The 70690-nt window shown below is 40.5% G+C and overlaps 4 protein-coding genes across 12 annotated transcripts; 3 read left to right on the forward strand and 1 right to left on the reverse strand.

The window, feature by feature from the left end:
• Positions 1-6916: 6916 nt before the first annotated feature.
• On the forward strand, positions 6917-33169 carry LOC103697182 (protein EXPORTIN 1A-like). 3 transcript variants are annotated; one of them, XM_039126007.3, is made up of 32 exons: positions 6917-7565; positions 8651-8767; positions 9584-9676; positions 9816-9887; positions 10196-10303; positions 10392-10474; positions 12081-12219; positions 12334-12402; positions 12727-12804; positions 12941-13003; positions 13140-13184; positions 13913-14020; positions 14117-14218; positions 15276-15479; positions 15983-16042; positions 18404-18514; positions 20132-20229; positions 20310-20418; positions 23437-23502; positions 24615-24713; positions 24832-24912; positions 25076-25165; positions 25535-25620; positions 25732-25812; positions 25925-26107; positions 27879-27945; positions 28031-28141; positions 28249-28356; positions 28439-28576; positions 28656-28793; positions 28873-28977; positions 32660-33169. In XM_039126007.3, the coding sequence occupies exons 1-32, from the start codon at positions 7470-7472 to the stop codon at positions 32780-32782; spliced, it is 3231 nt and encodes a 1076-aa protein (XP_038981935.2). In that variant the 5' UTR covers positions 6917-7469; the 3' UTR covers positions 32783-33169. The 3 variants fall into 3 exon arrangements, with proteins under 3 accessions (XP_038981935.2, XP_088579222.2, XP_088579225.2); XM_088723099.2 differs by having other exon boundaries at positions 6957-7565; positions 10376-10474; XM_088723096.2 differs by lacking the exons at positions 20132-20229; positions 20310-20418.
• A 10523-nt stretch (positions 33170-43692) lies between these two features.
• LOC103700205 (HSP20-like chaperones superfamily protein) lies at positions 43693-44541 on the forward strand. The gene is made up of 2 exons (XM_008782166.6): positions 43693-43899; positions 43986-44541. Exons 1-2 carry the CDS (start codon positions 43746-43748, stop codon positions 44267-44269), a joined length of 438 nt encoding a protein of 145 aa, XP_008780388.3. The 5' UTR covers positions 43693-43745; the 3' UTR covers positions 44270-44541.
• A 570-nt stretch (positions 44542-45111) lies between these two features.
• LOC103723317 (DCD (Development and Cell Death) domain protein) lies at positions 45112-51800 on the reverse strand. 5 transcript variants are annotated; one of them, XR_016413121.1, is made up of 8 exons: positions 51558-51800; positions 50146-50746; positions 48628-48728; positions 47619-47702; positions 47430-47540; positions 45764-45823; positions 45589-45630; positions 45112-45310 (listed from the first exon to the last, which is right to left on the reverse strand). XR_016413121.1 is itself a non-coding variant. In XM_089930626.1 (7 exons), the coding sequence occupies exons 2-6, from the start codon at positions 50732-50734 to the stop codon at positions 45782-45784; spliced, it is 927 nt and encodes a 308-aa protein (XP_089786752.1). In that variant the 5' UTR covers positions 50735-50746; positions 51558-51800; the 3' UTR covers positions 45112-45310; positions 45764-45781. The 5 variants fall into 5 exon arrangements, 3 of the variants coding, with proteins under 3 accessions (XP_089786752.1, XP_089786750.1, XP_008812426.3); XR_005511728.3 differs by having other exon boundaries at positions 45589-45823; XM_089930626.1 differs by lacking the exon at positions 45589-45630.
• An 8045-nt stretch (positions 51801-59845) lies between these two features.
• On the forward strand, positions 59846-68561 carry HEB2 (condensin-2 complex subunit H2-like protein). Of its 3 annotated transcripts, XR_015987790.2 has the most exons (12): positions 59975-60308; positions 60414-60513; positions 63400-63500; positions 63583-63725; positions 63859-64312; positions 64419-64594; positions 64687-64863; positions 64958-65053; positions 67210-67311; positions 67431-67589; positions 67695-68198; positions 68348-68561. XR_015987790.2 is itself a non-coding variant. In XM_017846696.5 (11 exons), the coding sequence occupies exons 1-11, from the start codon at positions 60110-60112 to the stop codon at positions 68037-68039; spliced, it is 2055 nt and encodes a 684-aa protein (XP_017702185.4). In that variant the 5' UTR covers positions 59846-60109; the 3' UTR covers positions 68040-68325. The 3 variants fall into 3 exon arrangements, 2 of the variants coding, with proteins under 2 accessions (XP_017702185.4, XP_038981933.3); XM_017846696.5 differs by lacking the exon at positions 68348-68561 and having other exon boundaries at positions 59846-60308; positions 64955-65053; positions 67695-68325; XM_039126005.3 differs by lacking the exon at positions 68348-68561 and having other exon boundaries at positions 64687-64869; positions 64955-65053; positions 67695-68178.
• The last annotated feature ends 2129 nt before the right edge of the window (positions 68562-70690 follow it).

The raw sequence follows: 70690 nt of genomic DNA on the forward strand, positions 1-70690 counted from the left end.
TACGAAGCACTCGTCGCCGGGCTCAAGCTAGCCAGAGAGCTAGGAGTGAAGGACCTGAAGGCCTTCAGCGATTCTCAGCTCGTCGTCAACCAAATCCTGGGTGACTTCGAAGCTAGAGACCCCACAATGCAGGAATATCTTCGGAAGGTACGGGATCTCGCCTCGACCTTGAATTCCTTCCACATCCAACATGTTGCCAGGTCAGAGAATCTTAGGGCCGACCAGCTGTCAAAGCTGGCGTCCTCTCGTATGAGCGAGCTCCCCAAAACGGCGGCACTGGAGTATCTCCAAAAGCCCAGTACGGAGGAGCCCGAGCAGGCCCTTTGCATTGAGTTCGAGCCAAGCTGGATGGACGAGCTCATCAATTATCTGCAAGACGAAGTCCTCCCCAGTAAGGAACGTGAGGCTCGCCGAGTACAGCGTTCCGCCACCTGGTATATACTGCACGAGGGAAAGCTTTATCGGAGATCTTTCACCTCTCCCCTCCTCAGATGTCTCCGCCCGACAGAGGCTGACTATGCAATGCGTGAAGTCCATGAGGGGATTTATGGAAATCATCTGGGAGGACGAGCATTGGCCCATAAAATTTTGCGCCAAGGATACTACTGGCCGACACTCCAGAAAGATGCTGTGGACTTCGTCCGAAGATGCGACCGATGCCAGATAAACGCCAATGTCCAACGCCAACCCTCGGCTCCGTTAACTTCTATCAGTTCCCCTTGGCCTTTTGCCCAGTGGAGAATTGACATTCTGGGACCATTCCCTCTGGCTACCGGGCAAAGAAAATTCCTGGTCGTCTCCATCGACTATTTCACCAAGTGGGTGGAAGCCGAGCCACTCGTCCGGATCACCGAGCAGAAGATGCGGGATTTTGTCTGGAGGTCAATAATCTGCAGATTTGGGCTCCCCCGCATCCTCATATCCGACAACGGCCGCCAGTTCGACAACCTCCGCTTCAGAGAATTCTACTCCGAGCTCGGCATCGACCATCGCTTCACCTCGGTCGCGCACCCTCAGACGAACGGAGAAACCGAGGTAACGAATCGTACTATTTTGCAGGGGCTCAAAGCCAGGCTCGACAAATCCAAAGGACAGTGGGTCGAAGACCTATACAATGTCCTATGGGCTTACCGGACTACATTCCGTGTCCCCACCGGTGAGACTCCCTCAATCTAACGTATGGAACGGAAGCTGTCATCCCGTTGGAGATTGGACTCCCTTCTCCGAGGGTAGAGCATCATGATGCCAGCTCCAACTCCTCACAGCTCAGGAACAACCTTGACCTGATCGAGGAAACAAGCGAGGCCGCCCGAGTTCGCATGGCGAGGTACTAGCAAAAGACAGCACAGTACTACAATGCCAGGGTCAAAGTTAAATCCTTCAAAGCAGGGGACCTTGTCCTCAGAAGAGCCGAGGCCTCCCGACCAACTGAGCAAGGAAAACTGGCTCCAAATTGGGAAGGACCCTACCGAGTCACACGCATCCGGCGGCCCGGAACTTACAAGCTGGAGTCTCTCGATGGGACTCCCATTCCACGAAGCTGGAGTTCTGAAAATCTCTGCGTGTACTACCAGTAGAACCCCGAGGGGTTCCCCACTCTTTAATCATAAATTTCATTTTACAATAGCTTATGTGCACTTGTTCGAACTCACCAATTCTCCTAATTGTCTCATGGTACCAGACTTCGCCCGGCTCGATCTCCATCGACCAACGAGCTCGGCTCGTTCTCCATCGGCCAACGAGCTCGGCTCGTTCTCCTACCCCGACCACGGTCGGGATGCCCCGATACTTCGGGATGCGGTCTCCATCGACTAACGAGCTCGGCTCGTTCTCCATCGGCCAACGAGCTCGGCTCGTTCTCCATCGGCCAACGAGCTCGGCTCGTTCTCCTACCCTGACCACGGTCGGGATGCCCCGATATTTCGGGATGACGGAGTACCTACGTGGTCTCCCTGAAGATGTTCGTGAGTTCGTGATGCGGTCTCCACCGACCAACGAGCTCGGCTCGTTCTCCATCGGCCAACGAGCTCGGCTCGTTCTCCATCGGCCAACGAGCTCGGCTCGTTCTCCATCGGCCAACGAGCTCGGCTCGTTCTCCTACCCCGACCACGGTCGGGATGCCCCGATACTTCGGGATGCGGTCTCCACCGACCAACGAGCTCGGCTCGTTCTCCATCGGCCAACGAGCTCGGCTCGTTCTCCATCGACCTGCGAGCTCGGCTCGTTCTCCATCGATCATAGAGCTCGACTCGATCTCCTGTTCGTGATCAACGAAAAGTCCGTGATTGGCGACAAACGTCTTTAACGACAACTGGATTCTTCCATTATGCCGGCGTCCCCAAAGAACGGACTCCGAGCAGAAGAGCGTCCTCAAAATCGCCAAGCGAAGTTCACAGTCTCGGCGTAAGACGCTCACGGTACCAGGTACCCGTTCAATTAATGTCTTTACATTATTTCATTTATTTCCATTCTTGGTTAATTAATTACCCGAATGAACCCCCGACCAGCGTCGAGGTACCTGGTCGGGCCAATCATCGCTCGGCCTCATCCGTCCTACATGCACCGTTCAATAGCGAGCTATAGCCTAGTTTATACCGGCAGCTCGATGAGTCCCCATCACGAGCTGACGGACGTTCAACTCGGTTGTCGAAAAAAGTCCAGTCATCCGCCTCGGCAACCCGAGGTCCGGGTTCAAAGTCTGACTAAAAATTCCGAGTCTAGTGACCCTTGGTCCTAGGGCTCGGCTGAATTCTGAGCTAAGCTCGAAAAGACCTCCCGAGCATAAGCGTATCTTAGACATAAGCGTCGCTATATCACTGGTCGAAGGTCCGAGCAACGGAAACTCGGACCTGAGCTCGGACCGGATTAATACGCCGAGCCTAAACGCAAGTCTAACTATGTAGCGGACGAAGTTGGGGCCGCAGAGCCCAAGTCCTTGGAGCCTAAAGCGGATCCAAGTAAAGAAGCCTAGGTCTACCAAAAATTAAAGCGCAAGGCAGTTGCAAGCTATAAAAAATATGTATATTCATTTAAAAAAAAAAAAGCCCGTAGGCTAAGTACAAAGCTCGGGCTCGGCCTTAACAAGTATGGAGGCCATCCCGATTTACAAAAAGGAAAAACAAAAAACTAAGGCTCGGGCTCGGCGACTTCAGCAATGGCTGGCTCCTCCGCTATCGAGGCCTCTTCCTCAGTGGCCTCGGCAGCCTCTGGAGCACCCTCGGGAGCCACCTCGGCGACCTCGGGGACAGCCTCGGGCGCCTCGGCCGGACCCTCCTGGTTGGCCCCATCAGATGTCGGAGCTTCTGCCTCCGCCTCTGACTCTTCGACCCCTGCTCTTGGTTGAAGCAGGTTCAGGTCGAAGTCCGGAAGGAGTCGCCGCAGTTGGTTGCGGAAGTCCTTAAAGCCCTGGATAAGCCCATTCACGCCCTCCTCCTCCAGTAGGTCGCGGAACTCTTCCGACTCACGGAAGAGCCTAACCGCGTCCTGGGCCTGCTCCCGAGCCTCCTGCTCCCGAGCCTCGTGGTAGGCGGCCTTCCGCTCCAGGTTCTTTATTTCCCACTCGAGCTCTTGGGTCTTGAGGTGAGCGTTCCCCACCTCCTGCTCGCGGGTGGCCAGCGCCGACTCGGCCTCGGCCAGACGAGCCTCTGCGGCGCGCACTTCGGATCTGGCCAGTGTGTGCGCGCCCTTCTCTTCGAGCTCGGCGGTCAGAGCTCGAATCTCGTCTTCGACCGCCCCCACCCTTACTTGGAGCACCTGGCGCTCGGCTTCGGACGCCAGGCACCTTGCCTCGACCTCCTCGTGCCCCCGCTGATGCCTTCGGGCTCGCTCCCGATAGTCTTGGATGATGTGCATCAGCGTCTCCGTCTCGTGCAGATGCTGTAAAAAAGAGACGTGAGAAACCAACTTAAAATAAAACTTGCACAAACTGCACAAATAAAGAGACCAACTTACCCGAACGGCAGAACAAAGAGCAGAGTCCATGAAGGCGCCGTAGTTCATTGACCGGATTTTGGCCTGGTCGGCCGGCAGCAGCGCGACCCGAAGTACTTCGCGCGCTACCTGGGGGTTATCGAGGGCCGAGACGCCCTCGAAAACCGACCATACGGGAGCGTAAGGCACCCGCTCCCGCGGGCCCGACGAGCCCGGAAGGCCGGCCTCGGCTGGCCTGGGCGGAGCCGACCCCGCAGCTCCTTGATTGTTCCCCGGCTCGGGACTGGGGAACTGGGGTCGGACAGGCGGCCGATCTGACTGCCGCAAAACTGAGGCGGGGCGCGCGAGCGCCAGACCCGCCGAACTCCCTCCCTGGTCGGCGATTGGGGCTTCCTGCCGACCAGGAATCTGCGAAATCGGCGCTGGGCACGGGAGCGCCACCGTAGCTCCACCAAAGCCCGCGCCCCTGGAACCTGCACCCTCCCTCCGACCCGCTTCGAAGTGTGTGGAGCGAGGAGCGCCCGTCTCGACCGCCGCGGTCGTCGAGACCTTCGCCTTTTTCCTCGGCTCGGTCGGCTCCCCCGAGAGCTCGGCCGCCCTCTTTTGGAACCGGGCGTACAAGACCTCGCTCTTGGTCACCATTTTCGCAATATCTGCAAGGGCGAGCAGGATTAAAACATAGAATAATAGTAGAATAAAAAATGACTTCTACTGTTACCCTTACCCTGAGGACGCGCCGAGCTCAGGCCAACATTCACTAGAGCGTCCTCACTTATGAGGCCGCTCAGTAGAATACCGTCCCCGAGGCTGCGAACGGTGTCGAGGATCCCCTGCTCGCGCGTAGAAAGCTTGGGGACTTTATTGACGGACCTGAGTTGGGTCGGACCCCACCTAGGGTCAAACCCCCATGTCCGTTCAGATCCCAGAAAGAAGAATTTCTTCTTCCACTCATGAATAGACGAAGGAGCGCCCTGGAAGAGTGGCCGACCCGCCCGAAGGGCAATGTAGAGCCACTCTCCGTCTCCCGGGTTCGACTTCAACACGAAGAGTCGCCGGAAAACGTTTACAGAAGTCGGAATCCCGTACGCCAAACACAGCGACAGGAAACCGACTACTGTCCTCCAGGCATTCGGAGCGAGTTGCGCCGGGACCAACTGGTACTCCGTAAGCAACTCGTTCACAAACCCATGAAGAAGAAATCGTAGGCCAGCCCAGAGTGCCTCCAGGTACACTCCGATCCGGCCTACCGGGGGATTCGTTACCCGATCCCCCAACCTGGCGGGCTCCAGACGGAACCCTCGCCGAGGAAAGAACCATTCCTCGGCCATCTCGACCTCCAGTTCACTCATGGTGGACTCGACATCATTCGGACCAGGACCCATTAGGAGGAAGAAGGAAAAGTTTGAGGGGATAGGGACCTGTGAAGAATGCCGGAGATAAGAAGCTTCGGACTGAGAAAAGCTGGAGGAAGGAGACAATAAGAAAGTAACAGGAGGCCAGGTGAGGATTTATATAGATCCCTCCAACGGCCCAGATCAGCGAGAAAAAATGCTGCTCCCCGTTCGGATCATGACGCGTGTTGGCCCAAAAGACGAAGCGCCACATTTAATTCGGGCTGACGCTTCGAACACAGAAACGCCTCGTCGGATCGTGCGGCCCTATCATAAGGCCCACGACGCGAGGACGCTTCGGAGAAGGCACTCTAATAATGAGACATTTCGGGAAAGAAGAGACGCCGCCTATTAAAGGCACCTCGAAGCGCGCGATAATTCAAAATTTCCTTAACTCATAATGGCCCAACTAAAACTACTTCCCGCGCTCAAGCTGGTAGCCAGCTAGAACTCGGAAGTCGGGGGTAGTGTTGGGGGGAAAATCCAAGTCATGCCAGCTCGGAGGCGCTCGACCAAAGAGAGCGCCGACCAGAGAGGCGCTCGACCAAGGAGCGCCGACCAGGAAGGCGCTCGAACAAGGAAGCGCCGACCAGAAAGGCGCCCGACCTCACAACAAGACACTCCGCTAAGCAACCGGCTCGGCTCGGCACCCGTGCCGAGCCCGTGCCTTAGCCAAATATCCAACCTCCGCCTAATCCTCTAGAGGATCTGACAACTAAATACACGACTCCACCGTACTCTGTTACCATTCTTAAGCCATTAAGGCACGTGACCTCCGCAGGCCTCCGGCACGCCCTGTCATTAATGCGTGTGACCCCAGCGGGCCTCCGATGCACTCAACCATTAAATGAACACGGCTCAAGATGATCTCCGGATCACTGGACCATCAAAGCGTATGGCTCTCCCTGATCACCGGTTCACTCAGCAATCAATGCACTTGCCATCTACGAACCCCAGGCCCGCCACGGCCGGCGGTTCAACCACTCCAACAGGTCCGATCAACCATGACAGTTCGCTGACTCCGGTCTAATCCGGCCTTATTCTCCACAACGCCATTAATGAGCATGATCGTGCCCAATTATCACGAAAAAGACAATTTACCCTGTCACCTCCTAAGTAACATAATGTCTTTCTATAAAAGAGAACCTGGGGGGAAAGAGAGGGGACAGACACACAAACAAGGAAGAACAAACATTCTCCTCCTTTACTCCCCTCACATACTAGCCCCCTCTGACTTAAGCTTCGGAGGGCCGGCGCCGGAGAATCCGGCCACCGGCTTTCTTGCAAGATTCTCCAGGAGGACGCTACCAGCCGACGCGCCGCCACCCACTGTTCCGGCAGCGGAGCCCCTCCCCTCTCGGTTCGCGGCCGCCCCCGGGTCCAATTTCCAGCAATAATGCTGTCAGTCCTCAGAATCCGTCTAGCATGGATAATTGACTGCTCTCAATTTTGTACCCAAAAAATCGAGATATCAAAAATCGTAAATCCATCTGCTGCCGGCAGCGGCTAAGTCCAAATCTCGGATCACCAAATTGGCTCCTTCCCTGCCGTCTCTATCGAACATGCTATTATTGAAGTTGATCTCGAAGAAAACCGGAGGTAGATGATCCTCGGCATTTCCAATCGTTTCCTTTTGCGCGAAGAATTAAAACCTTTACTCTCGATCTCCACAGCAAGTATTGCGTTTGTTTGCCGCAAATATCCCGAACCCTCCGCCCCGCTGGCTGGCTTGGAGCGCAGTCAAGCAGGTGGCTGCTTGACCCAAAAAGAAAGCGCTCGCGGTCTCACTCCCAAAAATTACTCCAATTCTGGGGGTATCATTTCCATCCCCTTCAAAAAACCCCCAAACCTCACTCCATCTTCTCCTCCTCCGGAGAGAGGGAGACGGTAAAGAGAAAATAAAAAGAAAGAAGAAAGGGTGAGGGGAGGAAAAGGAGGCAAAAACCGGTTCGAAGCTTCTCCCTTTTTCTCCTCTTTCTTTTTAAAAACCTCGCCCGCTCTCGAGCCGGAGAGCACCAAATCTAGGGTTTTCGGATTCCTTCTTCGCTTCCTCCATCTTCCGTGCTCTTTGATTCGTTTCTTGTTCGAGAAAGCGCGGCTTCGACATTGCTAGGGTTGGCGCGTGCTTGATTCGGGCTTCCTGCTGCCATGGCGGAGAAGCTGAGGGATTCGAGCCAGCCGATCGACGTCGCTCTACTCGATGCCACCGTTGCCGCCTTCTATGGGACGGGATCGAAGGAGGAGGTGACCATTATTCATTTCGTACCTCGCATATTTTCTTCTTCTTGCTTGGTATCATTTGGTTTTACTTCTGTTAGTTGGTTGGTCGCGATGGAGTTCGGGTGCTCATCTTGGTGGTTTCTTTTTTAACTTGTTCCGGGGGAAAGTCGTGGGATACGATACTCAGGCATGCGTTTTCCGTAATTATTCGAGTTTTGATCACTTAGTTTGAGACGAAAGACTGTTCTTTTCTTGAAATTCTTGGTTCTTGTGTTCTTTTTCTACCTTCTGTTTAACTATGGTATTTTTTGATAGCATTGGTATTGATTCAGGTGTCCATCTTTCCGGAAGAAAGCTTTTATTCCTATTTTCCACTTCTTGTTTAACTAGGGTGTTCTGTTATTATATTTTTAATGATTCAGGTTTCCATCTTTTCTGGATGAAAGCCTTTTTAAGAGACATAAGTTGGGTTTCAGATGATGGAGAGCACCCTTTTTGAAATTTTAGATATTATTTTTGACTTCTTCTCTAACTACGAGTTCGTGAATTCATGTTTTGTTTTACGGCTGATAGTAATTCAGTGACTATTTTCGTCAGAAAAGAAAAAAAAAATGCCTTTTCCCTGCTCTTGTGGGGTTTTAGATGATATAAGGCTGCTGTTTCGAAATTCTGGATTTCTTTTTCTACTTCTTTAATTATGAGTTAGTGTTTTATTTTAGGGTTGATACTGATTCAGATGTTTAGATACTAGCCAGTGTGCCTATATAGCTGAAAATTTATCTTTCAGTCTATCTTTATTTTGGCATGTCTTCTGTTCAGCATTGTTAGAAAGTTCTTGGAGCTTCCTGAAGAGTACCATGTAAACAGTGCTACAACTGCTGGCTTTTCTGTTATTGATTTACATTGTAATTTACTTCAATGGACATGGTTGCTGACCTACAGTCAAACATTTTGAGTCTAATCCCTTTTTATTGGTTCATTTCATTTAATCACTGATGACGAACCTTTATGTTTTCGAGTTTACATTATGAGTGCCCACCCTGATCTTTAGCTATTTTCAATGTTATATATATCCCATGCTGACTAACACTGCCTTTTGTTGTTGTCAGAGGACAGCTGCGGATCAGATACTGAGGGAGTTGCAGAACAATCCAGACACATGGCTGCAAGTGGTTCACATTTTACAGAACACACAAAACTTAAACACTAAATTTTTCGCTCTTCAGGTAAATACAGCACTTCATCAAATGTCACATGATTAAATTAGTCACTGTTTTTGAATAGAAGTCATAACCTAATTTAGACCACACTGTTCTTTAAGTTTCCAAACAGTTCCTTGTATGCCCTGCTTTTGCATATGACCTTTTATTGTTCTTGTGCATATAACAAACTAACTTGCAAAGTAAAAATAAATCTATGCTTTGAATTCTATATTTATGTGGTAGTTGGAGCGTCCATAAAAGGTTTCAGATTATTGTCACCATTTTGCCTGGTTTGTTTGTGGGATTTAATTTCTTTGTGCAAGGAAAGGTGGTTTATTTTTTCAATATATATGATAAATAGAAACATGACCGATTTTTATAATTTGTTATCTTAAATGAGTATAGAGAGCCTTTTTTATTGTCTAGTAAGTTTACTTGTTTAAAGAAGTATTTCTTTGACTGGCATAAGATAACTTTCTTGCAATTATTGATTCGGAAATTTATTTTCCTTTGATCCATTTTAAGGTTGAGTAAAAAGAGATGGTAGGAGATAAGAAGAAGTGAAGAACCAAAATAGTGAAAACAACACATAAAGCAATTGACAGAACAATTATGAATGTTTCTGAACAAATTTTTATATGTGTTCAATCATACAGTATGAAGGCCATCATTGAACCAAAAGTGCCATGTCGCTTTCTAAATCATCTAGCAATTTTTCTTTTAAAATATTGGAATTATATTATTTTGAAAGATCCCATTGGTTCTTTCTTCCTACACTTACATCACAATATGTGGAAGCCATTCTTGAACCTTCATTCTTCTCTGATGACTTCTTTGTAGGTACTAGAAGGTGTCATTAAGTATCGCTGGAATGCTTTACCAGTTGAACAGCGAGATGGAATTAAAAACTACATCTCAGAGGTTATTGTGAAGGTACGGAGCTTATCTTATGCTCTACTCTTAGCCAATGCAAGTTGTGCTTTACTGATAATTGTCCATACCAATAAAATGTTTTATCTTTTCTGTGCATTGCCTATCTATGCTTGCCCTTGTCAATGCTTGTTCTCACCAGCTTTCAAGTAATGAAGACTCCTTTCGGCGGGAGAGGCTATATGTCAATAAGCTGAATATCATATTGGTTCAGGTAAATTGCTGGCTTGTGAACTTTTGGTTTTAGACATGCTATTTGTCCATTATAAACAATCATTGTACCATAGCTTGGACAATGAAGAGTTCAAACTTTTCCTTTTCTTTTTTAGTATTTTTTTGTTAATTATTTATATGCATCGAAATCTAAGATATTACAGCAGTCACTTCAATTCTGATATTTTGCTTATACCTTTCTATATATGTTGCATATAATTCTTGACATGCAGAATTACTTTTTAGGTTTTGATTTTAATATGCTTTTGAACTTCTTTATTTTACCATGTGCAATCCTTGGAAATATAGGTTTTAAAGCATGAGTGGCCTGCCAGATGGCAAACTTTTATTCCTGATCTTGTATCAGCAGCAAAGAGTAGTGAAACAATTTGTGAAAATTGCATGGCTATATTAAAGGTATTCACCCTTATCTCTGAATCTTTGTTTTAGAAGCACATTCTGTCTCTTTTGAAATATGAATCAATGTAGATCGTCAATCATGCAGCTTCTAAGTGAAGAAGTTTTTGACTTTTCAAGAGGAGAAATGACTCAGCAGAAAATCAAAGAACTTAAGCAGTCACTAAATAGGTAATACATTATGGTGACTATAAGCACTTTCTTTCTGCTCTGCTTGTAAGCAGTATTTTCCAAATTTGTTGTTTGCAGGCAAGCTTTATGAGGCTTATTACTTGAATGTTTGCTGATTGTATGCTCTCCATTTCATTAACCAAACATGGCTTAGACAGTTTGAGAATTTGCAAGTGTTGAGTTGAACACCATTCTCTTGAGGGCATAAAGTCCAATTCCTGCTATATATGTAAGGCGCATTCCAGCCTGGAGTGAGCCAACTGAAATTGTCTTTTCACATGGTCCAGCATGAGATAAATAATGAAATAATCTCTTTAAATGAATTCTTATGGTGCTTCTGCACCAAAAATGACATCCACATGCACCTTTTGCTTATGCATGATATGACTATATTTTGTATAACAATTCACCCCATGACTGGTAGAGCAAATTTAGGTGTACACTTATCAAACCTTGTGCGTTTATAATTCACATATAGCAAGAAATGAAAGCTTGCATATAGTAATGGTGCAACGTAGCATAAAAGTGAATCAATCCACATACCATACAATAAACTCGTATACTATTTCTCACTCCTTTCATTGTTTTAGGTCATACACATGCATGTAGATTAAAGATCAACTCATGGGAACTAGGTGCATAGAAAAGCCAACTGTTAATGATGGCGCATGTTTAGAACTAGATAAGGCCAAGATGCTAACCCACATGATGAGATTGGAAAATTCTTGACCACACGTCTAAAAGTCTGAAGGTTGGGAGCATGAGGAATCACTATTGAGCTGATAAGCATATTATTGAAGGTGGGCTGGTGGTGACAATATATTCATGTGGGTAAACTTAATTGTAGAATAGGAAGGCCGACAATGTTTTATCGTTCGGAAAGTTGGGCAATAGAGAGGGTCCAAGAAAACCAAGTAATTGTAGTAGAAATGAAAATACTGAGATATACAGGTGAAAAAAAGATCTAGGAAGATTACAATGAGGAATGAGTATATATTAGAGGATCTGGATGGCATGCACCAACTTTGGATATGGACACAAATAGCAAAGATCTGAAGAGGTTCTGGTAAGGAGATCTACTCTAATCTCTGTTGAAGGATTTAGAAAGAAGATATCACCTAAAGTAGCATGGCTAGAAGCTGTAATAAAGGATCTGGAAAGCCTTCCGGTAACATCAGAGATAACCTTAAATAGAAATGGTTGGTGAGTGAGGATCTGTGATGCTGACCCTAGATAGTTGGGATACTTGTTTTTCACCATCATCGTTCTTCTCAGGTGAAACTTTGCTGTCACGCTTTTGGCCTGTTGCATGAGTAGAGTGATCTTTCTTGGTAGGATATATCTGAAATTAAACTTTAGTGTGATAAACACCTGCATCCATAGCCCAATGAGTTTCTTTTATTGCTTTGTTTGTTGAGTCTAGCTTATCTGGCAGTGAAATAGGTTAACTTGTACAGTTCATTTCGAAGAATAAAATTTACTTGTCCTTTAAGTTCCATTCTTCTGCTTTCACCATCTTCATGTTAATTTTTGAGCGTTCATGTTTGTGTTATTTCCTACTCTTTATTCAGCTAACTTACCCGATATTTATTTGATTTTTAAACAGTGAGTTTCAACTCATTCATGAGTTATGCTTATATGTGCTATCAGCATCACAAAGGACTGAACTGTTACGGGCTACTCTAGCAACACTGCATGCTTTCTTATCATGGATCCCTCTGGGTTATATATTCGAGTCTCCACTGGTTTGTCATAGAAATTCTCTCTTGTTTTGATCAACAAGTATGTGCTGAATGCATTGCATTTTTTTGAGTTCAGTTTAAAACTGATACATCTTTTTTTTGTTCAATCTGTGATAGCTGGAGACACTCCTGAAATTCTTCCCCGTTGCATCATATAGGAATCTTGCACTTCAATGTGTCACCGAGGTATGTGTTTTCTACATCTTTCCTTTTAAGTACAGATCTTTCTTTGTGCATTTTCTATACATTGTGCTATTCCTTGAAGTCAGAGAGCACATGTGGTCTCATGAGCATCTGTTACCATGAGGGTGTAGCAAAAACAGATACATTACGGAACCAAAAACATGCCCCCTTTCATGTCCCTTTTTGAGAAAGACTTGAAATGTGTCTCTGTTCAGATTTATGGATCCTTGTATCATATGCTTCTCTTATATGCTTTTCTGCTTGTTCCAAAACAATCTCATTATGCTACTGTACACCTGTGGTTAATCCAAGTCTTGCTATTCACAGATCGCAGCTCTTCAGTTTGGTGATTTCTATGACATGCAGTATGTCAACATGTATACCATATTCATGGTGCAATTACAGGCATGGTTTTTACTGTACTATTGAAAAAAATACCTAAGAAAATGTTTTCTGTTTTATTCATTACTTTGGTTCTTGCTGAAGATGCCTTCTCTTTGCATTTATGTGGAATGCTGAGAGCATGTCCTATGTTTTTCAGACTATTCTCCCACCTGGAACAAATATACCAGATGCTTATGCAAATGGTTCCAATGAAGAGCAGGTACACCTTTATTAGTTATGTGGTACTTGTTAGACTTTTGTTTTCTTGGGGTGAATAACCTAGTCCTTTGGCTCTTCATTTTAACTGTGCTTTTTATACCTACTGATGCATTTTCCTTTTTGTCCCTTTTGAACAGGCTTTTATTCAAAATCTTGCTCTGTTTTTCACTTCTTTCTACAAGGTAACTTGTTTTTCCTCTACTAAATACTTGTAATTTCAGGAAATTTATGTACTCACGATTCGATGAATACACTCAATTGAGAAGCTGTAATTCATAACGGGATATATTTATGATGCAGTAATAAGTAAACAGATGGCTCTGTGACCTGAGCTGTAGTTTTGGCTAGCATAATGTTCGTAATCATCCATAGTACATTTCCAAAACTGTTGGTCTGTTAGGCAGCTTGTTGACCTATGTTGTTCTATGTGGCCGCTTTGGTTCACGACTAAAGCAGGCATAAGGCTTGACATAAGCCTGCCAAACAGCTTTTAGAAAGTAGGTATACGCAAGGAATAGTTCTGCCAGTCTTGATTACTCCAGGGATAGTTATATATGGAAAAAACTGCTAAAATTTCTGGCACAGGCCCATGATTTTGCCTACCTCCTTTTCTTTAATGGACGATAACGCCCTCAACCACATGCTGTTCCAGAAACTGGTGCTAGATACAAGTAACTTGTGGCATAAGTATTCCAATAGGCATTACTATTCTTATGTCACTTTTCTTATTCCCGATCAAGCACACCCTGACTAAATTTTATTGTTGGGATAACTTTTGTAACACTGATTTTGAGTTCAGTTTATACCCTATGTCCTTTGTTAGCAAAGTGTACTTGGGAATTTGCTTCTCGGACTTGACCCCATTGATACATTGTATAGTTGATGGAGTGAAAGAAAATTTTTGCTGCAGGCTCATATTAGAATATTGGAATCCAATGCTGAGAACCGAGCTGCTTTGCTTTTGGGTCTTGAATATCTGGTTGGCATATCATATGTTGATGAGACTGAGGTTTTCAAGGTATAAAAAAGTATCATCCACTGTTCACTGTATGCTGATTGCATGCTCAGATTGGTGAATATCTGTACTAATTATTTATCAAATGGGCATCGGTAGGTTTGCCTGGATTATTGGAACTCATTTGTCCTGGATTTGTTCGAGGCTCACCGCCAAAATTTGGAAAACCCTGCAGTTGCTGCCAGCATGATGGGGCTCCAGGTACATTTTTTAGGATTAGTCACAGACATTATGGATTTCCTAGTTGTATTTGGTCTTATGTCATGCGTCACTTGGTTATCTTTCAGTTTACAGCTAATTCCACTATATGCAATATTTGGCTTTTGTCAATCTCTATTACCATATATTCTTTGGAAGTTACTGGAAGAGGATCTGTTATTGGATCAAAGCATTAAGGCAATTCTCATAGTGGTCCATTTCAATATGTTATACGATGGCTCCATGTTGTTACCCTAACTTAGAGGCAGCATGGAGAATTTCCAATAGATCCTGGACAACTTTTAAAACTTAAAGGCATAAAGGAATGAGACTTTATGTAAGCTCTATAAGGATTTTTCTAATACACCAATTGGGACCTTTTATATGATGAAATATGGTTCCTTTAATATAATGAGCATATGCCTGGAATAATGGGTTTCAATTTAAGGGGTGAAGGTGAACCACCAAATTCTCAATGTTCCTCTCATTGTTTGAAATGACTATGCAAAATAAGAAGAATCAGGACTACGGTAAGATAATTAATGCGGGTATGAATTTCACTTTAGTTTTCTCAGGAGGTTCCAGAGTTTGTTAACTTGCCATTTTCCCTGCAAATACTTTGCACACGCTACCGAATTCAAAGATGTAAATGAAATTCTGAACTGTTGGATATGATCTTCAAGGCCTAAGGCTCTAAACTGTCTATGAACAAAAAAATATATGTTGTGGAGATGCGTTACCTATTCAGCAAGTTGTCCAAAATCAAAACACAGTATGATGCTTATAAAACTGTTAAGTTGGGACAACTTGATACACAGGCAAAGAGTCTCAGAATTTTTTGTTTATAAGTGTTTTAGACGTTGTAGATCATACCCACAAGTTTAGATTTCTATATCTGAAATGTCATCTTTGTTTTGTATATGTTGTTGGGATTACATCTATAGTCCCCCTTTCAACCTTTTTTTATATTAATATATCTCTGCCCCTATATGCACATGGATGAACTGTTGGATTAACAATGCGGTTTTAATATACCTCATGTTACCTACCAATTCTGTAGGCTCCACTACTCCCTGGGATGGCCAACGGTCTGGGTACACACCTTTTGCAACGACGGCAGTTTTATTCAGGTCCGGTGTCAAAATTAAGATTGCTCATGATATCTCGGATGGCAAAACCAGAGGAAGTTCTGATTGTTGAAGATGAAAATGGCAACATAGTTCGTGAAACTATGAAAGATAATGATGTCCTTGTTCAGTACAAGGTTTGTTGGATTTCCTTTTTCTTGTGAAAGGACCACAGAAGCATTCTATTGTTAATTCCCTACATGATCGCCATTTTTAGGATTATGGATCTGATTATGGCTTTTATGTGAGAGATTCTTTGATTTTAATTCTTGATGGCCTGTTTAATGAACATGTAATGATTTATTTTTGTACTAGAGAAACGTCATCAACAAACCAAACCTTTTGCTTGGGTATCGCAAATAGGGGTTGACTTGTCATATAGTTGTATAAGGTTAGCATTTGTAGTATAATATTAGATATTGATTGCTTTCATATCTTTATTTGGATGATATTCAGCTTGCCATCTGGGAGAATCAGCTCTGAGATTTTCAATGGGGGAAAATGTTGTATTTAACTGCAAAAGTACTAAAGAAGTGCTTGAATAAATTCTGAAACCAGTGAAAATATTTTATTTTTATGTCTTTCTTTAAATTTTTTAATGATAGACCTCCTTATGTTGAGCTATAAATCACCTTTACAGATCATGAGGGAAACATTAATTTACTTGTGCCACCTTGATCACGAGGATACTGAACAGCAGGTATGGGTTGATCGCTGAAACTTCATTCATCTAATCTGCAGCAACTCTCTTTATCTATAATCACCAAGAGAACTGCCTCTTGTGATTCCCTTTTGAATGTATGTGCATTAGTAAATAGTGTCCCTTGTTGACATGATAAATAAGAATTTGTTCTATTTTTCATTAATTCTATGTTTGAAAGTCGAATATGAAAACAAGACTAAAGAAGAAGAAAGACATGACATTTAGTGTAGTTGGTTGTTACAGAATACATTTGTATTAGTATCTGGCCACGTCTTCATTGCCATGTTGAAATCCTGTTTGTATTCTCTCTTTCCTGCCTGGTAATTGTGTTGCGAGCCTTCTAGACAAGTAGTGATGCCGGCACAAATTTGTGCTTTCATGGCTGCATCAGGTTGTTTAGTCTAGCTTTGTTAGCCTATGCCTGAAAGATAGTGGATCAGAAATTAAATTGCATGCAAAACTAGAATCACTTTATCAAAGTTGGCAATAAAGATTAAGATAAATCTGTGTAAGAGGATAACTATAGTGGAAGTTGTATGGTCTGCAATAGGAAATCTGTAAGTGGGGATTTAAGGAACATGTGGATGTAGGCTTAGAGATTCAAATTATTTATAAGTATGTTAAAATAAAAATTTAATCTAACAATGATAGGTACACTCATTTGAAAACTTCAGTGATTAGGCAATTACATGAGACTGATCGTGACATGGTGAACTTGATGTAGTTTATTACTATATTACTCACTTTAGTAGTTTTGGTTAAGTCTTCTATATTTGACTAATTAGATCTATAACATTTTTGGGGATGTAACATGTGAATTGAGCGTCTTTTCTACTTATAATATATGATCATGGGACGTCTTGACGGCGCATACCTTTTGGATGTGCTAGATGCTTTAAACAGGCTTCTTTTGATCAATTTGTCATGGCCTGAAGGTGTGGTAATGGGATACCAAGTGTTATCATTCTTTCGTTTTCCTTTGACTTAAGTTTCACCTAAATTTTAGGCTTAGTTAGTTCTGTGGTCCTCATTAAGTCCAAATATTACTAGGGTTCAATTTATCATGGTCCATATGTCTTGTGAAAGATCATATCTATGACATTGAATAAGGTTAGTGAGAATTTGTTTCTTTATTTTTTTCTTATTTTGCATGCTTGGTGGATTCCATTTTTAAGAGTTTTTTGGGCTTGACGTATCATCCCAGCATATAAATCAGAATTCTTTGTTCACCAGTTTCTGTTGATGTGATTCAAGGTCTCAAGTATTGATGCCTATGGCAGTGGTGGTCGCTGTCTGTCACTGCACATGCCCTGCTATGCCAACACCAAAAAAAGTTAAAATTAAAATGTATTTCTACGATAAAAAGCAATCCTGACATTGCTCTGGTGCAAATCTGGCCCTGCTCAGACTGGCACTTAAAACTATGATCTGATCAAATATCAGATCCAAAACTATCTATAGATTTGATTGGCATGTTTGAGTTTCTTTCATGTTCTAGTCATATTTAGTGATAGCGACGGTTATAGACGTGTCAGGAAAAGCTAATAAATGGGACTATATTATGTGGAAAAACCAAATTCAGAGTTATGTTTTGCATACTAATGAATTTAAATAAATCGTCTTGTACATTGAACTTACATGTTACCTTAAGCATTATTTAGTATTTTTTTGCAATTTATAAAATTTGGTTTTATTATTGTTTGCAGAATACTTCTTCTTGGTAGAATAATTTCTTAACACATGTCCCGATGAAACTCTGAGAGATGATCTGAATATTTAATTCTCTGATATTGTTGTTCATTGTTGAACATCTTGTTGCCATGTTCCTGTCGTATGATCTAAGCACGTCGAATTTTGTTCTGGTTGATATCTCCCTATTCTAACTTAAGTGGCTGATGTATGAATCCAACCTGCCTTTTGAATCTTATGGTCTTCACTGTGCCAATATCTGTTTACACTAAAACTCTGGAGTAACTTAAGTTTATTGTGGAATATAAAATTTAAATGCGTAATGAAGAGAGGAGTAGAAGCCCTTTATAAGTAATGTATGTGCCAATAACAGCCAAACATGTTATCTTCTTCTTGTTTTTGTTTCTCTTACATTCCATTTGTTTTTTTTTCCTGCATCGAACAACTACTTGGAAATTCTGCAGTTATACCTAAGCATGACTGTAACTATCTCTATTTGATTGTTTTTTCATACTGGTATTTTTTCATTTTGTTTTTTGGAATGCCATCGCTCCCCCAAATCTATGGAACACAGATATTGTGGGAAGTTGTATTGCTCTGTAACTTGGTTATTTGTATAGATCTACCTTACAGAGTACTCGTCATATAATCTTTGATTGGTAATTTCAGATGTTGAAGAAATTAAGTAAACAGTTAAATGGTGAGGATTGGAGTTGGAACAATCTGAATACCTTATGCTGGGCAATTGGATCAATATCTGGATCTATGATGGAGGATCAGGTACATGACTTCAGTTCAAAAAATTGATTCATGTAGAAAGCATGTTCTTTGTGTTTTTGATCAATATCTCTCAGTATGTTAAAATTGATGCTGATAGGCACGACTCCATTGTTTCTTAGCTGGTTTCTTGTCAATCATGGTTGTTTCTTTTACTTTATAATGCTTCATCAAATGAATGGGAATGAAATTTTGAGTTGTGTTTGATTGTTCAATTGATCATGTTGCGTTTTATATTAAATTTATGCTGAATTATTCTGTAATTCAACAAGAATGATTAGCTGACTTTTGTAGCTAGATGTCTGTTGGTCAAAAGGCTAGACAATGGACATGTCTTCAGCTTTAAAGAAAGCTGAGGTCATGGTTATTCAAAATGGAGCTTTGAATCCATGGTTACATGTATTCCATTTTTGATTTTTCCTTCTTTTCTTCTTGTTGCCTATCCTAGCATTGCACTCTACCTTTAATTTGGTGTCACTTTTAGCTGCACCATAAAAAAAATATCCATATAAAACTGTCCTTGCTAATTATTATGTATCCTTGCAAATTTTACTTATTTCATTACAGATATTGATTTAATTTTTACTTGTGGTCTTTACATCAGTTGCTGTACTACCTTTTAGTTTGGAAGGGTGCATGAAAGATTATGCTTGGTGGAACCATGTTTAATTGGAGATAAATTCTATCATGTTGGAATATTTGCAAATCCATGAGGGCCCTTAAAGATTGAGAACTTAATTGGAGAACTGAAAAGATTCAGTTGTCTCAGTAAGGTTCTCCTTAGGAATAGATACATCGGGTGCAGTGCACATTTTACAAATTGGTGTTTACTTTGGAGTCTTATTGGTCTAAACCATGTATCTTTTATCTGTCGTTTGGTTCATTAAACTGCAGCATTGTGCCTGGTACATGTTTCGATGCTTGGCATGATATCCTATGCATGAATACTAGGCAATTTTATGCAACTAGTTGAGTGACTACCTTCTAGATTTCTAATAGATGATGATGGTACCTGATAGATAATTGTTGAAATTAGGAAAGTAATTTCTGTAGAACATTTTTACTTCTTTTTCGATATGGAGGAAATGGGCGAAACACTTATCTATCTGTACTGACTGGTACCTATCATTTTTATTTGTAATGTAGGATGTCTAGTAAAATGGTTGATATGGTGCCTTGTAATCCATATCGAAACATTTGATGTTCATGGATTTTATTATTTTGATGTTGATTTTAGTTTGGATTTGTTTATGTGGTGTTGTATATCTGTGCATTTTGCTGATGTTTATTGAGTACTGTCTGCTTATCTGGGAATATTGAGTATAATTTCGTATATGCATCTAATACAGTAGTATGTTCAGGCAAAGGTTTTCATGATTTTTCTTGCAAGTTAGGTTTCCTATGTACCTTCACGTGCTAACCTAGTTGCCATCCTTATTGTTTCTAGTAATTCATTTCATCATTTTCATGGAAGTTTGCTTGCCTTCACTTCTTTCTGTAGCTTAACTAGTTTTTATTTCGATAGTGTACTTATTTTATTTTTTATGTATGATTTCATTGTGTCCATACCTTTCACCAAATTTTCAAGTAACTCATTTTTTTTTTATTTATGTATGACAGGAAAATAGGTTTCTAGTGCTGGTTATTCGTGATTTACTGAATCTTTGCGAAATCACTAAAGGAAAAGATAATAAAGCTGTTATAGCTAGTAACATCATGTAAGAATCATTAAGATTTTGAACCATGCATGTTTAACAATTCTATTTACCTCCTCATTAATTTTATTTCAAATTACCAGGTATGTTGTTGGACAGTATCCGAAGTTTCTACGAGCTCACTGGAAGTTTCTGAAAACAGTTGTTAACAAGTTGTTTGAGTTTATGCATGAAACACACCCAGGAGTTCAGGTGTATATCCTCCTCTGTCTGTATGTGTGTGTGTGTGTGATTTTTTGGACTTCTGATATAATGCTGGTGGTCGCCGACCATATGAGATGTTATGCAATATAATGTTTGGTTTGCTGACTAGCATGATTGTTCTCTGGCTAAACTACCATGTTGAATGCATTTTTGGAGGCAAATATTTATATTTTTAAAGAAAGTTGGTTATTGTGTTCCACTCCAGTTTACCAGTGAGATGTTGCATCAAGATTCAGGAAAATAGTTAGTTTTGTTTAGTTGATGTTGCTTGAGATTTATATCTTTGAAGAAAGGTTTATTTGGTTCTTTTTGGAAAATTGTTCTTTTTTATTTAAAATAGTTATGTTATTCACTCAATAATGCTTAGATTCACTATATAATGCTCCCATATTAGCTAAAACCCAGTTACATGACTAAACAAAATGTGGAGTCCAATGCGATGGTCCTACATGGCCTGCATGCTGATGAATTAATTGTCACAGAGGTGAATGAGGTAGCAGAAAGAGATGAGGGCCATGATCTTATGGCGCAGTTATCTGCCCAGTAATGTTCACAAACATCATGCAGCCGTTCAATCTTACCTAGTAGAGGGATTAGGGTTCATGCCAGCAGTATGACTCCTCTTATGCTTACATAAAGAAAAGTACCACAAGAGTACATTGCAAAATAAACCTTTGATGGTCCTGGAGTTCAACATGACCTGTCTAATGAGATAGGCAGTTCTTGACAAGATGATGATGGAACAAATAATTGATATGCACTAATGGGGATCAAATTGGAGAAAGAGCACCAAGAGTGAGTGAAAACCTTTATTGACGGAAAATTGTTAGACGGAAGCACCATTTCACATTAATACGGCTATTAAGTGGAGAGGACCATGCAGTAAGTAGCAACCAAGAAAGGGTATGAATGGTGAAGCTGACCTTGAAAATTTGTTTTAATCGATTTTCCATTATTTTCTTGGGAATTTTTAAGGTTCTAGTCACCTTTTATCTGTTGCAGTTTGTTTTCACTTTTCAGCACTCCATCCATTGTGAGTTTTTCACATGTTAATTTTACTCATCCTGTTGATTTTTTGATATTTGAGCTTTTCTCACGTGATTTTGTTTCCATTTTTTCAGTTTTAGGACACCTTTGGATGGTATTACTGATAACAAAGCAAAAAGTTAGTTAAGTTCAAATTTACTTGGATTTCGGAACTTTATTTGGATAATTTTTTGAGTGTATTCTAGAGACCTATTTCAAATGGAATTGGTGTTGAAAAGTTCTATTTTTAGCTGCATAGTGGGTTGGGTGAGTTAAAAGTAATTAAGATTTGACTTTAAGCTGTTTTATTGTGGGATCATGAATTTTCCATTTTAGAAAAGTTTTTGGAGATTAATTTCTTAATTATTAAGAGTTCCAGTTGACTTGAAAGTCATGTCAAATCTATAAAGCCTTATGGCTGGCCATTAGTGACATTTTATGTGATTTATTTTGGAAGAAAAGAGGATTTCTTATAGGCTAAGTCTTGCCCCACCTCTCTCTCTCTCTCTCTCTCTCTCTCTCTCTCTCTCTCTCTCTCTCTCTCGCTTGCTCCTTGTTCTCTATTCCTCTATTTTCTCTCCAACTTGTATTATTCTTTCTTGCGGTCTTTTAAACCTTGCTCTACCTTCTATTTTGATCAGAATTTCTGTTACAAAAATATTATGGGCAATCATCAATCAGCATATGACCATCAGAAGCTTGTTCTTAGGCTAAAAACAGAAATTTTTGGCCTCCTTGAATTAGACAATCACCAAAAAACACATTTTCTCAACTAAAACCTAGTTTGATCTGTTTCCTACATCCACCAATGCATTTTATGCCATCCCCATTTGGTCCAAAATCAATTACTGTCTTGTCCGAACCCCTTGGTTTGCCTAAAAAAGAACCTGCAGTGGACACTTGAGACTTGGTCATGGGTCCACAGGTTGGAATTCTTAAAGAACACAAGGACCTGTCACTAGACAATTACCTGGACACGAGACTACTATTTAGGTCCTAACGTGGATTTTACCTTTGGAATTGCCTCTTATTTTCCTTTATAGGGCCTTGTTTTGCTCCCATGGTGACACATCACTATGATGATGTTGGATTGTCTTGCCCAAGGACATCAATTTTGCTGGCACGAGCAGCAGAATTGTGTAGCCTGTCAGCATGTTACCTCTTCTTAACTGGAATAACAAGCCAACTCCTATAATGAAAAAAAAAAAAGAGAAAATAATTATATCAAAAATGCTTTGGAGAAGGATGCCTTTCTGGATATGGAAATTCTAAATGGACTCTATGTGGAGAAATCATAGATGAAGAAGGTACCTTATGTGGCTGAGACTCCCCCTGTTGAAGGTCCTATATGCTGAATATTGTCTCCAGGCTCTCCAAACATGAACCAACAGCAATTTTATTTCTGATTACCATCAATCTCAAGTATATTTGCTTGCTAGCTTTACCTACAAGGACCCCATCTTTTTTTTTTAGTATGGAGAAAAGTATTAGCAACTAATTAAATGTTTGTAGGGCAACATTAATCTCTGATGTTAATAATGCTCATATAATAGTTAATTGGCATTAAGTTTTTTTGTTTTATCCTTCACAACAATATTGGAATGTTTATTTGATTTCAGAAAGTGTACGCATTTTTCTAAAAACCTTTTGATAACTGATACAAAATCCTTTCTTAATGCATATCTGTGCATGTTATGATAGTGTGCTGGTTTATTTTTGCGTTTGTTTTGTGCAGCTTTATTTTTCAGTTTGCTTATGCTGCTTTATCATACCTGTAAACTGCTTTTCTTTTGAGTGATAGCCTAATTTGAAGTCAAATTACATGTTTTACCCATCAATTGCATTGTTTTGCACATATTTTTTCTATGCTTAGATAGTCGAGAGTTTATGTGTCAACTGCCTTCTTTGATTTTGAATTTGGCTTTAAGGCAATGTATTCTTGCTTCATTTACATTATTAATATCATTATTTTTATTGCAGGATATGGCATGTGATACTTTCTTGAAGATTGTTCAGAAATGCAAGCGTAAATTTGTAATCACACAGGTATTCCATGCAACTTGTACTTATAATTTGATATTTTTATAAAATTAATGATCTATTATTGCTGAAAAGTGGTCAGGTAAGCTGCATATCATAGCTGAAAATATGTTCCAAGTGATGCATTTCAGCTAATGGAAATAATCAATGGAATGACATTGATAATCATTTATTATCGGCGACTTTCTCTTATTAAATGATATTCATTGGTATTGTCTGGGATTATTTATAGTTATATGCCTGCCATATTTCAAATATTTGATAAGTTTTGATTAGTACAGATAGTTTCTATTCACTGATCAAACCTGTGATATATAATCAAAACTAAATATTCACCAAATATTTCATGTTTCAGGTAGTATATCGATTTCATGATCATTCATGCCATGCTCATGAAATAGATCAGTCATTGAAACTTTTGGCTGCTGTTTTTTTCCCAAGATATCTTGTAATTTGTATAATTCACACTTAACTCCAAATAAATATTAGTAGACAATAACATATCTCATTGTTGTCTTAACTCAAGTGGTAGAGATTGCCTGTTGCTGTTCATTTTGCTGTGGGCTATATCTCTGATGCAAGGTCATGAATAAAATAAGTTTTCTGGATGCTTGTTTAACACTTCAGCCTGAGTTGTTTTAAATTTATCAATATATTTTTATTTTCCATAGTCCAGTGATATATCTCTCTTCATTATTAAATTCCCTTTTTTATTTATAGAAGGAAAATTATTTTCAAATACTTATAAGACATGTCATGTGTTTATCTATGTTTTTGTTTGTAAATACATTATGTAATTATATTTATATAAGTGTGTATGCATATTTTGCATATGTATGCAATGTCTATATATGTGTTCATGATTGTTTTCACATTCAGACATGTGCATGCGCATGCATGTGCACATAAATAGTTACATAATGTAGTTGATGTCAAGCCAGATCTCTGCTTTCATTCCTTCTAATTTTTCTCTTGCCTTGCCATCGAGGTTTTATCATTGTTTTTTTCTTGATCAGTAAATCTGCTTAATTTCACATGAAAAACGATTCAGGTGCTAGAGTGAAAACACTTTCATTTGATCATTATCTATTTTAATTATGTGCATATTCATACCTCAGGTAGGGGAGAATGAGCCCTTTGTTTCTGAACTTCTATCTGGTCTTCCAACTACAATTGCTGATCTTGAGCCTCATCAAATTCATACATTTTATGAATCGGTAGGTTTAGGCAAAATCTATTATTTATCAAATTACTCATTTGTATTTTCTTTACTTTTTACCTTATAACATCAGTATTCTGAAGTGCATTGATTGTTACTACTTGGTGTACATGTAGGTTGGCCATATGATACAAGCAGAACCCGACCCTGCAAAGAGGGATGAGTATCTGAAAAGGTTAATGGACCTTCCAAATCAGGCAAGTGGTTTAGCTTAATACATAGACCTGACTTTTGAGTTTTGACCTTGATGGTCTAGTTCCTTTAAAACCTATATAGCTTTCCTAGAATTTTTCTTTTATGTACGGTTTCAACTCTTGACCTTCTGATGATCTGTGATGGCTGCATAACATTATGTGGCAGAAATGGGTAGAAATTATCGGACAAGCAAGTCAAAGTGTTGATGTTCTGAAGGATCAAGATGTTATCCGAACCATTCTTAATATCTTACAGGTATTCTGTTTGGTTTGTTTGATTATGACAATGTGTCTAGACTTGTGTGTGTACTCAACTTGTTCTTAGAAATGTATGATGCATCTACTGTTGCTTGAAATGAGGCTGTTGACCATATCATTATATCTACGTGATGGCAAATTTGCAAAAACCAGTCTTAGGTATTGTAGCATTAATTTTGTATCTGGTGAACTTATTTTTTAAATCTGAAGTTATTTCTGATATACCCTCAATATAAGGATATCCAAGTATGTAATGTTGAAGTCTTTCTTTGCAAGTATTTCTTGTTTTGGTTGCAAAGTTTTGACTTTCTTAAATAATGCTTTGGTGAATTAAATGGGAGTAACACAACCTACCAATGCTTGACAGACAAACACTAGTGTTGCTTGTTCTCTTGGGACATTTTTCTTTCCACAAATATCCTTGATATTCTTGGACATGCTAAGTGTCTACAGGTACAGAATTTAGTTCACGTCTTTCAGCGCTTTCACACTTTTTAGCTTGAGAAATAGTTTCATTTTTCTTATTAACTTGTTCTTTATTTATTTTATTTTTTTCCTTAACAGAATGTACAGTGAGCTTATGTCTAATAGTATTGCTGAAGGGGGGCCGTTTGCTTCAAGAACATCCTATGTAAAACTTCTTCGGTGAGGCATCAATGTGGCAGCTTTGCCTCATCGCGTTGTTTTTGCAATTTTCTCGTTATCTAGATTTCTAGGAGTAATTTTACCGGTACTAAGTAATTAATGATGATAACAGAACTGTTAAGCGAGAGACTCTCAAACTGATTGAAACGTTTGTGGACAAGGCTGAAGATCAACCACAAATTGGGAAGCATTTTGTGCCACCGATGATGGATCCTATACTTGGCGACTATGCTAGAAATTTGCCTGATGCTAGAGAATCTGAAGTGTTATCGGTATTTTCCACAATTATAAACAAGTATGTTCTACGGAAATATCTTTCATTTACTGCTTATTCTTATTATTACATGTGAAATATGCAGTATTATTTTTTAATTATTATTTTGGTTACCCTGCTTACATAGAGTGGACTCAGGCCTGAGTTCTGAAAAATATAAATCAGAAAGAATGCTGATTTCCTCTTTTCTTAACCTAGAGCTCTGACCTGTTCTTTTTAACTATTAAATGATTCAAAAAATGGATAACTTGTTTTCTCTTTACATTATTAGGAGAGATTGGCTTAGTGTTCAATTTGTACATCTGCATTTGCATATTTGATTTTTGTTAACAGAGGTTACTTTTCTTTTTAACAAAAATATAGGTTACTTTATGTACGTAAAATCTTTTGTATATTATATTAAATAAACTACTTTTGATTTTCATTGGAGGAATTAGTTGAATTGGTTATGCTGATTATTGTGGCAAAATCATAGTGTTGGGGCTGTCAAGTGATTCAGATTCCAGACTTTGTATCATTCTAAACTCACAAATTCAGATATCCATTGAGCCCTTTCAGCAAACTCCTGAACTACCTTAAATCCTAATGCAATTGAGTATGGAAGTCTTCATCGAGGATATCCAAACTATGGCTGTCTGATGCTAAGTGTACTTAAAAATATGGTATTGTAATAACTCAAAGATTCTATGTTTTGTCAAGAAACTAAAAGTTGCAAGCAACTGAAAGTTAATGTTTCAATTAGGAATTTCATTGACCTTACAATTTTTTATGGTTAATTGTTTCTGAAATTATATAATACATACAAAATAGATTAAAATATCTCAATGTTAAATTTTTTTCTTGTAGAGAAGAGGGAGGAATTAGAAGAAGGATAAGAAGAGGGAGTGGTAGAAAGAAGAGACGAGGGGATGGGAGATTTCAGGTAATAGAATATCCAATTACGTATCCCAAGTTCAAGTCCTCTATTAACAACACTCTACTACCTTAAAAATGCCAGCATTGTGAACTTGAGGCTTCCTTAACCAATCCATTCACTTAAGTGGACACTTAAAGATTTCAAAACGTGCTAAATCCATGCCAGTCACAGTCTGGCACCCCATGCTGCCTTGCCAGTTGCCATGCCATGTGCCAAGGTTCATTAAAGAAACAGCGATTTATGCTGCCTTTATTTTTCATTCTGGTCACTATTGTTTGGCATAAGCAAACATGAATGGGCATGGAATGGAATGGAATGGAGAAACATACACAATAAAATGGTACAGCTAGCGTGCAGTACTGTGCTTGTATCTAGTCAACACAATATGTACTGGAACAAACTTGCACTACTTTCCTACAAAATGTAGTTTTATAATCAAACTGAAAATCAACTCCTTGTTTTTTGAACTTGAACTCCTACCAGGCTGTTCCACTCATTGGGCTATGCTTCGGGCTAGGACTTTGTAATTCTTGGATTAGTTCAACCTAGTTCTAGCTCATTAGCAGCCACATATACATGTTTTGGCCTTCCTAATTTGGTATAGAAAATATAAAATAAATAATTCCTAAAATTTAATTTTTAAGCAGCATTGCTTCCATTCTTATGTAATTTTTGTATCGTCATTCTTTAAGGTTTGTCACCATCAATTGCATAATAAATGACAAACTTGTTCATTTGTTGGACTCGTGTGACATTCTCTACTTACTAATGGACTTAAACTGCCCTTCACATTGTCTTTTTTTTTTTGTTTAAAATTTGCTAGTTACACATTGTAGGCCATAATAGTCATTTATATTTCTCGCCCTTTTTTGATAGATATAAAAATCTAATGATGGAACACGTCCCCCATATATTCGAAGCTGTTTTCCAATGCACTCTTGAGGTGGGAATTAACATATTAAGATAATCTCTCTTCATTGTGTAGGTTTCTATCGAATAGTATTTATTAGTTTCCATCTTTTCTGCAGATGATTACAAAGAACTTTGAAGATTATCCCGAGCATCGTCTTAAGTTCTTTTCTTTATTACGTGCAATTGCTACACATTGTTTTCATGCTTTAATCCAGTTATCAAGTCAGGTTGGGATCCATATTTTGTTAAGTAGCTTCCATATGCTTATTCAATGGTTGTGTGTACAATTCGTATTAGTTGCCTGCCTTTTTCACTATACTCTTGCCTGATATAGCAATTGAAGCTTGTCATGGATTCTATCATCTGGGCTTTCCGGCACACTGAAAGGAATATATCTGAGACTGGTCTTAATCTTTTATTGGAAATGCTAAAGAACTTTCAGGTTTGATTCATTCCCACCCATTTTGGCTGTCCAATGTTTGGCTTGATGTTGTTAACATACCGTGTGTATGGTGTCTTGACAGGTTTCAGAGTTTTGTAATCAATTTCATAGGACTTATTTCTTAACGATCGAGCAAGAAATATTTGGTGTCTTGACAGACACATTTCACAAACCTGGTTTCAAGCTGCACGTTTTGATACTGCAACATTTGTTTTGCCTGGTAATTACTAAATTTATGTTTTGCATCTTCTGATATCCATGTTCCTTCGTGTTAACTTAATCTATTATTGCCATTTCAGTTGGATTCTGGTTCATTAACAGAGCCCTTGTGGGATGCCTCAACAGTTCTTATTCCGTACCCTAGTAATATGGTATATGTTCGTGATTACACCATAAAACTACTAGGGACATCTTTTCCGAATATGACACTGGCCGAGGTAAGAGATCCAGGTTCCATTTTTTTTATTATCAGTTCTCTTTTGGTGAAGTTATCTGAGTATTGAGTATTTTTTGCAGGTGACTCGGTTTATTGATGGGCTGTTTGAGTCAAGAAATGATCTCCATATATTTAAAAACCACATCCGCGACTTTCTCATACAATCAAAGGAGTTTTCAGCTCAGGTAACCTGATGAATGTTGCTAACTAATGGTGCTTTCTTCTCTTGCAACTAGTCATGTGAGCAGTAAGTTTGCTGTCTGTTTGGGTAGTAGCATCCCTCGGGGCTTAATTGTGCCAAATCTGAATAGAGAAAAGCGTACATGCCTTTATCAGACTATTTACTAAATATTGGGTCATGTATATTAACAATGTACTGGAGTGGTTTGAAATTTATTTCTTTGGTCATGTAGATTTTCATATTTAGAATTATATCTTTATACTTATTATACATAATCCACAAGTAATGGGTGGTGACTAATTGGTGAGATGAGGAATATTCTGAAGAATTATTCTCAAAGCAATACAAGAGAGCTGCTAAGATTGTTTATACTATGGATGACCTTGCATCAGCTTCTATTATTGGAAGTTGACATGATCTCTTCAAAGATTTTACAAGGTGCCTTCTATTTGACCTTCCAAAGACATCTGTCATTATTTCTACCCTTGGTTAAAGTGCGGGTTTAGAAAACTGCAGCTCGTTTTGGACCATAAGTGTTTTACCAGTAACTTATCCAGTTCTTAGTTCATAAACCTATGAAGTATTACTAGACCATAATAGAATCTGTTTGCAGTTGCAGGGCCCAAATCAGGAATTTAACAATAAGATGTCAGAGCCTTAATTAAGATGCCTTTAATGCTCTTATACGTGTGTGCACACATCCACGAGGTTGCTAGTACACATGATTACTGATTTCATTTTGAACAATGATTGTTTATTCCATTCTTGTTTATTTGAAAATCTGATAAAATAATTTGGCTTTATCATTTGCATGTTTAGTTTAGCCTATTATATTATATGCTAAGAAAATAATAACATAACATTAGAAAAATATGCTTTGAACTCTTATTAAGGAAGAATAGTAATGCAAAACATGTTTTGCTCTTCAGCCTTGCCAAATTTATACACAAACTGCTCTATAACTGTTTATTTTGTCCGCATGTATATCTGTATGCATGCTTACATGCATATAAGAAACTAAGAATAACTTAAAATACACAAGTAATTGATGTAGTCAAAAACTAAAAAGTAGGTTGGAGTAGACATGTATCTTCCCATCTGCCTTTCTCATATCTATTTTAGCTTGTTTGGACGGACTATGAATAGAGTATGTTTGTACCACAGGATAAATATGAGATTGAAAAAAGTAAGGAGTGGTGTGCAGTGCAAGGCAAGGCATTGAGATTTAGAATGAAAAGGGAGCATGCAGGAGAACAGCTGAGGTTGAGAGAGAAATAGGTGTGGGACAATGGATGAGATTGAGAGTGAGAAATAAAGGTCTCTATGCAGCCAGTGAATTTATGGAGGGATTACAAGGTTAAAAATTTCTTTATGATTGAATTTAAGGCAATTAATTCTGTATTATGATTTGTTATGGAGTTGTTATGGGAAGCCATATATTATTAGTTACTGGAACTCTCTCAAAGAAGCAAGGGGGCATTTGATGAGCAGAGTGTCTAGAGTGGGTCCCTCAAACATACACAGGAATTGAAGATAACTGATCAGTAAAGGCCTATATTAATAGGGGTGGGTGGGGGTAGTGGGGTGTTTGGCGGGGAAGGGGTGGGAGGGGGGCAGGGATTGGTGGCGTGGGATAGGAGGGAAGTGATTTTCTGTTGGATACAAAGTGCTTCAAATTTAGGGGCTCGGCTGCCTCAAAAAACACCCCACCCCCTGTATGTTCAAACCTCCATAACCTATAATCTGGTCATGCCCATGTCTGATGTATATCTATGTTCCTCCCATGTGTAAATAGGCACTGCAATAAATAATCATGATTTGTTGTCAAATCTGATTTTACAAAATGGCATCAACTCATTGGGATACATTACTTATGGGAGCACATTTTGATTTTCTCAATGGCTACAAATCTCTCAATAATTAGAGCCGAACTTATGCTTTTGATGCCTTATAACGATCACAATACTTAATGCAAGTTAATGTCTAGCAATAGTCCTTGCATCTAGTGTTGTATGTAAAACTGTTAGGCCCTGTTTGGGGGAGCTGTTAGTAGTAGAGCTTTTGGAAGTAAAGCTGTTGGAAGTAGAGCTATCTGAAGCAGAGCGTTTATAAAAAGATGTTTGCTGTTTGGTAACTACATTTCTAAAGTGCTGTGGCACTTTAACATGTATTTAGTAAACAAACTAAGAAAGTACTTTTGTGTGACAAAATGACCATAAAGGACATTACCAGTATTATACAACAGAGCATAATAAAATATTATGTATTAATACATAAATTTATGATATAGTATAATATTAATGTAATGTAATATAATATTATTATAATATAGTACTATAATATTATGTATTATAGAATAATAATTTAATATAATATTAAATTATTTAATATAACATATCAATGTATTATGATATAATGTAATATAATATTATATTTATAGTATAATACAATAATAAATATATAAAATATTATAATTATTAGTGTAAATTAAGTTTTCATCCTTCTAATGACCATTTATTTCTCTAACAAATTTTCTAGCTAGGTGATAAAATTGGTTAAATAATTACTAATATTTTTATTTATTTATCTATTTAGATCATATTATTTGCCACTCACTCATTATTTTTCTTTTTATTTATTTATTTTATTTATTTATTTATTTATTATTTTATTTTATTGAAATATAAAGGGGTCGCCGGCCATGGGTGGTGGCTGGCATGGTGGCTGCCGCCGTGGACAAGCACGAGCTCCCAAAACAAAAAAAAGAAAGAAAAAAAAAGAAGAGGAAGAAGGAACAGAGGCGGCGGCGTTGAGAGGAAGAAGAAGATAGAGAGGGAGAGGGAGGGGATGGGTGAGAGAGGAAGAGGCGGGATGAGGATTTTGGGGGGAAAAAGTGAGATTTAAATGGGGGTATTTTGGTCCAAAAAACAGCTTCCCGACAAAGCTGAAAACAGCGTTTTCGGAAAGCTCCAAATTGGAGCTTCTCCCCAAAAGCTGTTTTCAGCTTCCCGCAAAAGCTGAAACAGCTTTCCGAAAATTTTACCAAACACCATTTTTTACCTAAAAGTACTTTTGGAGGGTCAGAAAGTACTTTTTGGCCCTCCAAAAGCTCCCCCAAACAGGGCCTTAGTATTCAATGCTTCATTTTGGTCACATATCACTTTCATACAGATACTTAATATACCCGTCTATTAAAATATGTACACATTCATGTTCTAGATGTTAATCCATGTTTTCTGTATTTTGATCATTGGACTTTGCCATGTCCAACTCCCATTTCCGAGTCACCATGCGATTAGAGTATATTTTTAAAAATATTATAGCTTGATAAACGGACATAAAATTGTTAATTTAATTAACTACTTTGGTGAACTATCATTTTTTCTTTAGTCAGATCGTCTTCTCAGGGGTTTAATATAGCTTTGCTTGATGACAACTTAGGGCGGTTAAAATTTGAATCTAGGTGTATGAATTTTTTGCTTTGATATTCTTGAATGATGAGATGTAAATAGTTCTGCCAGTTAGCAGAAAACAAAGTTCTCACTAGCTCAGTTGCTGCTAAATGTGTCTTGGAGATGCACGAAAGCTTATTTTCATTTTATGTTTCTTTTTCATGGTCTTGCATGCTTAAGTCCACTTTGAATGACAATAAAGATGTGTCTAATGCTTTCTACCTTCGCATGCAGGACAATAAGGATCTTTATGCAGAAGAAGCAGCTGCCCAAAGAGAAAGGGAACGGCAACATATGCTCACTATTCCAGGGCTCATTGCCCCTAGTGAGTTGCAAGATGAGATGGTGGATTCATAATGTCAATGCATGGCTGTGATATTTCTGCATTTTCTTCAATCTTGGTGATGCTTTAGATCATTTTGCCAAATTCTCCGTCAAGTGGATTGGAGAGGCCCCAGTTTCTTTTTTCCGATATTTTTTACATGGTCGGAGAAAGAAAGGAAAGACACCGGTCTGTTGCAGCACTCTTCAAACTGCTGGTGATACTCGGAGATCAGTGTACGTGCCAGTTGAAGAGGCAGCAGTTTTTATGCAAGTTTATATTTTGAAATATAGGGTTTATAATGTTGTTTTCAGCATTCGGTGTTGGGATCATTTGCGGCTGCTTGTACTTATTGAGGGTTCAAGTGGCCTATGTATGTAAACATTCAGAGGCTTGTGAAAAGGTTTTTTGTTTTCTTTGAACTGCCTTTGTGTGAGTGCTGGTCCATCCGTGTTTTGTTTCCACAGTTCAACTGTTTTTTTTGTTATGACTTACTGTGATGAACCAATATCTGATCATGGAAAAGGTTGGGAACAGCAGTTCTTTGTTCTCCTCTTTTGTGCCTTGGTTCTGTTTTCTCATTGGCTGGGGACTGGGAATAAAAGGTGTGCCATAATAACATTGGTTCATGGGAAACGGAAATCTGGAATGTTTCTGTGATTTGTGCGACAGAAAATAAATTCTTGGAGTGGGTTTTTACTGTGCTGTCGAACAAAATTAGATCACCGGGGATGCGGAAGGGTGTTTATTGCTGATTGCTGGTTGTTTTGATCAAAAGCTTATATAGGAGGCTTGATATAAGTGTCTGAATTCGTGCTCCTTTCCATGCTTGCAATTCCTGTGAATGCAAATGGCTTAGCCCAAATTCTATATCCAATCTTCTCCAAGAGTTACGATTCGGACTTAAATTTTGATTCTCTTATTCCCCTTTACCTTTTCTCATATTTGTGCCCCTTTTTTCACTTCTGGTAAATAAATTCCTTATCCATGCTGAAGGGAAGCACGCTTGGAAGAATGAGATTTCCACTTCTGGTAAATTCCTTATCCACCCGACTTCGCTTCCTGTTCTACTGGCTGCTACGTCCTCTTCCCCTTCATAGAGCTCCGTCCCCTGCCCCTGCTTGGAGGGACAAGGATTAGAAGTAGAGCCATAATATAGAAGAGGAGATTTCTCTCGTTTCTCAGAGAGAAACCGCTATTGTCCTTAGATCTAAATCTATATTGATGTGCATGATTTTTGTTATGAGTTTCTTATGTGTTACGTGTTGCTATGGTGTCCATTTGGTTACGTGTCAGTTGAGTTAGTGTTCTCTTAGATAACATGCAGTCGTGGGTTGGCGTTCTGTTTCATGGGATGGTGTTCTTAATTAGTGTTCTGTTCATGGGATGGATGGTGTTCTATTGAGTCGTGGGCTGGTGTTTGTTTCATGGGATGTTTCGGTGTTCTGTCAAGTTTATTTTAGTTATTTTATTATGTTGTACGTGGGTTCATGGGAGCTATGCGAGTATGGTATTTAAGTTACATTAACAATGAAAAAAAAGGGAGATTTGATCATCCAAATATTTGGCTTATTGTGGAGGTCGGGTTCCCTCGAAGAAACCAAAGTTGTTTGTTGTTCAACTCTTTCTTTTCCTTCTTCTCCCATATCAATTTTAGAGATTTGTTTGCGGGCAGATTTTCCCCTTATCTTTTCCCTAAAATTTAATTATGATGTCGAACCATTGTTGAGTTGTCTGCATCGATTCGGGGAGAACGAAAAACAATTCCAACTACGAAAGATTCCGGATTTTAGGTATGCAGCACTGCATGCAATCGTTTGTCTCGAGATCGTCGGTTTGGGGGAAAAAATGGGATGGGATTTTGTAGACACATATTTAGTGAAAATTTATTTGCAGGGTCAATCGAATCGAATCCTAAGAGTTCCTTAAGAGTGTTCTAGGTCTTGGGAACCTTTTGGAGCCTGGATTTTTCATTTTTCGTTCTCTTTTTCTGTGTGTAAATTGAGATTTTCAAAGGTTATTTGTAGATTTTGTGCGTTTTCAAAAGGATATTAGAGGGCTATCAATTTGATCTGAGAGATCTTCAGACATCAAAAGAGAGAGAGAGAGAAAGAGAGAGAGAGATCTTCACTTGGAGAATGATTCACTGATTCTATTGCGAACAAGTTATCAATCTGGTAAAGGTTTGCTGCCATGAAAAATGCCCCTCAAAGACCTGTTCGCCACCAAGGATGGAGACCTCGTAGCAGTTACCATCTCACATCCACAGAAGCTTGCTTCAACTCCACCGAAGGCGGAAGCACCGGCTAATCTGTGGAGGGAAACTCGTAAGAGTACATGTCCTGCGGACTCCATCAAGCAATCATGGGAAGAGAGGGAAGAGTTGACTATGAAAATATTTTATTCCCCTTGCTTTGTCGATGGCCAAAGTCGATGTGGAGAAGGAAGCGCAGCTGCAATTCTCATTGCCCATTTGGTCTTCTCCCTTCAAAGGCCGATGGGATCTTCTCTGATTCTTGGGGAGGTTTGAGTTCCCAAACCATTCCTGTGGAGCTTCCGCCGTACTGTCCCATCCTGTTGATGGTTTAACGTGTGGTTTGAAATGGAAAAAAATAATAGAATAATTCAAAGCTCTGAAGTACGTAAATCACAAAGATGATATTAATTCCTACTCGAATAAGTTTGCTAAAGGATTCATCGCAAATCATACAACAAAATCTTACCAAATTTTGCAGATAGCAATTTTGAAGAAATTTTCAAAAAAAAAAATTTAAAAATTGTTTAGAAGTCAGAAGAAAGAATAAAAATTTTAAGGAAGGAAGAAAGAGAATATTGTTGTTTCTGGTCACAAGGTTATATATATAGAATCCAAAATATGTGCAAAGACATTTTTAACATGGGTGCAAAGATACCGTTTTATACAGGTACAACACTTTTTTGTAAATAGATAATATTTTATTTACAGATATATAACTCTTCAATCCATAAATATACGACTCTTTAGTTTAAACTAAAATCTAATACCATCCCACAACAATGGTAAACAGTAAAAAAAAATCTCTTCTAAAAAAATAACCATAAAAATCGATGATCAAAAGAATTAATATGTAACGGATAGTTTCTAGAGAGAGAAACTCTGGGGAAAGGAAACCCTGGAGAGAGGAATCTTCTCGGAGGTGGTCTAACGGTCATCTTCCACCGGCGAAGTGCCTGGTGAGGTCGCCGCTGGTCAAGGATACGAGGCTCACCTGCAACGCGTCGTGCCGCCTGGTTCCTGGAGGGGCACAACGGCAGGGATCCCGTGGGCTTTCTGACGAATCGGGAGCTCTCGCCTTCATCTAACATTCTGTCTTGCAGGTGCTCCATCTCCACAGGGCTCCACTACATGGACCGGAAGGGGAAGCAGCCGGCGGGGGAGAAGGAGGAAGGAACGGCGAGAGGAAACGGTAAGTCTAAATCTTCTTCTGGAAAACAGAGCGGCGGTCGGGGGGAGCACTCCGGTGCCTGGTCGAGGCCGGGGCCATGGGTGACTCACTGGCCCTCGGCCGCGGAGGTGGAGCGGCTGAGCCGCCGCTTCCCGGAAGTCGTCACACTTCCGGAGGAACCCATCGCGGCGGCTCGGCAAGAGTGGGACGGGCGGGCGGTCATGGTGCGTAGCCTTGGCCGCCGTGTTCCGGCCGAATGGGTAGCCAAGGACGTGGCTACCCGGGCTAACCTTAAGGAGGTGGTGGCCGTCCCTCTAACGGACGGCTACCTGGCTCTGCGTTTCCGGTCGACGGCGGACCGGGACGGGGCCTTAAATGAGGGACCCTGGGTGGTGGCGGGGCAGCTCCTCGCCATGGCTCCTTGGGTCCCTGATTTTGAGCCAGGGGAGGAGGCCGTTACTTCGGTAACGATGTGGCTTCGACTCCCCCGCCTGCCGCCGGAGTATTGGTCGCCGTCAACCATCTTGGAGATCGCGTCTAGGGCAGGCCGGCCGATCGCTGTGGACGGGGTCACCGAGCAGCGACGGGTGATGGGTTTCGCTCGGGTGAAGGTGGTGGTCGATGCCACCGCGCCCCTTAGACCTGGGATTTTGATCCAGGGGAAGACGAAGGTGCGGTGGCAGCCCTTCGTCTTCGAGAACGTCCCCATTCTCTGCCCCCTGTGTGGGCGGATGGGTCACCTGGAGGCAGCGTGCCGTTTTCCGGTGTTTACTCAATCGGCGGAGGGCGGGCCGCCAGGGGAGGGGGACCCTGGGGGTGGCTCTGTTCCGTCGGCTCCTGCAGCGGGGATGGAGACCCAAGGGCCGATTTTTGGCCCTTGGATGGTGGCGACACGGCAGAGACCTCTGCCGCGAGAGTCGCGACCACCACGGCCGAGGGAGCCCGAACCTGGACCCGAGTCCGCCCCGTCTCGGCCGCCACTCCCACCCCCGGCAGCTCGACCGGTGAGGGCCGCGCCTGGCCCTGGACCTGAGCCACCCTTAGCCAGGCCGACATCGCCGGTTGCCCTCCTGACCCTACCGGTGTCCCCGGCCCAATCGGTGAGGGCCGCGTCTGGTTCAGGTCCGCGGGTCCAGGGACAGGGTCCGCGGGTCCAGCCTGGGGGGGCTACTCAAGCCCAGCTTGGGGGGGGGGCCCACAAGCTCAGTTAGCTGCATGCATGGGCACCCAGGATGAGCGGGACCTGCAGTTCCAGGGAGATTCGACAGAGGACCCCGGGATGCTAGTAGGCCCGTTTCAGTATAGGTCCCCGGGTGGGGGATTGGCCTCAGTGCAGGGGACCCCTCTGACTGTTGGTCAGACCCCCCTCGTGCGGGCCCCCTGGGATACACTGGAGGGCCTTAGGAGAGGCCCAGATGGGGTCTATCGGTTTGGCTCTCCGACCCCAGCCTTGGGTGAGCGGCTGGAGGCTGCTCCTGAGGGATGCGAGTCCAGGGCTCATCTTGGACTGCATTTGGAGGAGAGTCCGACCGAGCCACTGACGCCACGAGAGGGTGTGGTTGGGGTGCCGCCCGGAGGGGCACCCTGTGAGGGGCCCTCTTACAGTGGTGACGGGGGCCATGGTTCCATGGGTATAGCTATGGCAGAGGGGGACCACCCAGCTGTCGTGCGACTCATTAGGGCGGCGGTCATGCGCGATGCATCTGGCGATGCATCTGGTGTGGTAGAGCAGCAGGGCGACCTAGGTCGCCAGCTTGACATAGCTCCCACGACCCAGGGGGAGGATGAGCCTGAGGTCGACCCTGCGGACTGTGATCCATGAAGGTTCTAGCCTGGAATTGTAGGGGGGCGGCCAAGCCGGCCTTCATGTCTTCCTTTAAGCGGCTAGTGCAGGTCCATTGTCCAGAGATCTGTTTTCTTTGCGAGACGCGATTATCGGGCGATGGACTGGTTCGACTGAGGCGGCGCCTAGGAAGGGACTGGGAGACCTATGCAGTTGAGTCCCAGGGGCTGTCTGGTGGCCTTTTGGTCCTGTGGAGGCGAGGGGTGGCGACGATTGATGTCTTCCACTACTGCCCTCAACAGGTAGTCATGGTTGTATCGGAACCTGATACTGACCCGTGGGTGTTGTGCGGTGTGTATGCGAGCACGGACTACAGGGTTAGGAGAGCTCTTTGGCAAGAGATCGCCAACCTGACTGCCCAGGGTATCCCGACGGTGTTAGTTGGTGACTTCAATTGTATCCAGAGTGCGGGTGATAAGAGGGGAGGTGCGGAGTTCACGGATAGAGTGGATAGGAGGGAGTTTCGCGACTTCGTAATGCGGAACGGTCTGGTGGACCTAGGTTTTTCGGGACCGCGGTTTACCTGGTGTAACAATCAATCTGGTAGTGCTAGGGTTTGGGAGCGATTAGATAGGGCCTTTGCGACCCCAGATTGGATCCTCCGGTTCCCTACCTGCTGTGTTAGTCACTTACCCCGGATTGCATCTGACCACTGACCTCTGCTGATTTCCACTTCATCGGGACCTGGTCATCATAGTCCCTTCCGCTTCGAGAAGATTTGGCTATCGTACCCTCAGTCTTGGGACATCGTTCGCGATGCATGGCGTGTCCCGGTACGGAGAAATGCGATGCAACGGGTCTCCCGCAAACTTGAGATTACCAAACGGCGGCTTCGTCGTTGGAATCGCGAGGAAGTGGGCGATATCTTTCGGAGAGTGGAGGGGGTCGAGACTGCGATTGCTGATCTACAGAGGAGAGAGGATCTAGGAGGTGAACTTTCGGCGGAAGACATGACCGATCTCCGGGGACTTCTAGCGACCCACCATTCACTGCTACGGCAGCATGAGATTTTTTGGCGACAGAAATCTCGGGTCCAGTGGGTACGTGAGGGTGATCGCAACACTAGGTTCTTTCATCGGACGACGGTTATCCGGAGACAGCGGAGTATGATTCACTCATTGCGAGATGGGTCCGGTCAGCGTGTGGAGGGTGAGCCTGCCGTCAGACAGGCTTTACTTGATTTTTTCCGCACCAGATGGACGGAGGATGGAGGCCCTGATGTTGATGGCCTCCTTCCGAGGCCTGATGTGGGTATTGCTGATGATGAGAATATGACACTGGTTCGACCGGTGTCGGCGCGGGAGGTGGAGGAGGCAGTCTGGGCCCTGGCAGCGGATAAGGCTCCGGGACCCGATGGGTTCCCCCCTTTCTTTTTTCGGAGATATTGGGGTATCATTCGGGCTTCAGTGGTTGAGGCTGTGCAGTGCTTCTTCACTCAGGCAGCTATGCCTGAGGATTGGAAGGCCACCTTCATCACGCTCATTCCGAAGCGCCAGGAGGCGGTAGAGCCGGGACACTTTAGGCCCATCAGTTTGTGCACAACCTTGTATAAGGTTGTGGCGAGAATAATGGTGGGCAGGATCAAGCCTCTATTGCCGGGCATTATCAGCCAAGAGCAGGGGGCCTTTGTGGCGGGGAGAAACATTTCCCACAATGTTATGTTGGCTCAGGAGATGATGTGGGATCTTCAGCGAGCATCGAAGCGGCGCAGCTTGATGGTAGTCAAGCTAGATATGGAGAGGGCATATGATAGGATCAGGTGGAGCTTTCTGCGGAAGGCTTTAGAGACCTACGGTTTCCATAGGAGATGGATTGGTTGGGTCCTAGGGTGCGTCCAGAGGCCAAAATTCTCCATTTTGGTCAACGGCACACCGACGAGTTTTTTCGAGTCCACTATGGGACTGCGGCAAGGATGTCCCCTATCCCCTTACTTATTCATTATTTGTTCTGATATCTTGTCTCGTTCATTGCAGGGTGCGTGCACTAGTCGGGAGCTGGAGGCCTATGTCCCAGCACCGGGGGTGGGACCTATCTCTCATTTATTGTTTGCTGACGACTGTCTTCTTTTGACCAGGGCGCATGCTTCTGATGCACGGGTACTCGCTAGAGTGCTGGCAGGTTACTGCGCGGCGTCCGGACAGAGAGTTAACTTCATGAAGTCAGCCATTCGGTTCAGCCCTAGCACGGAGATTAGAGTCAGACTGGAGATCAGGAGGATTCTGCAGATACCAGAGCAGGAGGGGACATTGGTCTACCTGGGAGTCCCTATCACAGGCCGGAGACTGCGGGTGACAGAGTGCTCCGGGCTGGTACAGCGGGTCGAGGCCAGGCTGGAGGGATGGAGGGCATCATCTCTATCCATGATGGGGAGATTGACACTGGTCAGATCGGTGTTAGGATCTATGCCGGTATATCTCATGGCCAACACTGTGGTCCCAAAGACGACTCTGCTGAAGATTGAACGTCTTCTTCGGAGCTTCTTGTGGGGGTCTCATAGTGGGGGCCATGGGGTACATCTGGTGGCTTGGGAGCACGTCTGCCTCCCCATCAGTGAGGGTGGTCTGGGAGTGCATTCCCTCTTGGAGCGGCGTGAGGCCCTTGTTGCTCGACACGCAGCTCGCTTCTTGCTGGAGCCGCAGGGGCTTTGGAGCAGGGTGATGGCAGCCAGATTTGGCCGAGGGGGCTCTGAGGTGGCACGGAGTGGCCGCCGAACTTCCTTTATGTGGCGCGAGATTGCGAGGTATTTGCCGACTGTGTCGGCTAACACCAGGTGGCTGATAGGCGATGGGCGGAGCGTCGATGTGACCGATGATCCATGGGTGGACACTTTGCCTCTGAGATGTTGGCCGACGATGGTGGATACTGAGGCAGCAGAGGGGCTTCGGGTGTGTGACCTCCTAGCACCAGGGAGGACAGAGTGGGATGATACCAGACTACATCAGCTGTTTGGGACACATCTTGCTGCGAGGGTACGGTCCCTTCCAGTACCAGATTGCGAGGGGCCAGACGTTAGGGTCTGGGGCACCTCATGCAGGGCCAGTGTCAGGCTGGGTGATCTATCCCGGGTCATCCAGCAGGAGCATGAGCGAGGACCAGACTGCGCCTGGATTTGGAGGTCCGGCCTCCAGCCGAGGGCAGCACTCTTTTTATGGAAGGTGATGTGGGATCGCCTTCCGACGAGAGCAGTGTTGAGCCGGCGTGCTTTGGGGATCCCCGCGGAGTGCGGGGTTTGCAGTGTTGATGAGACTGTGGATCATGTTCTATTTCAGTGCACTTGGGCGAGATCGACATGGCTGTGGACAGGTATCCCGGAGGAGGTGTGGCAGGAGAGGAGCCTCTTCCTGCATTTGATACGACAGGGGTTGGCCAGTCCCGGGTCATGCCAGGAGGCCATCCGAGCGACTTGCACAGCCCATCAGATCTGGCTGGCAAGGAACGCTCGCATTTTCAGTGGGCGCAGGATGTCGCCGAGGTTTGTTGCGGAGTCTGCTCGAGCACTAGCGATGGAGTCCAGACTTCCTACCCCCTCAGACACACCCTTGACAGCTTGGGACACCTGGGGTTCCTCTACTGCTCAGGCAGCTCCTCGGACGGTGTTTTTCACCTGGGAGCACCCACCCCCGAGCTTCCTCAAGGTAAACTTTGATGGGTCGGTGTTGGACAGAGGTACGCGAGGCGGGGCAGGCTTCGTCATACGGGACCCTCACTCTAGGGTTGTGGCAGCAGGTGGCTGCCAGTTGTTCGTCACATCAGTTCCAGGGGCAGAGCTGCGAGCTGCCTGGGCAGGTCTTCGCCATGCTCGGCAGGTGCTGCAGGCCAGCTCGATCATCCTGGAGGGTGACTCGGCTACAGTTATTGGCTGGATCCGGCGGGGACTGAGTGGTGAGAGCATCGACCATCCTCTGATCCGGGACATTAGGATGATGGTGAGGGATGGCGTGGCCTTTGAGTCCAAGCATGTATTCAGGGAGGCCAACGGGGCGGCTGATTGGGTGGCTGCATTCGCGGCCCACCACTCTGGATACGCTCTGTGGGTGGGAGAGAGAGAGTTGCCATTGGCACTTCGTGAGATTGTGTATTTTGACTTTATTGGGTGTATTCAGACACGCGTTGTCTGAAAAACCCGGCTTGAGCAAAAAAAAAAAAAAAATAAAAAAAATAACCATAAATATCTCCATTTGACTTTTTTTTTTATTTATTTACTTCTGAGAAGGGACCATACCTATCTATTGGCCATTCTTTTTTTATTTAAATATTACACTCTGTCCAACGTAGCACGTGCTAACTGCCCCCTCCAAGAACCGACTTAGGTCATTGTTGGGCCACAGGTTCCAATTAATGTATCAGGGACGGTGTAAGGGCTCGGTGGTAGGTTGAGTGAACTTGGTGAGAGGCATCCATCAGGAACAGGGCTCCTCCCTTTGCTCGCCTCATGCCCTACTTTCGCTGAACTGTAGATTGGCGACCTATGGGAGCTGGGCCCGTGCTCTCGAGTTAATCCAACTCCATGAATGTGCCAACTTTCCTCACGAAAAAGGCCTCAAATCTTGCGTGCAAAATGCTAAGCAGGTGCATGCATATTTTCTGAAGTGAGCAGCCATACATGAAGCCATCCAATTCGTAATCATATTAATTTTTTTAAATTATAGGCATTGATAACCTACTTTCAATGATAGATTATTAATTTATCCATTTTTTACTGAACAAAAAATATCCTTACTTTTTATAACTCTTAAAAATATTTTATATTTTCTTACAATTCCGCATTAACTCATGCTCTCAACCTTCTAATTAATATTCTCCCCCTCTTTTATATATATATATATATATATATATATATATATATATATATATATATATATATATATATATATATATATATATATATATCAGAAGAGAGAGAAAGAAAGTGTGGTCAATAGGAAAGTAATGAAATGCCTCTTGTTTGGTTGGAGTTTTCAAAGGAGAGAGATGGAAAAGTTGTATTCCCATGAGAATATGATTCCCACATTTCATGGGAAAGTCTTTCCCATGAGAAATATGGAAAAGTTACTTTCCCATGCGGCGGGAATCACTTTATTTTTACTTTTTCCCAAAAAGACTCTTTAGCATTGAAGAAGCATTAAAGAGATATAAATACCTAATTTTTATTAAGAGCATAATAGGAATTATACATAACTTTCCCAGGAAAGTGGATGGCCAACCAAACATAAGCACTTTGTAAATTTGTCACTTTTCCATGGTCAACCAAACATGCCAAAAGTACTTTTCTAGGCATCCTCTTGAATTTGTTTCCCACGAATCATATTCTTAGGAGTAAAAATGCTTCCCGCGAACTAAATGAAGTTATAAAAAGTAAGGATATTTTTTGTCCAATAAAAAATAAATAAATTGATAAACTATTCATAATAGAAAGTAAGTTATCAATCTCCTATAATTATTACTTTACCAGTTAATTGATGCTTAACGTAATCAATTTGTATCAGCTTGCCCCTTTCGCAGACAAAAATATCTGCCGCCTAAATTGACCACCTTTCACATGCTCCGCAGCACCAAATTTAGGAATCTCGATCGAAGTGCCTAATTTTTTACGTAAGATAATTCTTGCGGCCGTCACGCACTTACGGGTCAATTACGTCCCTGCAATCTACGCAAAAAATTCCGATAAAAGGAGACCTCTCTCCCCCCATAAAAAATCCGTCTCCATTGGCTGTTCTCACCTGTCTTCCCATGGAGCTCCTCCCCTACCATCACCACGCCTTCCCCTGGCGCTTCTTCCTCGCCCGCTCCTTCCTCTCCCCACCCAACACCACCGTCCCTCCGTCCAACTATGTCCATTGGAACGAAACACCGGAATCCCATATCTACACCGCCAACATAACTGGTATTCTGTCTCTGTCTTCCTTTCTTCTTAGATCCTTTGCTTCTCGTATTGATGCCAAGCTAGCTGGAATCTTGGAACGTATGCAGGTGTGAGGAAGGAGGACATCAGAGTAGAGGTGGAGGACTCGAGGTACATGGTGATAAGGACGGAGGAGAGCGAGGACGGCGGGGAGTCGCCGGAGAGGGACCGGAGGAGCTTCATGAGGAAGTTCCGGCTGCCGCAGATGGTGAACGTCGATGGGATCTCGGCGGGGTATGAGGATGGGGTGCTGACGGTGACCGTGCCCAGATCCATATCTAGGGGAAGGCTCATCGTTGATCCCCAAGATTTGGCGGCCCAGGCCCACCATTCGGTGGCCCGTGCCGCTTGAACATTCGATCATATTACTCGATTGGATTTAATTTATGGGCCATTTGTTGGTGACTGTCATATGTTAGAAAGTAGGAATTTGATTCTGGGTCACCTTGTTGGTATCAAGTTAGGCTGTCACATGTGGTTTGAACTCGGTGTGGTACTAGTAGATTTAGATACATCCATGCAAGTGGAAAGATTAGAACCTTGTTGTTATTTGGAATTGATGGTTTGTCATCCTTTGATTTGTTACTGGTTGTTTTATATATATATATATTTTCCTCTTTTTAATCCTTGGATAACCTTATCTATATGAGGGCTCGCTTGTGTCACAAATGCCTTATCTTGTCGGGCTTCAGAGCCGCGGGATCTCTGGGGAGGAATCTCTGGGAATGGGTGGTAGATATTTTCTCGGGGAAAGCGACGTTTCCATGGGAGCTGGATCTGGATCTGGATCTTCTCTTGGTTGGCCGGTCTCAATAAACTTGGCACTGATGTCGGCAATGAGACTGCCGGCACGAAACTAATCGCTTATCAACAGCTAGGACAGAATTATTTGCTTGACGCATGATGTATCTCCGTTAAGTTCTCGGAATTTAACCTCACCAGTTATCACTTACCATGACCTTCGTACAAAGGTAACGCCTCGACGGGATTCTACCTCCGTTTATTACTTGGAGAACGATGCTTTAGCAATTTTAATGGCGTCGATGAGGAATCCGCCAAGGCCGCTTAGCAGTAGAGAGACCGCATAGAGATCCAACATGATCTACCTGACGGATAATTTAAAACATACCACAACGTGTCATGAGTATCTGAGATGAGCATGGCTGACTCAAATGGATGCAGGACCCAAAACTCTAGTTCACAACGATACAAGCTTCATTCTAATGGATCATGACATCATATGAGAAAAATTAGCCTGCACGACAGACAGAATACCATGGTTTTTCTCATTTATTCAAAACTGGACATGCATCAGTCTGACCATCTTCTCACTAGATATCTCTCCGAGAGGGAGCATTGTTCATCTTAAGCTGCTGCTGTGCCAAAACGTTTCCTGCACCATCCCAGAGACGTCAAGAAACAAACCAAAATTGGGACAACATATCTGCAGCATTTGCATCCAGAAGAGTACAGATAGATACCATATGTTCAGAAAGAAAGACATACTAACGACCAACGCCAACAACAAAGTTTCCATGCACTAACCTCAAACCATCAGTGCCCCTCATTTTGGGGCATTATGATACAAGATTACAGGGTTCTATGAATCCTACTGCATATGTAATACAATGCATTTCCAAGATATCAGACACTGGATTGACTGGCTCATACCTTTGTGGCCTTCAAAGCACCAGATCCATTTGGAAATACAACCTAAGCAACAGACATCCAAGCTTGCGCTTAATCGAAAACCTCAAGACAGAAAAGAAAAAGAAACAGCCCACACGCACCCCACAAAACATGTATATGCATACATCTACTACATCTCCAGAGGCCTCAGACATACCGTCTTCCGCTATAGGTCTCAGATGCCACCTTTTTCACACAGGTCCAGTAGTGACAGAGTCTATACAAATGGAAAAATAGATAATCAGTCTCTACTTAGTTTAAGGACAAACAAACGTAAGGTAAATATACGATCAAATAGTTCTGGAGCGGCAGGAGAGCCTCTACAAACATCCAAAACACACAGAAAGCAAATGATAAGCCTGTAAACATTCTTCCATCAATTTCAGATAATGCAAATGACAAGAAAAAAAATAATCTAAAGAACTTGGTTAGCTAAAAGCAAATTTAGCTTAAGTTCAAGAATAATGAAAAAGAAAGAAATAACCCATTAGTGGCAGGTTGACTGGAACTCGAGAAAGAAACCAAAGACAAGAAGTCCAGCCCACATTACGAAACAGTGCATATAGATTTATTTTAGAAAAGAAGTGAGATACTTTAGACTTGGTTAACTTGATACATTTAGACAGTTCACTTAATATCAAAAAGATTTTCCCATGCAAATTCCAAGCAGTAACCAAAACTTGATGAATTAGCATTTGAACAGATAAGCAAAAGGCAGTGAAACTAGAGGGATTCTGAATAAAAGAAGTGTCAAGCTTAAGAGATATATAGGATAGTATGTAAGTTGCATGAAATGGTAACTATATATAAGATCATGCTTTCATTCTTTCGATCTCCCTCAGATTTTGAGAAGACAAAGCTATTGGCAGCAAAAAGGTCAGACGAGTATCAATAATGAATTAGTTTTTCAAAAGGGTCAGCTCTTTAGGATCCTAAATGAATTAGTTTCTCGAAAGGAGCAGATCTTTAGGATCGTAAACCAGACCAGAAATAGATTTGTGTGCATTAATTTCAAAGCAAGCTCAAAAAATTAGATAGCACGTTAGTTGAGGATGTCATTGTTGATGCCTAAACTTCATAAACATGGCAAAGAAAAATAGATTGACAACTTCAAGATGCCATGTCGTTACACGGCAGCAATATGTCAAACAGTTTATAAGAAACTTAAAAGATCAGCAATTCTGCACAACCGTGTTGAGCAACTTAAACATGAAGAGAATAACATTATTTTCCCTTTTGATTGTATGTATATTCTGTTTACTGAATCGCATGAAATTTCAGCCAACTCCATATATGTAATGTATTTCATACGTATGAACGGAGATGAGACGGAGGAATGAAGAGCATTTTCGATGCAAGATCGAATTTGCGGCATGTACAAATGGAAATGAACAGATAAAAGATTGCTGGAAAAAATTCTATCACTTCCTCAAAAACATCATGATGAGAGGATACTTGCTGGAGTATGAAAAGGAGTTTCAAAAAATTGAAAATCAAATGCATATTCCAGCGACATTTCATAAGCATTTACATGAGAAACTATACTTTTGACAAAATAGATTACTACTTCTGATCTGCTTTAGTTTACATTGATATATATCTACGAATATAATCAGAATAAAGAAAACGAAAAGATCAGCTATTTAAGCTGATTCTTTCAAGATCCATGCATAAAGAAACAGCATGAAGGCAGGTATTTCTTTTTTTCTCTCTCTCATTTATGGACAAATGACAGATGAAAAGAATAAGTAATATAATTTTGTTTAAGCATAAGTATGATGTATCAGGTTTGAGGATATAAAAGATATGGAAGCACATATCACCTCTGCTACAGAGAGCTCAAGACGAAACTTTGGACCATCATAATGATGCAAAACTGGCCTAAAAGCATCCTCTTCTAAAGGCTTGCAGAGCTTTCTAACACGGATCCTCACCTATATCACCAGATAAGAAAAGTCAGTATAGAATAAAGGAAGCAAATATTTAAACTTTAACTCCTATATTCTCTTTACCTGTGCAGGAAACCTAGACTCGCCTTTACACTTCTTGTCTTCCCAGGCAGTTGGATCAATGTTTGAACCCCCAAAACTAGCAGCCTGCAAGAAATAAGCTATGTTAGGTGGCGGGTACAATATAAGTTGTTAATACTCTTAGAATTGTCCACAATAGTAATTTTAGAATTCTGAGATGACTAACTAACTATTGGACAGATTGAGGGGCGAGGCAAGCATATGGATACAAGTTTATTATACATGGCAAGCAAAACAGTCAACCTAATATCATGCTGCACTTCTGATGCTCTGGTGTTTCCTCGTGTAAACTGGCTTGTAAAATTCACAGGCATAATTAATTAAATTTAAACTGAACAAGAAAAGAGGCACTCACGGGAGAAAATGTCACATATAAAATTGGAAGGATAAGAAAAATCAAAAACATGTCCAATCACATATTATAAGCTACAATCTACTCATCACATAACACCAAGATTTAGTGCCTCCCAACTCCTAATCACCTTTCCGGTCCTCCAAACAATTTGAACAGGAAATAGAAATCGTATATTAAATAAAGAAAGATGACTTAAATTTCCCAGGGCAGGGGGGCTAGGTTCTATACTAGTTTCCAGTTTAAAAATATATTAAAAAAAGCACTGCCCAAACATCAAAATTTTGACCTTGAATCATTCGAAAAAGGGAAGGGGGAAATTCAACAACAAAGTGAATTACAGGTGGACAACAAAGCCTATTTTAACCAATGAGTATTCATTGTATCAACATTGCAGAACAAGTACAATTAAACGAAGGATTCAATCTAGAAAGAACCACCAGAAAACAAAAACATGGCCAACCAGTGCACAAGTAAAGACAACACTGCATACAGCACAAAAAAGAGTTGCCCCCAAAAGAGGACAAAATGCTTGAAGTTTTCACTTCCTGTCATAGACAGATATAGTAGTCTTATAACCCACATAAAAATAACATAATGATATAAATCTAATATGGAATGTTTCATAAATATACAAACCTCAAATATCCCATGAAGCTGATGGGTTGTATAATTATAGAGGAAAAGAGGTAACCCTGGGGTAATTGCCCGGACAGAATCACGGTACCTTGGAGGCAAGCCTGCAATTGAAAATTAGAAGCAGATGAGAAGTATGTTACACAATGTGAATAATAGTAAAATTCATAAAACTAAATCACACTAGTTGGTAAAAAGGCAGCCAGCATGAACTACAAGAGCAATGAGCACAGAGAAAATATAATCGATCAAATACCAAATTGCTAACAACAACAACAACTGTGATCACAAGTGAAATATAAATACAATCCTAAAGAGGGGACCGGCATCCATGGTACAAAGACAACAGCAACAAGAATCCCCGTAGCATGCCATAAAAGATAAGACATGTAGGTGGAATTAGTTTGAGCAAAAGATAGCATCTAGCAAGACTAGCTACAGGAGGATTTTGCAGTTTCCTCAAACTAGAATATCAGAGTACCAGTTTTCTGAAATAATATTAACTAAACAGTATATGCCTTCTGATGAAGCCCCAGATTCTGAAGCCCTGGATGCATGGCTAAATTTCTTAGGTTATTAAACATAATGAAAATTATAACACATCCACCATTTAGAGATGCGAAAAAGGAAGGAACAGAGAAGAAGGAAGATGCTGCACTGAAAGCAGTATATAAACTAGGGCCATTTCAAAGATAGTAAATAGCATTTTCTTGTCAGTAGCATGTGCAAGTAAGGCAACAGCACATGCAATGTTCTTTATGTTGGTTACAAGAGTATGTATTACTTGAAGCTCAATATCCAAGTAATTATTTAGAAGGCAAAGATAATATTATTTTGCTTACAATTTACTCTTCCCCAGAGTTCAAAATCTCAGACACAGCAAAATGTTCCATATCTTGATGAGCTCATCCATAACAAGATGCTGAAACAGAACTCAGAATCCTGGACCCAATTTCTTCATTTGTCTGTTAAAACATTGATTTAACCTAAAAAACTGAACCTCATTCTAAAAATATTCTCCAGAAACCAGCTGATATCATTCAGATGCAGCCTAACAGCCACCTGACTGGATTGATTAACACAAATCAAAATACTTTTGATCCTAGGTAAAGCAAAACAAGATCCACGACTGAAATTTTATAACTAGCTCTTAAGTAGCTGCAAATCATCAAAGCTGTCACCAACAACAATAACCAAATCCACCAAAGCATTAGGCCAACACAAAAAAGGATAAGACCCAATTAGAAAGTTTCTATACATGACAATTAACCATATCCACTTCGACTGAGTTCAGTATAAGAAAAAAATCAGAGGTACAGAATCATCATAAAATTCTGGTGCTTTCCCTGTTCCATCTAATGGTCGGCTCAGGTCAAAATCTGTTATGTCCAGCTATGGACTAGATCTTCAACAGATATACCGCAAGTTAAATTCTTCTTCATATGTCTTTTAACAATAAACAGAGAGCAAAAACATGTATGCAAAATCAGCAAATCGACAGAGAGTGAAACATGACCATACCAAACAGCTGCCGCTTGAGATCTTCCTGCATGGTGTCATTGTTGCACACAAAGATATAACCACCAAGGACTTCATTCCTTGGTAGCATCTCAGTTGAAGGTAGTGTCTTGAACCGCTTGTCAGCAGCAGCGTTGTTGCTGTTATTGTTGTTGTTGTTGCTATTATTGTTGCTGTTGTTGGTGCTGCTGTTATTGTTGTTGACCTCTTTGCCACTAGTATTACTAGCATACTTGCTGATCCCAGTGTTCAGCTTGAAACTGCCGACACTGTTGGTGTTGCTTTTCTGGTACACTGGGTTCATGTTATAAACATTATTACGGAAAGGACTTTTCACTGTTGCCTCATTCATCTTGAGATCCAGATTCATAAGTCCAAGATTGAGATTCTCAAATTTGTTATCCACCTGAAATCCCAATTTGTCCCAAGATTTTGTTTCAATGGCGTTCCGTGAATAATCGAGGTTGTTCATCCGCTCAGGCTTTGATCTTGTGAGCTCGGCCAGTTTCGAAGTGATAACAGACCACTGATGGTCCTCCGATATCTTTGATTGTCCTCGGAACTCATCCCCTAGTTGCCAAAGATTATCCATCTTTGCAAAACCCTGTCAGGGAACTTAGAAAAATTCATTTTCATGATAGCTTTCATCATATATGTAACAAATATGTATTGCAATCATGCAATCAGGAAACAAAAACCTAGAATCCATGAAGGGAGAACCAAAATTAAAGTCATTTTTTTTAAAATTTTGTGGCAGCTGTAAAATAAGCTTAACTTCATCAGAACACAATAAAACTTTATTGAGCAACGAAAATCATAAAAAGAGGAATTTTTACAAGAAATAATTTCCTCAACCATCAATGAGGTTAACCAAAGAATACACCGTGCATCTTCCAAAAAATTCCTTATAGTTACAGAAAACCAGATTATTTCGGCAAAAATTCAACAGGGTTAGATCAGAATCAAACTTTGTCGGGTAAAAGCAACCAACAAAGTATCAAAATTTCTATTAAATATGGCCGTTCTTGAACACCACTTTGAGTCCAAAATCATTAAGATGTCCAACAGAAGAAATATACCCCTACCCCACATACCATAAACATCAACTTTTAAAAGAACAGCATATATAAAGAATAACAGACATAAGAACACAAATAGAAAATCGAGGTGCATTATTTGATCTCTACATCAAAAAAGATCAAATCCTGACAAACGAGAAGAGCATCAAAACACAACCCTAACCATCAAATCCACGGAAAAAAACAAAAAGACCAATCATTCTAACCGAGCAAACCAACCTCCAGTTCACAACAAAATAACAAGAAATCGGTCCAAAACTAAGCTACAGAAACTGATCTTAACATCCTTGCAAAGGAATTGAAATCGAAGGCATGAAATTTGGCGATCGAACTGACCTGGAGATGTACGGGAGGTGCCGTGCTGGATCGGAGAGCTTCCAGATCGGATCGGTAGAAAGGGATAACGAAACCCTAGGTTTTTAGGGGCGGGATGGGAAGGGGAAAAGGGGAAAGGAAAGGGAAGGAACCACCTCTCCTTTTTCTCCTCCCACGGACCACGCCGGACAGAGGAGGAAACAAGGTCCGGGACCCGTCCTCCCCTTATAGAACCATTTGGACGAGACTGACCCCGCATACGCCATGAATTTTCTCTCCTGCCACTGTTTTTGAGATCTGTGGTTGGTGGCGTGGTCCTTATGTTCTCTCCCAACTCAGTTTGGTAACACAATGAGGGTAAAATAAAGCTGATTTACTGCTTAACTACTTTATATATTCATAGATGATATATGAGAATGTGGCTCAGAAAATTCTCCGCACAAAGGCTGCTCACACAGCTCTAGCATAAATATAGTCAATAGAGTCGGAAAAAAAAAAAATGGCGCAAAAATGGAGAGGCAGGCATATGGCATGTCCAGATAATTTCTTCGAAGTATTGAGCAGTAAAGAAGATGGTCCAGTCTGCAGCCATGTTCACCTCTCGATATATATGAACGGTCTGAAAGGTGCCACAATCTTCTGCTATCCTACAAATATCACAGAATCTTATTTTGGGTCTTATCAAATAAATGTGCAATAAGATTTAGTTTCATTTTATGATCGGTCTTTTTAACTTTTTTTTTTTTTCCTAAAAGGTTTACCTTTGTATCTTATATTTGGACACTCCCTCTAACTAATTATTCATTTGCTTTAATTAGACTTTGTCGGATATAATTGCATGTAGTTACAGTGACACTGCATGCGACATCGTTGGGTATAAAAATTTTAACATTTCTATGTAAATCTCCGTTTAAATTTGCTTCGAAGTAGAACATTGATTTCCACTCTATGCTCCCTGCCTTAGTGGGTGGACTTTTGGAAGTGTGGCAACTTTCTAAATCTTAAAACCAACTGACCTGAAATAGAAAATTAGCCAAACTGAATTCTTTGACAATTTAGGAGATTTAATTCTCCTTTCTAGGATTTAAATGGGTGGGATTGAGAAACCACTTAGGTAGTGGCATCATTATACTATTCCATATATATTGCACTTGTTTTTAGAAGGAAAATACTATGAAAGTTTCATCAAGGCCAAGACCAGCTAAATTGGCAACTCCATATTTATTGACCTGCTATGTTTGGTAACAAATCATTGCACTAGTCCCCCTCGAGCCACACGATGGAGAACCATTCATGTGCACATAATGGAAGCCACGTAGCATTACTCATTTCGAAATGAAATATCTCTAATGCATAAAATTTTTATGTTCTTTGAATTCTAGAATGGTGAAAGGATAGCGACATCTAATTATGCTATTTTGATTGCATATTGTCGATTGGTGCATCCACCCGGAACCCTAGAGCTTAAATTGTATGTATTTTACATTTGAAAAAGAGAATTATTGATGATTTTTTAATTAATATAAAGTTGAAACATGGTCGAGTTATGGTACTTCAATTCCAAGGTGTGTTACCTTAATATGTAAAGTGTTTTATTTAATTCAAGGGATACATCGTGGTTTATGAATTTGAATTTATGATATAAGGTAGCAATGATCTAATCATTATTAAAATTATAATATTTACTGGACATATGGAAATCTGTTGACTTAATTACAATTTGCCAGCTTAGTTAGCCAAGGATCATACATTTTTATTTAATGGATCAATATAATTATGTGATTTTTTTTTCTGAATAAAAATATGACCTGTTTGCAAGTGTGTTACATGGCAATTTCTATGCAAATACTGGACCACCATCAACTTGTCCCCACTTAACCCCACTTCATTGCAAAAGGAAAGCAATGTTGGACACAAATAAGATGATTGCTTCATTAGAAAAAATGGATGTGGATCAAATGCACATTTAAATTATTATTCAGGTCGCTTCAATGTTTTTATTTTTTTTTTCATGAAGGTTAAATCTCGATGTTTCAATTGGAGAAGGGTTAAATATTTATATACCATTTCGACCGATTTAGCCAGGGCACTTAAAATGTCTCGAATACTCACTAATGAGTTCTACATGGATTAAATTAACTAATTAACCATATGTATCCTTTTTTTGTTCCTTCTCTCTCCATATTACATCTTGTTTCTAGTTTCCAAGTCTCATATCCTTCTTAGTCTGCGATATCGTTCGGCTTCTTCTATTCTCTAGCATAACCCTTCTCTAGTGTGTCGCTCCCTTCCTCTCCCATGTTAAATCCTTATAGCCCTCACTCACATCCTTCTGACTTTTTGTGGCCATTTTTTCCTTCCATAATCTTTGATACCAATGGATCTTATGCTATTCTTTTTTCGATAAAATGACCTGATGCCATTCTTTCACGAAAACAAAAAATAAGAAGACTCAACCATTCATGGCTGAGATGGTATCGCATGTATCAAATTGCCCAAGGTATGTGTTCTAAGATGTCCTAGGGATTAAATGTCACGCCATCGCAATCAATTTGATAATTGCGTATAAATTATATTACACAATACATGTGATCAATGAACCTCGCAAAATTGGGACCAACATGTTTCTTTCTTGTGAAGTCTCGAATTGCATAACTTTCATCTCAAATACTTTACGTACAGTCATGTGACACTTCACGTAAAGTATCTTCCCTTTGCAAACGTTAACCCATTTGACCCATCTAACACGGCATTTTATCACTGCCCATTGTTGAATTCAAAAGCTATCTAAAAATATTTTGATGCTCCAAGAAGACTTTTCTCTCTTTCTCTTTCTCTCTATCCATATATCTTAATCAATTTAACCTTTGGTCAAGCCATACAAGTAGGCTTCACATGGGCTAAACAAATGCCAATTTAAATCAAACTCTTTGCATGAACATGCCAAGTAAAGGCCAAGTGGAGCGGTTGACCAGCCCCAAAAGAAAGCAAGTTGGTAGAATATGGAAGAACCAAGTATATTGGAGAACACGACGAAGAGCAATGAGTACTTAAACTTGGCAGTGCCTTTCACAATCGAGTTTGCCGGACTCATTAGAGTCCGGTGGTTGCGCCCTATTTTCTGAAAGACTTGTGATAGCTGCGTTTGGTGCTGGAGCTCGACAGCGAGGGTTGCTGAGTTTTTAAAAAAATGGTGCTGGAGAATATTCATGGTTCCTTCCTCCGAGCATGTTACTTTCAAAACGCTTGATGGTCCTAATATTAGTTTAGTATGTACTTACTCTATTTTATAGTAATTCAGGAACCATATGTAGGATGATATGCTGTTCCAATCCAAAGCTAGTTCATCCAAACAAGACTATGTTGGCTTGATTAACTCGAAATTAATTAGAACCTTTTCTTAGAAGAAAAAAGGAAGCACGAGGATACATGTAATAACACAGAATCTCATCTAAAAAAAATAGCCAGAAGGTGTGATTTGGATTTTTTGATTATGCATAAGTATCCAAGATCTATTCAATAAATAACTGATGTGGGACTAAGCACATGCCTGAGACCTTATAATATGTTTCTAGGCTTGAAGAAAAGGATGCCCTCATGAGTCTTGGTAATTATCTCGATTCCTTCTGTGCTGGTTTGCGCTGATCATTATTTTTTCTTAGGAGGGGTTTGCATGAATATCCTTCTGAAAATTCAAATTTGCATGAATATCCTCTTAAATTTATATTTATTTCTATACCCTCATAAAACATTATTTTTGCACAAATGCCCCTAATATAATGGTTCTTCTAAGACCGTTAATAAAAACTATATTTATTTTAATTCAAAATAAAATAAAATTTTTGAAATTACTTTTTTGTCTCTCATCGTGATCGTCTTATAAATATTGTTTTGCACATCTATCGATGAAGATTATTTTAGTCATTTTATTTTGAAAACTGTTACTTTTTAATGCCGTTAGATGTGTGGGTATATATGCAAAAATATGGATAAAAAAAAAGGTAGAATAGCAAAACAAATGTTTTACGAGAGTATACATGCAAATATTAATTTGAAAAAAATATTCATGCAAAATTTAATATTTAGAAGAATATTTATATATTTTTTTCTCTTCAAATCATACGAGAGCAACCTTTCACCCTATTTGTCGGCATGATGCTTGATACAGTGCTCTCTCATGGTAATAAATTAGTGTCTGACTCCATGATTTAGCGAATTACTTAATGAGATATAACACTTCAATCATATTTGAACTATCAATCTGAAGGATCTCAATCTTATCACGCAGTTTTCATTAAAACAAGCTTTAGAGACTTATAATTCCACCATGAGATCATCATCGAGGCTTGACGTTCTCATGTCCATCTACTCAATTTCTGGTTTTGCCAAAGGTGTTCTAACATAATTACTTGTTAGGACTTCAATCCTCTCTTTTTTTCAAAAAGAAAACATTATTACTGTTTAATCTTCTATTCCTTGGATACAAATTCATTTCTAAACAAATTCAAATCAAGTTGATTTATGGAAGTAATCGTTTTATTCAGTTGACTTTTGGTATGAAACTAGCTTCTTGTGATAGTGATCTCAGGACAGAGACATCCAGAGATCAATGAGCTTGGGTAACAACTAACAAGCCAATCCGTGCCACAACAACGCTGAAATGTGCACATCATTGTTTGGACCATGAAAGTGTTAGGTGGCCAATCACTTGTCATTTCTGGTCAAGATTTATTTACAGAACTTCACTAGTTGTTGGGAAATCTACACGAAGGCAATCCAAGATGAAATAAATGGAAAACAAAACGGCAATGGATAATATTAAAAAGGTTACATTTCTCCATCAGTAGGTAAGGGAAGCAAGAAAATTTAGAGCGGACAAAGCTTGGAAAGGGATGATTAGTTCATGTGTCATATTAAGACGCAATAATTCCAAAGAATCAAGTTAAAGAGTCATCCCAATCACGACCTAACTGGAAGTCTGTGCTTAAATGCGTGATATAAATGTTTGAACGTGTTCTACCCTCGCCTTTTCTTTTCCTGTTCATCCTAACATCTCCAAAATTAATGGTGGGTGGGGTGCAAATAGGTTCCATCAAATCTAAGTCCATCTTGATCTCGATCTAATCTAAATTGGCTGGGTTTACATTTTAGACCCAAATAAAACTCTTTTACTGTCTGGATTAAGTCAAACTTTTCGGATCGGCTGCCGATTAGGCCTTGGTTTGAGTTAGGGATCTGCATTATTGGGTAGCTTGCAAGTTCGATATCATGCTAGTCTTGTTCCATCAGATCTATGTCTGGCTCAATAGGGATCTAAGTCGTCGAATGAAACCGTATCCGAGCCATGTGTTTTTGAACTTAAAGCATAGATGAAGTCCAATGATCCAATTATAGCAATGTGTAGTCCATATCTGCAACTCAAATTTCAACCATGCTTGCCAATGATGGACTAAATCCTAGTTGTTGGGGGATGGAGGAGAGCTCGGGACTTTAGTCCCATATCGCAAGAGTAGCGGAAAGGATTGTGCTTTATAAAAAGGGGTCACCCCTTCCTTCTCAAGGCACCTTTTAGACAAAACCGTGAGGGTAGTGCATGTTGGGCTCAAGGGACTAGTATCTACGAGGACCCCCAAAGGTAGCGCACGACCCGCCCAAAAGCGGACAATACCTTGCACTGGGACGCGTTTACTTTCCCGCTCTAACAGATGGCGCTCGAAGGAGGGCTCCCCCGAAACTTTCCTGCATGAATCCTTTCCGCTAGAGGGGCTAGTGTTGGGGGGCGGAGGAGAGCTCGAAACTTTAGTCCCACATCGGAAGAGTAGTAGAAAGGATTGTGCCTTATAAGGAGGGGCCACCCCTTTCTTCATAAAGCGCCTTTTGGACAAAACTGTGAGGATAGCGCATGACGCGCCCAAGGGACTAGTACCTACGCGGACCCCCAAGAGTAGCGCACGACGCGCCCAAAGCGGACAATACCTTGCGCTGGGACGCGTTTACTTTCCCGCTCTAACAAATGGCACGAATCCTTTCCACTAGGGGGGCTAGTGTTGGGGGGCGGAGAAGAGCTCGGAACTTTAGTCCCACATTGGAAGAGTAGTAGAAAGGATTGTGCCTTATAAGGAGGGGCCACGCCTTTCTTCGTAAAGCGCCTTTTGGATAAAACTGTGAGGGTAGCGCATGACGTGCGCAAGGGACTAGTACCTACGCGGACCCCCAAGAGTAGCGCACGACGCGCCCAAAACGAATAATACCTTGTACTGAGGCACAATCACTTTCCCGCTTTAACACTGGTAATATGCCCACGGTTCTTTGTGCTGCCCTCCTATGTACTCATTTTATTTAAGATTATTTTATTAAAGTTAGATAGTCATAATATTTCTGATGTATGAGTATACTAATAAGTAGTTATTTCTATAGACTACATAAGTCAATGGAGTCATCATCCACCAAGGTGCATGTTTTGCATTTCCATCTTGGAGACAAATGGCTATCCCTCATCTCGCAATGCACATTGTTTGGTTCAGAATTCGACGTGTTCAGATTCACGAGGTGAACAATAGTCGTCCATCTCCAAGATGGATAATATAGCAGCCATCCAAAATTATATAGCTCTTTGTAATACAAAACACCCGTGACAAAGGATCCTGATCTTTATGTTACTGTCTATGGTTGTGCTTAATTTGCTGCACCACCTACTGTATTTGGTTAGCATGAAATAAGTATCGTTTGAATCTTTCTAACTTCATATGGGTGGGTCCCATAATGCATGCATCTTTTTCTCACAATATGGAAATCTATGAATACTTCAAATTATCTCGACTTGTTTAGCCTATTTAAAATATATACTTCAAATTTAGAAACATCAATTCTAGCTTTGGATATTTGACTCATTTAATAAATAGGTCAGGTTTGAATAACAAATTTTTGACCGACCCTATGGAGCCCAATCTAACCCGATTGCCATCCTTAGACGCAATTTATATCAAGCATCACCATTATATCCCAAGAATGAGATCATTTCAAAGATGAGTAAGTTGGTTGCCCTTCTCTACCTGACTACTATTCTATTTTAGATAAAGAGGAAAGAAGTTCGCTCCGAAGACCTACGGGAAGGTATTCTTACAATACACACGCATATCACCCGAACTATTGAGCACATTGGAGATGCACATGAATTTTTCGATCAAGCCAACACACATCTTAAAGCATCCAAGCAGCTTGAGGTTCACCCATGACACACAAACACGCATGTACTAAATTCTCTTTTTTTGATTGAACACACGTATTAGTAGCCAGTGTATGTGATTACGTTAATCGAATGATCACACCTCCAAACATTAAAAGAGTCATGATCTGCCACACCAAAAATAAAATAAAAGAAGAAATAGCTTGAAAACATCACTCATAAGAATTACTCGACGCACTCGTGCTATTTACTTTGCTTCATCATGTGGCATCCTTAATTATGTTAATTAAAAGGACGCACCGAGAACTCAACATGCTAAGTGACTTTTTGAGATTCAACAACATTTTTCCATTTTGGCATCCCATATCTATGTATAGAATATCAATTCTCACATTAAGCATTCTAAATCGAAATGTGAATAAAAGAAAGACCTCTAAGAAATTGAGCACAATTTTGTAAAAAAATATCCCACTTATTTATGGAGAAGAGATGGAAACGGATTGTTGGTGAATATTATATTTATTATTATTTTTTAAAAATTTATATATTCACAAAAAAAATTAATAATGCTTCTTACGTGATGAATCGCACAAAATTTATATTATTAATTTCCTTAACTGATCCTTCTTTTCAATTCTTTAATATTCTATTTTTTCTGATTCTCATGCATAAATTTATTTTTAATTAATTTAAATCATACATTTTACAAAAAAAAATTGGAGGAATATGATGTTTTTCTTTCTTACCATGAAACAAAATTTAAAAGAGCAAGCAATTAAGAGCTAAGATACCTAGTTTGCAAGTATAATCTCTTGTTGATTGTACCAAAAATATGTTGTTAAGTCATGAATTTGGAAAAATCTGGCTTTGTGGAGGTCAAGAATCCAAGATATTGTAGCTGCTAAAGGTCTGATTAGTAGTATAATAACATTCAGAAATATCAAAAGAGCTACTAAAAGTCGGCAACTTGAAAGCCAACGGAAACGATCCCCTCCACCGCACGCGATTCGAATCGGAAATTAACACGCTTGGGAACTCCCATCCAACGGTCCTGGACGCCGCCGCACACCTGACAAAGTGCGTACATGTTAGTGAGGCGCACTGCGCCCCCCGGCGCACCCCTGTTTTAAACGAGCGAGCGGGAATTCCCAAAACCAAAACTCTCTTCCCCTCTCTCTCTCCTCCAAGTTTTTCCCCTCGTCTCTCTCTCTCTCTCCCCTTCGCATCCGTTAGGGTTTCACCTCGAAGGCTCGAAAGCCCAACCTACGGTCCGCAAGAACCTCTCCGCCGGTTCTTGCTGGAATTCTTTTCGGGGATCTAGGGTTTTCGGGATGGGGTGAAGGAGGTAGGGCGACCGATAGATCTCTGGTCTGCGCGCCCCTCGAAGATGGACGATAGAGAGGATCTTCCGGGGACCAGCGAGGCTGGGGGAGCCAGATTCCACGTCCTCCAGCCCAACCGTGACCTGCAATCGAATTGGGAAGTCGATCTTGCCAAGAATCTTGAAGAGTACCTACTGATGATTTGCTCCGGCGAGATACCGTCCGACCAAGACCACGCGCTCCATTCTGTGAACTTTGCAGAAGGTTTGATACGGGAACCCTAGCAAATTTATCTTTTTTGTTGTTATTTATCAATTTTTCGGTTTGGTTTATTTCGTGATTTTTCTTGAATGGGGATTCTTGGTGTAGCTGCGCTGCTGCTCCAAGGTTCAGTTCAGGTGTATAGCCGCAAAGTAGAGTATTTGTATTCACTGGTATTGCATGCGCTGGAGTTTCTTTCACTGAAGAGGTGCGGATTCTGATGCTTGCCCTTTGCAATTGCTTGATGCTGAGTATCTTGCACTCTGATTTATTTGGAATCCCCCTTCTCCCTTCATAAAACCTGACTAAATCTTGTGAGCAATTTCTTGCTTGTGATATTTTGCTTTTGGTTGAAAGCGAAAATCAGATATTCGCTTGCATTGGGTACAGTTAGTGCAGAGAGCAAAAGTAGTCATTTGACTTGCATCAGGTTCCATCAGTAGCCTATAAGAGGTTACCAGGCAGAGTGAGAAAGGAAAGGTTATATTTTTTAGACTGCATTATATGTAATGTAATTGAAGTGTATTAGCATGACATTAGTCTTAAGGTGGTACATTTCAATAAAGACAAAGAATAAATTTTAGAACTCCTTAAACAACGACATTAAGGGCCTGTTGACGATGCATAGGATGGATATATCATGCATATCACATAAGAAATTTTAGTATTGGTTGTTTAGGTGGCTAGAAAATTTACTGTGTAAAAATTGCAGTTTCTTCAGATTAACTTTTTTCCATCTTGAAAAATCTTGTATCAAATAACAGCATGTCTCTCTTCTGGAAGCAAAAGGAGGATGCTGTCCAAGAGAAAAAAAATTAGAGGCGGGATAGTTTTCTTTCTTATTCTGTGGTATTGCCTCTTTACCATGTCTTCCTCCCCTTTAATGTAATGGTATCCAGAGGCACCCAAACATGCCCTACAAGGGAATCAATATGCAAGGAGAGTGATCTTTAATGGGATGCATGTCCACCACTAGCACCGAGAAATATTTGAATTAGATTTGTATTGCATTAAGATCCACTAGTTACACTTAATTGTTGATTGTTATGCAGTGAGTGTGGATTAAGAGTATATATTCTTCATGTCTTACGATGGGCAAGTACCTTCGTAATAGCTATAGTTTCTTTAATTATTCTTATTTTCCTTCTATAATTAAAGAATGGTTTACAACAAATAATTGGATAGTCCGAGTTCTATTTTCAAAGTTTATGCCATCTTATTGAAGATGAGTTGGAGATATCTCCATTTAGACTAAATGTTTCTAAAATGTTTGTAACTCTAGTTTATTTTCATTATATTGAACTTCAGCCAGATTGACCCGTGGCTTCTTAGTGAGTATACCATCGAAGAACTTGTTGAACTTCTTAGTGAGTAAGCATGTCCATAGTCCACAAAGCAGCTATATTCTCTCATATTTTTGGATTTAAACTTCAAGGCATTTTTGAGGTTTTGACAAGAGAAAGTGCTGAATATTTGGAAAGAAGGCAGCAAATGCGCATATGAAGATGGAAGAGTGAAATTACATGATTGATTTTTGATTTTAAAGGCTATATACACTTTGTGATTGGCCATAGGAGACTGTGCTGATGGGCCTCGTATTGCAATTTAGAGAAATTGATTATTTACACCATGATATATTTAAGGTTATGGATATTTAGATGGCGCACTGTTTGTTAAGATGGAGACACTCACGGTAAGGTGGTTTAAGTGGATTCATAGGGGAAGCTGAATTCTTACGGGGTGGAAACCTGCTGTTTGCAATTTGCAACTCACAGCTTTTTTTCCTTCCAATATTTTTCTATTGGAGCTTCCCTCATTCCTTTTATCGAGCATAATGATGCGAATCGGGCTTTAATGAGTTCTAATATGCAGCGTCAAGCAGTTCCGCTTTCTCGGTCCGAGAAAATTCGGGCGGGTTTCAGCTAACTTTTTGAATTGCACTTCTTATGACTTTTATTACAAATAGTGGCCTTCATGACCACATTAATGTCATTACAAAACTCTATAAGGTATATGAGGAGTTTTGTAATATAAAGAATGGCCTTCATGACCACATTAGTGTCATCACAAAACTCTGTAAGGTACATTAAGAGTTTTTGTGATATAAAGAATAATTTTAATATTAGAATTAGTGGCCTTCATGACCACACATTAATGTCATCACAAAACTTTATAAGGTACATGAAGAGTTTTTGTGATATAAAGAATAATTTTAATATTAGAATTAGTGGCCCTCATGACCACACATTAATGTCATCACAAAACTCTATAAGGTACATGAAGAATTTTTTTGTGATATAAAGAATGGTTTTAATCGGATTCAATTAAGATATTCAATGTAATACATTGAGTCTAAGAGGAAGATGAAGTGCCAAACATTGTGACTCATGTGGGAAGAGTCAAAGCTTATGAGGTTTCCCATCACAACCATTAGCATAAAGAAAGAAAGTTAGGTTTCCCATCACAACCATAAGCATAAAGAAAGAAAGTCAGGAGAGAGAAGATCAAGTTGCACTATTTGTTCGTGATCTCAAGGTTTCAATTCGATATTGTAGATTCTAAACTCACGATCAAAAGTCTCTGTCTGATGATTGGAGGTTCTTGTCAGCATTCACTGGCGTTGTCAATGGCTCAAGGTAATATGTTATATTATTTATGGTTTGTAAAGGTAAACCCAAGATCCTTAATATTTCTAACAACCTTTACTTGGGTTATAAAGGGTGGAGCATTGAAACTTCATGGTAGCCTACAACATGCTTTTGATCTTCAGTTTGAGTTGCTTAGCAACTAAAGAAAGTAAAATGATGGGAACATTTACAGGGATGATTGACTAATGACTGGGAATTTAAAACTTTTTCTTTTTCTTTTTAAAATTGGATTAATCCCTTCAATAGTCTGAGAGCATTAATATTAGTTTAGTTGCACTATTATACTTAAGATCTGCAATTTACATTAATAATCACGTTCATATTATCCTGTTACTTACTATTACCGTTATCCTATAACTTAGTTCTTTTCTGCTATTGTTCTTTTCATTTCTCCTGCATAGTGATTTTATGTCATTATATCTATTATAAGAAGGTTTTGTGAACAGGCAATATCAACAAGAAAATGCTTCCATTCATCCTGATGGTGAATCTGGTGCAGTTATCAATGAAGGGAATGAGATATTTTTGGGGTTAGATGATGTGCCTGGTAATGAAAAATTGCATTCTGGATTTTTTTTAAAAGCAAGGTCAATCAACTTACTTAGCAACTGATTGGTTTACACAAGCAGTTGAAGCAAAGAATTGTTTGGATGGTGGGCTTGATAAAGATGATACTTCAAAGCATGTTCCGAAGCCTCCTGCCAATTTGCTTGTACTAGAAGGAGATTGTTTAGATACCAGTGGTGATGCTAGTGAATTAGAATCATATCTGGTAATATTATGTCGATCATGTGAATCTTGCCATTACATAATTTTATCACCTTTTCTGATTATGTTGATCTTGCCATTGCATAAACAATTTTATCTCCTTTTCTGATGCTGTCGTTTGATCATGTTTTGTGCAGTTAGCAACCTGTGATTGTTTCAGCGATTTTCTTCTGTTGGACCCCTGCGATGCAGGAGCTGTTTATGATTTTTTAAAGACAAATGCTGCTGGTAAAGAAAACATTGCACTTCACAGAGGCAGCTCGATCAGGTCTAAAACTCGCCACAATATTTTAACTTCTCCAACAGGAAGATTTGGGGCAACTGCTCATAAATCAAGTATTGGGAAGAACCAAGGCGTCAATCTAAATCAAACTATGGAGAATAACCATGCATTTGAAATTAACAATGATAATCATCGGTCCGGACCTCATGTTGACACTGATCATCCCGATGATGATATGTGCCATGTAGAGAAACCAAATTTAGGATTTTCAGATGTTATGGATGATTCTGATGATAATAATGATGATCCATGGAAGCCTCTAAATCCTCATGAACCTGGGAACTTGAAAGTAAAACCATTCAGAAAAAGTATGCTAATTTCTTTCTTTTTGCCAAGATATCTTTCTTTCCTTCCCTATTTCTTCTTTATAATTTCTGTTGCATAATTATATTCTTGTTCTCCTCTCTTGAATAGTTAAGGGTTTTGGAAGGCAGGTGGTTCATAATGCCAAGAAAAACACTTCAACTTCTCAGTTTCCTATTGCAAAACTGGACGGTATCATTGGCCAAGAGTTTGAAGCATCATTTGAAGTAAAACTCCGTTTGCAAGAAAGGCTACGTGCATCTCGGTCCCCGCCCCTCTTTGAAAAGGTGCTTGCAGGAAGTTTCTTGTATTGTGTATCATTACTGACCTTTACCTATCTTCACTCTTCCTGAATTTATGATTGATTTCATATTTGCAGCTAAGAAGATCACTTACTTTTGGAGAACAAGAAACTTATGATAACTTTGCTGTTTTTGAGGATGAAAATGATGATAATGGAGGGGAAAATCACCCTCTCGATTTTGATCATTCAAACCTTGATCTGCCAAACATTATGTATGATATGGACACAGAAGCACCATTTCGCCATAGGAAGGTTCGTGTATGTGAGCTCTGCTCTCTACTTTATGCTTTGTCAAGTATTAAGCTTATGCTTAATGGGACATGTTGTATGTGATCATTTGCAGCAGAGTGATGATGCTTCGACTTGTGATCATGGTGAAGGCCTTACACAGGATGATCTAGATTCTCATGCAACCCTTGAAGATTTGTGTCGCTCACATCTGGTAACAATTTATTTATCTATTTATTTGTTTCTCTTTCTATATGTACGAATGTGCTGTATTATGGACACCCAAGTTGCATTATAATGTATAATATGCTATCCAGTCTTCATTTCTTGAACAGTAGGTGATTCTGAAGGGATATTGCAACATCTGTAAATGTTTTTTCATTAAAAAAACTGGTGATAGCAAATACTATTGTAGCTTTACATTCTAATAACCAATTGCACAGTGCCTTTCCCGATTAAATGGTTGATGAATGACTTGATTTGACATGTAATAGCCCAATCCGAGCTAGTTTAATAAGACTTCCCGCGACTTGATCTTTTTGGAACATATTGATTGTTCCATCCGGCCTCTGACCATATACCATAAGGCAGTGTAAATAGAAAGATGGATACAAAGGTTTACATGTGGCTGGTATATCATCTGCTTCTCTAAATATCTGCGGATCAGAAAACAAGTGTTTCTTTATCAATTTGAGAGGAAAATGGATCTAGTACTGAAAATTTCCTTGTTGATGAACTCCATCATTGACTTATAGTTCTACAGATCCAAAAATTTTGAGGTCCCTATTGGTCAGCAAAAAGGCAAATGAACTTGCATGTCTCATTTTTTTCATTCCACATATCAACCGACTATTAATTTATTCATACCTTGATTTTCACTCCGAAGTCTTTTCGTGGTGCCTTCATTGGAAGGGTAGAAGGCAGTGATGCAAAAAGAGTTATTAAACCATCCTCTTTCAATGAAACATGGAAGCAAGCTGTTGGTTTGGATACGCATTACTATTTTCTAGAGTTATCTCAGAATTTTGTGGGAAGTCTGAAAACTCGTCCAGAAGCAGAAGATTCTACATGAATACATGGTGTGAAAATATTTACTACCATTCTTCACTGAAAAAGCTCAGCTTTATTTGAGTTGTCGTCTATTTTGTACTCTATTTTTCTTCACTGAAAAAGCTCAGCTTTATTTTACGAAGGATGGATGCAGGATGTTTAGGGCAGGAAACCTCTAGAGGAAACTTCAATAAATAAAAGATCAACCAGAGGTTATTATGCATTTATATGGGGGACTTAGGTCCTGAAAGTTTGAGTACCAAGCAATTTGTTCATGCAACTTCTGAAGTTATAATATTAATGGCTTATATGAAAGAAATGAAAATTAAAATTAACGGCCCTTGGAAGGCATTTTGTAATAACAGCCTGCAATTTGTATAGTTAACTAATCTACACTTGTTTATGTTTTGCTAAAGCATTCAGAACGAAGATAACTGATTGGATGCTATTAGAAGCTTGAAGAGACTAGTAACATTTTTATGTCATCAGTTGTTTTTACTATTCTTTATATATATTGCACTTTAACCACGTCTTTGGACCTCTTGAAATCAGGTCAATCCATGCAACATTGGGCACCTTTCAATGGATATACATAGGGACCAGACTGTTGTATACCCTCGTTATTTTATAATAACAAAGTGGTGCATAACCTCATAAGTCAGACCGTTGTCCATGGTTTTCTTCCCTCTCTTTTCTATCTCCCCCGTTGTGCGTTTTCTTCATGTTGTTTCATCTGGCATGTGTTTTATTCATCCATATCCTTTTAACCTTTTATATGTATCTTTTCTTTTCGTCAAGAATGTTGCATATTTAATTTTTACAAGGTAGCTGGTGCACAAACGAACTTGGTTTTAAGCTTAGTAGGTCAGAAGTTGAACCATAATGTGACTGCATGACCACTATGGTTAAAGAGTCTCATCCAATTTTCCTGATATAAGGTTATCTTGCTTTGTGGCAATGGCCATGGATAGAGCTACAGTAGTTCATTGCTAATTGAGGATGAATTAAACTCTGGTCTCTAGATGTCATCTCTTTTTTAAATATGATGATATCATGGATGATCTTGTATTATGGAGTTTTACAATATAATACTATTACTTATGTTAATGAACTAATTGTATTTTTAGCTGCCTAAGCAGAGCTGCACAATATAATAGGCAGACTCTATTTTCAGACACCTGTCATTGGGAAACATGATTTGGTAAACTATTGCAATTCCATCAATTGTGGTATACAATAATTGTCATTTTCTAGGTTTTTGCTATGTTGTGGCTGACATCCTCTGATGCTGGTTTAGTAATCTATCCTGTCGTGATTCAGGATGCCCTTCTTGCTAGCATAGCTGAAACAGAGAAGCAGACAGACTTGGCAGCACGGGTTTCAACATGGAAACAAAGGATTGAACACACCCTGGAAGATCAAGTGAGTTGAAGGAGAATGACTTCTGTTCTCTTCCAATATTGATCTATATGCGCCAAAGAACTCTTCTGGTTATTTGGATTTCCCTATTTTCTTCCATTGATAGGGAATTTTTTTGACAGGATACACACCCTCCTTTTGACATACACTTATATGGTGAGAGAATCATGGACAAACTTTGCTTGGAAGTGGACAGTGGAGGAACCATGCCTTTTACAGATATTGTGATGGGCCAAACAAAGCATGATGTTGCAAGGACATTTTCTGCACTTCTGCAGCTGGTGTTTACCTTTTTCTGCTTGCAAGCTTATACTGGCATACTTGTTCCAGTGAACAAAAATTGAGCAACTTGATATATTGAACACAGCTGTCAATATTGATTTCAGGTGAACAATGGGAGCGTTGATCTGCAAAGAGATCCAGGAAGCAATGAGTTTGTTTGTCACACAGCTGTGAATCCCTTCCACGTTAGACTTCTTTGTGATGACAGAAGAAGAAAAGAAATGGAGAACCGTTCGGCGAGGAAGAGAGTTAAGTCCCCTTTGAGGAAAAAGTGCATAAAATCAAATTCCTCCACCTCAGAGGCCACCTCACCTTTAAAATCATTGCATCAGAATGGCAGGTTCTCTCTTAAGCTTGGGAAGGGCAGTGTTATCAGGTGCACTCCTGAGGGGAAGAGAAGGAGGTCTTCTCGGTTTATAGATCAGTTGGATTTGCAATCTGCTGGTTGACATAAAACAACTAGTTTTTAATTTGAGGATGTTGTAACATGGCTGCTGAATGGTCTGGAGGTCATATAGCAGTGCCATACTCGTATAACTCAGTGTACCAGTTCCCTCTAACAAGTTGGCAGGTGACAACACTTTAATTTATGGCTTAGGTCTAAGCAGGTATATATATTTTTTACTTCCTGTATGTATAATCATTAATCGGTTTATTTCTTGGTTGTCCATCCTTGTTAGTATGCAATAGCATACATGCCCCAATATATAAATCTAAACAGGTTCTTTTTTTGAATTGTGTTTCACTTTCTATCAAGATATTGTCTAAAGGATGAAACACTTCTAGCTGCATGGATGACTTCTCCACAAGGTAAGAGTTGCGTTCCAAGTGAGTTCTCTCTTGCGCTTACAACATCTATATGACTTGTCAATGTGGGTAAAAAAATGTTTAATATTTTTTTTTCTTTTCTGGTACCATTAATGCTTATTAAAGAGCAAGGAGTAATATATTGATGTCCATGATTCCTTGAACTTTTAAAATGTCCAAGAGAAAAATTTTCCTGTCATTTATTTTTTTTATTTACAAAATATCATTTGATAACTGCAGTCCATTACTTTGTTTCTCGAAGCATAATATGAAGAGAATAACATTTCTTTTTGTAACTAGAAATGAGGTATTTATGTGGATATTATGGGCAATCAGCACTTGGCAGCCTTAGCCAGGCTCTTGCACAATATACTAGAGATTCATATGTTCAAATGAAACTTGTACCTACTTTCCCAGTGATGAATTTTTTGGTAGAGCTCCTTGCAACTGTTGCCAATATTTGCATGCAAGACTGAACAGCTCTCCCAGTGTGGTTGTTTAATCCAACTTATGACTTGAATGTCTGGTTTGTTTATAGTTCTTGCTGTTGAGCTATGAAATGATGAAAGTGCCCTGTTTCTAAGCTCTGGTGATGCTTACATTTGCTAGAAGAAACCGAGCATGATTTTTTAGACAATTCTTGACGTGGCCATGCCTCAACTGCTATCAGTGACATAACCTGTTAGATCTCGTTGGCTCCTTTTGCATCATAATTGCCTATGAGGTTTATCAAGAACTTGGATCCTGGTTAGGTTGCTGCTGTAAATGCTGGGTCTAGACTAAACAGCATGCTGCACGATGGTTTCATGGGATTACTAGCAAATTCACCAAAGATCATGCTTTCCCCTTCCTCCGTTTCGCCTTACTCAGTGTGCCAGAATGAGGCTGGTATGGAATTTTGGGATATATAAAGCAGGGGTGGTCGTCCTTTTTGATCTCAGTTTGGAGGTATGACCAAACCAAACCAAAAGCTACTTGAAACATTAAACAAACCATATGATACATGCATTGCAAGATGAGTCTCAACTTCAAAAAGTCAACCTTATCATTGATAAACATGCACACGAGCTCTTTTTCGAGAAAAAAAAGGTCATACTTGTTGGGATGATATATTCTCACTTATCTGCTAGTCCTCTTACACTTCTGCTGGAAAGAAATCATCAATCTACGTAAGTGCAAGAGTAATGCAAGAAAGTTCTGTTTCACCATTCGGTACGAGAGAGATGCTGTGGAATGGAATGGCTTCCGGAATCGGCGCGCCGAATGAGGGATGGTTTAGAACTGTATTGCCAAGATAGCAGTATGTGGTGGGGAAGAATTTTTTTGTCCACAGTGGACTGTCACCCTCAAGCAGATTTTCCAGTAAATAAAAATATTCTTTACTGAATGCAGTTTTTCTGAAAGATTGATACAGAAGTCGTGAAGTGGGGATGTTGTACCACTCGAGTAATTCATGAACACAGTGTAGGACGCTGTAAAGACGACGACGCCCAAGGAGCACAGTCCACGGTCTCCAAGTCCTCGAGGAAAACGATGCCTTCGAAACCTTTCCATCAGCAAACACACTAGTTTTTGACGGTCGGTGATCCTCAATTTCTTGATAGCTGGTACATATTGGTAGTGGTTGGCGAAGTGTACTGTGGATTTCTTGTGACTCGCCATCTGCCCATCTTCCATCCTAATATCATGTTAATCAATTGAGACTGATTGTGCCCGATCGTGCACAAGCCATGCATCTTCTCGTACCTATCCTTCCATGAGTTCTCAAAGAAAAATATGCTAAGTAAATCGATCAAGTACTCGTTTCCAACGTCCTCAATTCTCATGTTTCTTTGATGTACAATGTTGCCTTGTGCCGTTCAAATGATCTTGCCACACTCATATTAAAGTTATTTATGATATATTATATAATTTATAAAATATTCTTTGATTATTAGTGCATGTATGTAGGTATGTTGTATGCATGCTCATATGTATGCATATATGAATCTAACTCCTGAATAATAAAATGCTAGGGCAAGGCATATCAAAATACATGTTTAAAGGAACTGATAAATATATAAACAATTCGCCTCTGATGAAATTTTGAAAAGAGACAAAGTTGTTAGAGACAAGTACAAGATTGGTTATTCAAAAACCAGACATGATTTATTATTTATTGTTATATGATCCGATTTTTTTTAGAGAAAGAAGTTCTGGTTGATAATTTTCATTAAAATATTAATAGGTCTATGAATTCAAGGCTTTCTTTCTTAGTAAAGTACGAGATCGTGACAAATCAGATATATTCTCT

The sequence above is a fragment of the Phoenix dactylifera genome, chromosome 1 (assembly GCF_051530095.1).
Source record: "Phoenix dactylifera cultivar Ajwa chromosome 1, Ajwa_hap1_PhDact_Kaust_v1.1, whole genome shotgun sequence".
In the NCBI taxonomy this organism is placed as follows: domain Eukaryota; kingdom Viridiplantae; phylum Streptophyta; class Magnoliopsida; order Arecales; family Arecaceae; genus Phoenix; species Phoenix dactylifera.

What these genes read in the sequence shown, in the direction of transcription:
- LOC103723317 (XM_089930626.1), bottom strand. Translation starts at nt 50,734, where the DNA reads ATGGATAATCTTTGGCAACTAGGGGATGAGTTCCGAGGACAATCAAAG. An exon ending in AGCTTCATGGGATATTTGAG is followed by an intron (nt 47,703 to 48,627) that starts GTTTGTATATTT and finishes TATTTCTTGCAG; the next exon opens with GCTGCTAGTTTTGGGGGTTC. An exon ending in AGTCTAGGTTTCCTGCACAG is followed by an intron (nt 47,541 to 47,618) that starts GTAAAGAGAATA and finishes CTGGTGATATAG; the next exon opens with GTGAGGATCCGTGTTAGAAA.
- LOC103697182 (XM_039126007.3), top strand. Translation starts at nt 7,470, where the DNA reads ATGGCGGAGAAGCTGAGGGATTCGAGCCAGCCGATCGACGTCGCTCTA. An exon ending in TTTTCACTTCTTTCTACAAG is followed by an intron (nt 13,185 to 13,912) that starts GTAACTTGTTTT and finishes TTTTTGCTGCAG; the next exon opens with GCTCATATTAGAATATTGGA. An exon ending in ATGAGACTGAGGTTTTCAAG is followed by an intron (nt 14,021 to 14,116) that starts GTATAAAAAAGT and finishes GGGCATCGGTAG; the next exon opens with GTTTGCCTGGATTATTGGAA.
- LOC103700205 (XM_008782166.6), top strand. Translation starts at nt 43,746, where the DNA reads ATGGAGCTCCTCCCCTACCATCACCACGCCTTCCCCTGGCGCTTCTTC. An exon ending in CTACACCGCCAACATAACTG is followed by an intron (nt 43,900 to 43,985) that starts GTATTCTGTCTC and finishes GAACGTATGCAG; the next exon opens with GTGTGAGGAAGGAGGACATC.
- HEB2 (XM_039126005.3), top strand. Translation starts at nt 60,110, where the DNA reads ATGGACGATAGAGAGGATCTTCCGGGGACCAGCGAGGCTGGGGGAGCC. An exon ending in GGGGTTAGATGATGTGCCTG is followed by an intron (nt 63,501 to 63,582) that starts GTAATGAAAAAT and finishes TTACACAAGCAG; the next exon opens with TTGAAGCAAAGAATTGTTTG. An exon ending in GTGAATTAGAATCATATCTG is followed by an intron (nt 63,726 to 63,858) that starts GTAATATTATGT and finishes TGTTTTGTGCAG; the next exon opens with TTAGCAACCTGTGATTGTTT.